Below are 72,089 nucleotides of genomic sequence, written 5' to 3' on the forward strand. Positions count from 1 at the left end.
TCGGAGGGAATCAGCCCGGATTTTCCCCCGGTAACCTTGGAGATGACCAAGTCCATCTTTGTGCCAAATACACTTGAGCCGCCATATGGAGTTTTGCACCAGTAGATTTTGATGCTGTCTCCGCTATCCAGGGTCTCAGCCATAAGGCTCTTCCCAGTCATGAAGTCGCCCCCTCAGGAGCCGTAAGCCAACTTAATTTCCCTGCAGGGAGGAGAATATCTTCCCCTGGTCGGCTCCTTCTAGAATGGAATTCTCAATGTTAGCCGCCCATGCAGCGATAGTTTTAGCTACTGCCGCCGTGGTGATAGCCGGCCTACTAGCGTCTCCTGTCGTGGAGCAGGCTTTCTTCAGTTCTATATTGATTTTACGATCAAGAACGTCCCGGATGGTAACTGCATCTTCAATCGGTAGAGAAACGTCTCTAGCGAGTCGCATTAAAGATGAATCGACCGTAGTTGCATTGATCAAAGAATTGATCCTAGACTCCCACAAGGGGTACAATCTGCAAACTTGTTGCTCATACTGGGCCGCTTATGCGATCTCCCCCACTCATCCTTTATGAGGTTTTCCAGCTCTTTGATGAAGGGAAATGATTCAGGGCCCCCTTTTCAGCACCAGGAAATATTTCTGAACCTTCAGAGGTTCTGCCATAACCCCTTCCCAGCCGATCGCTTCCTCGACTGAATGGGCAAATGGTTCAACTAAAGAAGAGACAGTCCGACGCCTGCTCACACTCCTCATTCTTAGAGAGGGTTTTTGCAGCCTGGCGTAACGGCCGGGTGCTGGGCGATGTGCTTGGGGAAGAATCGCCCACAATTGATCCCTGTGCGATTCTCCTAGGAGCTTAGTATATACTCTGGCCTCTGAATCCTTGGTTACTTCAATGAAGCACGAGCGGCAGGCCAATTCCCCTGGCAAGGCTGGCGCCCCGCATATTTGGCAAACATTTGCTGTGGTGCGGGTAAGATAGCTCCATCTGGGATGAAGGTAATTGTCTGCGGTGGGACCGACTATGACAGGAGTGGCTGTGACGCGAGCGGCTATGCCTTGATTGAAGAAAGCAAGAGGGTAACCTTGAGTGACTTCTTGCGCCTTCTGCCGGAAGCATGGCTAGAATCTCCCTCTGTGCCGCAAACTTGCGTCTTTTGACCCGATAGGGCTACCAAAACTGTAGCGTCAGTGGCCAAGCTCTCTTTTTTGTCTCTTCTCTACTTACCACCTTCTGGACGGCCTCTATACCTGGTCAGCTGATGGTGGTCTGCGAGGGCAGTGGCCCCCATGAGGATAGCAGGGAGACAGCCCGGAAAGGTGGGAAAAAAGAGAGAAGGGAAAACATTACAATATGTCCCCCCCCCCCAACATTTATATTTATTAAATATAATGATTTATATACATATATCTATCCTTATTTTATTTTTTATTTTTTGGATTATATTAATTGTTTAATTATGGATATACTTTCTCCTATAATATGTTATAAATTAATATATAAATGTATTATATCTTCTATCCTATTTGTTCCTATTTTTTTTTTTTTGGTTTTTTTTTTTTGTGTAATCAATTGGCCCAGGCTGAACTGGGACGAGCCTGCACACACCTGGTGCAATCTTCACTCTGAGTAGAGCAGAGCAGCAGGACTGCAGCCAGAACTACAGAGCGATAGGAGTGTTTCCTTTTTTTTTTTTTTTTTAAACGGCGCCGCCATTTGGAAGAGGGCAGAGGAGACCGGCGGCATCATCACTGAGCTGCGTGCATGCGCAGAGCGCTGAGGGGTACGCGGCGGTGACCCCGAGAGTATGGGGTGTCAGAGGAACCACAGGGCTCAGCAGAGCTGAGAAAAAAACAACAGGCAGGCAAAGGTACAAAATGGACTAACCTTAGGTGGCAAATGTAATGATACAAATACCTTTGTGGAAGCACACACTGCACTGGAAGGAAAGACAGAGCGAAAGTGGGGGCCACTGCGAGATTTGAAGCTTCTTTAAAGCTTGCTACAGATGCCAGTATAATTCCAGAGCCCCTGAGACCACCAGAACGGGGGTTCCCACCATAAAGCTCATTTAGAGACTGTACAGGAGGGACTTCCAAACAGGAGAGGCTGAACCTGCTGGGGCGATCTGCGGTAAGAGGCATGCTTCTTGCTTGTTCGTCCAATCTGTCAGGTGAGGATAAAAAAAGAGAATGGTGCGGGGCGTCTCCCCTTCAAATTTATAGCTAACCAATCCTGTCAGGTTGTGGGGGCGGAGTCACAACCCAGTGTGTGCTGCCATGAATGCGTCAGGAAAGTCCATTTCTTCACAACTCCTTACGAAAAAATGTAAAATAAGTTTCTAGGAATGCCGTGGGGAGCCATCTGGAAGTTGTGAAGAGTGTTGCATAGAAGATTTGAGACATATACAGCAGAGCATGGCACCACATCCAAAAATATTTGCAAAAAAAAATAAGAAAATGTACTTTTAAAGTTGCCACTAGAATCCCAAATAGGAAAAAAGAGACAACTGGTCTTCCATTTTAAGAAAAGTATCAAATGTATTAAATTACTTAAAAAACATATGATAGAAAAAGTACATGAATATATCTGAATGGTACGCTGTCCGATATATATGACCAAAACACATAGCTGAACACAGAGAGCCGTATGTATGGCCCAAGAATGATGACCCTGTAGTCCTAGAAGGGACCTTCTGGCTACCAGTCAAACAAGTGGAATTGCAGATGTCAGCTCCAATGGATCGCTATGCGTTTCACCAATTGCTTTTTCAGGGGATCCTTCTGTTTCTAGAGGGTATATTATAATTACTATTGAGTTTGTGTACTTTCTATATATAGTATCATGATTAGTTATTGTACATTTGTCAGAGACCATTATCTAAAAAATAGATTACATTTTGACAAATTGGACAAAATTTGAGGATGACATTATACGTGATGCTTAGAAACAAAAAAATTAAACAAAAAAGACAAATGAAAATAGGAATGAGTAAGTAATGACAACAATAATAAAAAGGAAATACACACACACACACACACACACACACACACACACACATACACATATATATATATATATATATATATATATATATATATATATATATATATATATATATATATATATATATATATACATATACAATTTTTTAGGGAGAAAATCAAGAGACCCAGATTAATGGTATATATACCATAGCTTACATACCATAGGAACGGAATGCTGGGGCCCTGGCTTTCTGTCTAATGGCCACTGGAGATGGAGGAAAATCTTGGTGTCCTGGAATGTCCGGTGTCTTCATTCCAAATGTAAACGCTCTTTGGTCTTTGATTATCTCAAGAAGTATAAACCATACGTAATTCTTCTGCAGGAGACTCATTTACAGTACAGGGCTCCAGGAATCTCTCTTTAAAAAGTGCCCATATTGCTGGAGCTTATCATGCCAGTTTTTCCTCATATATTTCCCATATATATACATGCAGTTAAAACTGAAATGAATGGTAGATATGTAGTATTGGTTATTAGAGTGAGGAATTTGTTCCTGACATTGGTAAATTTATACTGTATATACTAAATCCCCTTACTTTCCCGTCTGGATGATATGCTATGGGCAACATATGAGATAGCGGAAGGGAAGATTTTTTAATTCTGGGAGATTTTAATATGGTAGGGGACTTGGCCATTGATAGGTTGGGTGCATCGCCTAGTGCTCCGGTCCCCTTGGCAGATTGGTTGTCTACCTATGGATTCCAGTATGTTTGGCATTTTCAACATCCAGATATTAAGGAATATTCATGTTACTCTGAGACGCATAAGTCGCTATCCAGAATAGACACCGTTCCTGCTGAGGGAGAGGAGCTGGAGTTAGTTCGGGAGATTGTATACTTGCCCCAAGCGCATTCAGACCACTCTCCCATTATGCTGGATCTTAATCTGGGAGCTAAGCTTATTTCTGAAAAATAGTTTTATGTATATATTTTTCTAATTTTACTTCACCAACTTAGACTATTGTGTTCTGATCCATCACATATAATTCAGATTAAACAAACATTGAACTAAAGGCTGTAACAAAATAGGTAAAAAGCCAAGAGGGTGAATAACTTTTGCAAGGCACTGTAAGCGGCTTAATCGAGTGTTGGTGGGCAGCGAGGGAGGCGGTTTATGCAATCGGGTCGGGTTAAGGACCATATTAAAGTCCCAAGCCATATGGCTGGGATCGTAGGATATTGGGCCATATAGAGAAATTCCTCATTGATCACGGCAGAGTTATAAGGGGAAAGAATATAGCAGGCTGGAATCAGATATGGTTTGCCATATATTGTACCATGTAGAAAGATAAACCTGCCCTGAGGGTCCACACGCACTGAGATGATCCCAAAATTGAACTATTTTGGCAATTAAAATTGAAAAGCCTCAGGAGTAAGGAGTATGGGTAGCATGATAAGCCCACCCTATCCATGGATGTTTAAGGGCAAGTTGGAGTTGGCCTGTAACATGGTTTCTCCATCAAGAACACAATATCCTGCCCTGTAGGATTTAAGACAGCCAAATACTGCAGTACACTTTAGCTTGTCACAGATCCCACAGACGTTCCATGTAAGGAATTTTATGGTGGCCATATACATTGGATGAGAATATCGATCAGGAGTGGTGACGTGTCATCCCCCAGAGAAAGTCCTTACAGATAGTAAGGCATTAAATACAACACTAAGCACTTCCACACCACAAGGTACCATGGAAAAATGTAGCATGTGCAGAGCAGTACATAACAAATAAAAAACTAGAACCAGAACTTGTTAACTCCCCGATCCCCCCACTCAGCCCTCCACTTTCCGAGCACTGCGGGGGTAAAGTACCTGTAACTTGTGAACCACAAAAAAAGGGCGATCAGATCTGCTGGATCCATACTGAGACCGAGAGGTATCTCCGGGATAGTACAGACAGTAAAAGGTCTATGGGGAAGGACCTAGCAGTAGGACTTATGGTGTGGTCAAAGTCATCCAGTGTTCCACGGGATATTAGGCAGAGACTGCAAGTATGCTCGCAGAGAAGAATAAAAGTACCTGGTAATAAAAGGACAGGGGAAAAAGCATTTTACCCACTGGTGAACCTCGTAATGTGGTACCCATTAGGATAAGTATATCAGACGGCTCATGCCACAGCAAACAGGAGTGGGCCTTGGAACACATGTGTGCCAGATCTACTGTTGCTGAAAACAAGGGAGAAACATTACAACAGGGAGGAAACTTGCAACAGTGTGCTGCTGCAGGGAGAAATCAAGGCCAACAGGCAAAACAGTTAGTTGTGATGTGCCCACATGAGCTAGAGCCCATTCACATTATATGAAGGACGATTTCTATGTCCATCACGTTGATCCAGCCAAGCCAAGGCAAGCTCCGGGTCATCAAAAATGTGTGCCCGGTCATCGCTCCCACAATGCGGTGCTGGGCCGGGAACAACATGGCGTATTTTAAATGATAGATTCTGAGCAGCCGTTTAACATCTAAGACCTTGGCTGTAAGGTCGGGAAACCAACATGTGGCCATTTTGGAAGGGGATATTGCCCTTGATGCATGTCAGATGGAGATTGCATCTCGATCCCAATAATTCAGTAACTTTGCTATGAAGGTACCCTCTGGAGGTTGGCATGCTGGCATGCTATGATCGTGCTCAACCACAAATGTAGTGGAAAAGGCCTCTGTGCCAAATGTAGTGATCAGGAGCTGTTCCAGAAAAGTAGCAGGGTCAGGGCCCTCAGATCCCTCAGGGAGCCCAATATAGCGGAGGTTGGAGCCGTGAGCACGGTTCTCCAGGTCATCATGCTTTTGGGCTAGTTGTTGAATCAGGCATTGCATGGCTTCTGAGGAGTGTTGTAATGGGTACAGCGTGTCCTCAGCATATCTGATTCTGGTCTCTGTCTCTGTGACCCGTTCCCTCAGTTTAGTCATGTCCTGTCTGATTAAGGATATGTCCACCTTGACCCCCTCAATTTTGGCTGTCAAAGTGGATTGGTATGTGGATAAGGCATCTAATACCTTAGTGTTGTCGGCCACAGCATGTTCTGCTATCAGAGCAGCAGGGTCGCCATCTTCCCCCTCGTAATCCTGTTCCTGCTACCGGTATTTATCAAGCGATGAAGTGGCTGTATTGTTCCTCTTCTGCGAAGAAATGTTAAAAGGAGTCAGGTGTTTGTCGGTGTATGAAAGAAGCAGCGGTAGGCACTCAGGATAGCTGTGTCAGGATACACCGAAAGCAGAGCTCAGCTCACACGCATCCTACTCCATTGCCGTCCAGGCATGGCCCAAGGAGGTGGATATATATAGAAAAACTGACATTGGGGATGTTGATAAAGGTAATAAATACTGACATTCTTCTATATCCTATGACATATGAGTTGCAGGGTTCCCCCAAGATGTTTAGGAAGGTGTGGTTTCGGTGGGTGGATTTGAAAGCTACACTGGAGGGGGAGGTGGATCAATGAGCGGTTAAGGGGGAGAGGAGATGCTCAAGTGTTTTGATAGGCCCTAAATGAAGTTAAGGGGTAAAAGTACTGCACACTGCTAAACATGATGGGGTTTTAGATCAGCATACTCCATCTGAGATTGCCCATGGTTTAATGTACTGTATATAGTTGAATTAAACAAGGGGAGGCCCATTGGCTCCTTGTTCTTTTAGGGTGTTTGGGGGGTCTTTTTGAGAGGCGAGGGGGGAATTTTGATAGTACCTTATTGTTGAAATTGCTGGGGTATTCAGTCTTGTTTATTTATAATCCAAATAGCAGACTTTTTGGAAAACAGGTGTCGGATATTTGAATCCGGCGGGAGTTTTTTATGATTGGAGGTAATGTCCTTTTTGGCTGGTACTTTGAACTGTTTAATGTTCTTATGCCTGTTTTCTATGGAATTTTGTATGTGAGCTATATTTTCTGCTAATAAAGTTTTTTTTTTAATTATTAATCTTCAGCAAATTATGCTGAAGATTAAAGCAGTGATCTCATCTACAGCAAGCACAAAAATTTTGTCCTGGAATAGAGTTACGCAGAAGTGGTTTACAAGGTTTAAACAAAGACAAAGGGAAATAACTGAAAGAAGAGTGAACACCAGGCAGATTCTTAGCCTCTGTCACTACGTGTCACATCAGCCCCTGCTGGCACTCCTAGTACCAATGGCCCAAATAGTGCCTCTTCCTAAGGCTTAACTCCCTAAGGTTGCTCCTCTCGGTTGGTTCAACTTTAGTCTAAATCTACCAATGACGCCTGTACCTCTGGGCCCGGCGCAACCTTCTTCAGTGCATAAGCCTGGTTTATCGGAGGTTTCCACTCTACATCATCCAGTCCCACCATGCTTCTCTGGAGATCCCAAGGCTTGCCACGGTTTTGTGAATCATTGTAGCATCCATTTTAAACTGGAGCTACTGAACTTCCCAACAGATTGTGCCAAAGTATTGTACATATATAGTTTCCTTACCTTATGGGGAAGCTTTGGCCTGGCTCTGGGAGAAGGTAGATTATGTAGCTAGATACGGAAAAAAAATTTTTTTAGAGAATCTTTGATGAGATGCTCAAATTATTTCTGTTACATGTGCTATCATGCTAGGGCAGTTTGCCATTCAGTTCCCCACTCTGGCACCAGAACTTCCCTGAAATAACAAAGCTCCTACAGCTGTCTTCTTCCATTGTTTGGCAGATTTAATCAAAGATGAATTGGTCGATCAAAAGATTTTGACCCCCACTTGATGACCTTATGTCCCTGGCCATATAAATTGATATACATTTCCAAGAACATTCTCAAGAATGGTTTCATTAATGTAATACCTCCTCACCTTGCTGCTAGCTTCCAGTGCCTTTAAACAACACAGAAAAGGGCCTATCCAAATAGGCTGCTGATGTATTTTCTCCAAGTAAAGAACTCAAAATCTGTCCTAGGGCCTATGTATCTACTTTAGCCATAACTGAAGCATAAGACCGCCGCTCACCATAACTGTCCTTGTATGGATGTGTACATGTGAAAGCCTCAGTCAATGCCGCTCCTTGGGCCATGAGTCCTGGCACGTTTCAAACTGCCTCCAGAGTGGATGAAAAAAGCTGGAACGATAAAGAGTAAAGAGATGTGCATGAATTAAATGTGTGAAATATAAATGAACAATAATTGTATGAGTGAAAAATGGATGTGTAACAAACATGAATAAAAAAATGCAAAAAAAAAAAAAAAATGGAACATTGAAAAAAAAAAGTGGGAAAAATGGAAAAATAAAAGATAATAAAAAAAAAGAAGCTCTATCATCCAATTCACTGGACACCATCAACAAAAATGCTCACAATAAGTGCTCAGGGAATATAAAAATGTATTCAGCAATAATGTAAAAATGATATGTTATAAAAAGTAACAAAATGGGAGAGAAAAAGGGAGAAGAGGGGGAGTGGGGAAGAGGGGAAGTGGATGGGGGGAAAGGAGGTAGGGGAAGGAGAAGTACAACATGTCTCTAACTTGTTATAGTGGAATATGAAAATTAGTCACATCACATTCAAAATGTAGCCTTTGAGGATGCGGGTTTCCATTTTGAAATTCCAGAAGACCCCCCTTTTCCAAAGAAGGGAAAAGCAGTCTCCTCCTCTGATAGGGGGGTCAATGTGTTCTATTATCTGATTTTGAATAATCGAGTATCCGAAGCGTGACAGAATCTGAAATGTCCAGCAACATTGGTGTCTTTATTGGTGTTGATGTTAGAAATATGACCTGTACTCTGTCACAGAGGCGTCTTGTGGTCCGACCTACATATTTAAAATTACATTGGACGCAGGTAATCACATATATTACATACCTAGTTTGGCAATTAACAAGCTGATTAATTTAAAAAATATTGCCATTGGAACAGGATGTAATATAGTGAGGTTTTCTGACAGCCTGAACAGTGAGGAGCATTTCGTTTAAAAAAAAAATTGTTGTATGTAGCCATGTCTGTGTCTGATGTTTAAAGGTAAATAAGCTGGGAGAAATGATTTTACCTATGGTGCGTGCTTTCTTCGCTACATATTTCACTCCTTTTGATAATAAGTATTGAGATATAATCTGTTTGATGTTAAAGAATTGATTGCTGTAGCAGGTTGAGAAGACTACTGATGTGGGTTCAGAGCTAGATGATGATCTTGATGCTTTTATTGCATCAATGTATCCCTGGGTGTATTTCCTACTGAAGTGCATGCTAGTTGTATTACTTGTTTGTTGTAATCCTGGTCCTAGAACATAAGTTCCATAGTCTTGGCTTCCATTTCAAATTATGTGAGGCTTAAACAATTGACCCCTGGGAAGATCCCTGATTACATGTCCGGGATGACAACTCAATGCGTGTAGGAGTGGATTCCTTGATATGGGTTTCCTATATGCTCTTACAATAACTTCCTGTTTTCGGAGGGAGCAAGTCAGGGTGATATCCAAAAAATACATTTTAGTAAATTGTCCCCCCCCCCCCCTGTGAACTTTATGTTTCGCGACTTGTTGTTTAAATAGCTTCGGAAATTCTCCAAATCAAGGTCCTTATTGACTATAAAAGGTCAGATTATCAATATTGCAGAAGTATGTCCTTAATAAATGTCTAGCATATGTGGGTGCAAATCTCTCTTTCATAGAGGCTCCTTGTTTCTACAAATAATATTTATGATCGAATAAGAAGTAATTATGGTTTAAAAGGACAAAGTATTTATTTTCCTGTTAGAACTGTGAATAAATCCATATGATATTTCAGGGCTTGAAGGATGCTTTCATGTGGAATACAAGGATTGTACATCATAGGTCAGCCATTTTAAGTAATTTAACCAGGGAAGATTTTCCAATTTTTGGATAATATGTTCAGTATGCCAAAGTAATCTAATTACTAACGGTTGTAAGATTACATAAGGGTTCCCCCAAGTCTATGCTGGCTACTATAGGCCTTCCTTGTATGGGAAACTTAGATTTGTGAACCTTTGGTAAGTGATGGAAAATTTGAATAAGTGGATAAGAGGGGACCAGCTTACCTACTACCTCAGGTTTTACGATTCCAAGCACCACTGCTTCTCTGATGATCCATTCAAGTTGGTTCCTGTATTCTGCAGCGGGATCTTCTTGTAGGCATTTATATATCTCAGTGTCTGATAGCTCTTGAATGGCCTCTATGTGATAGGCACTGGAGTTGAGTACCACCACAGCCCCCGTTTGTTGGCTTGTTTTATTGTTCCAATTGTTTTTTAGGGACTGAATAACCTATTTTTCTTGTTTACTTAGATTGGACCTAAGGTGTTCAGAAGACTTTTCAACCTCTCTTGCAAAGTTAACAAGATCCTGTTCTACAAATTTTTGAAAAATATCTAATTTATCTTCTCTGGACTGACCAGTGTAGAACTCGGACCCTTTTGAAGGTGATCTGGGGTTTTTACTTTGTCTGAAACCAAAATGGCCAAAAAAACTTTTGAGTGTGAAAAGAGCTCATATAATGCATCAAACACTGACCTTGAAAACCAAAATCTGCAACAGAAGTGCAAGTTGTGTCTGATGATTCATCCAGGATGGAAGAATCAAGAGAATCAATATGAAAATAGTGTTTCATTAGAGTAAGACATAGTGAAAAATTATTAACATCAATCAATGTGGAAAACAAATCAAAATTCTGTAAACATACAAAATACAAACCCTTTAAAAGCATCCTATGATAACATGCAATTCGTTTATTTTAAAACAATATAAGTGGAAGATGAGCTTGGTATACCCTATCGTGATTCCTCTTCTTATACTTTATTTTTTCTACTGCCCTTTGGGTCTTTGGACTTGTTTGGATGTTGAGGATCACTGTCATCAGAAAATGTGTCTCTCAATTTCCGTTTCCTATCTCCTGTGTTTGAGTAAAAGTAGAGGAGAAGGAAGTTGTTGCTTCCCCTCTGTATCTGAGAAGCTAACTCTACCTTTGGGAGTGGATGAAGTACTTGGGATGGAATGTCTAGATTTTCACCCTATCTTTTTTGCGCATTCCAGGGGTTATCCCCTTATACACTGTGCCTTCCTCACAATCAGATTTGTCTCTGACAAACATGGATTTCTAAGTTTTGGTGATATCACACTCCAATATGCTTAGGGATTTTGCAAGTCTTTCTTTTCTCTAGGGAATATCTGATTGATTATGAAATCTATTGAGACTTTGTTGAGACCGTGTGATGTCCTTTTTTATAGCTTCTAGGCATATTTTCTTGTGATCTATTATAGGTTGCATTAATTTCAGTGATGCCTCATCAAGGACCTGGGTCCACTGTGCCTTGAAAGCTTCATTATCTACTTCAAAGGAAGGATGTTTTATAATGCATAAACTGCTTGGTATGCACTTCTCCTTCTCCTAAGTACTCTTCCCATGATGCTACATCCCACCATAATCTCATTTCTGCTGACAGTAAGTGGTCCAATTTCATAAACAGTGTCTCACAGAATTCCCTATCATCTACAAATTCTGCAAAAAAGACTGATTTGCTTTTTATATTTTTTCCTGCATCACTGCTTTTTGTGTACTGGAGAATTGGGTGAATGAGGGGATTGGGCCACGATTAGCCCTCTGTGCTGTATTATTATATCATTTTTCAAACTTGTGTTTCAAGTAAGAGGACTATGGTTGCTAGTAGGAAGATTTTAACGGTGTAGAATTATGAATAGCAGTAAAATAAGAAGGCCAGTATGGTGGCCTGAGTTTATAGGAGGAGCCTGGAGGGTATTTAAAGCAGCCCACTCATCCATGCTCTTTGTCGGTTCAGTGTGCGGTACTACACGTCACTGGGCCGACTCTTCCCAGCTCACCTCATGTCCATGAGTCTGCGCATTCAATCGCATTCGACACCCTCCCGCCCTTCCCTTTTCAGGGCACTTCTCAGCATATCCTTCAATTAACTACCCATTACTTACCTTGGGTTTGCCCCCTTTTCTTGGCATACTGACCAGACCACCAAGGCACACTTCAGGTCTATTTATGTTGTAAGTCTTGTCACGTGTTTATGTGATCCACATCTCTCTCGGTCAGAGGGTAACGACCATAAATTACATTAATGTAGTACTGTAATGTACTTTAGCCATAAGGGACATTTCCTGAAGCAGTGTCAACAGTGGCTGGGAAACTCCCATGTCTAGTGTCTCCAGAGAGGGGCAAGCTAGACCGTTACTCTCACCCGTCCCTTTCCATCCAGCTGCACTTAACCACTTCCATTACATATTCACAGTGCAGTGCTTCCGAATAACTAATCCACAAAAATGCACACACATATATATTATATGTATATATATATAGAAATATCTATATCTATATATACACAGTATCTCACAAAAGTATGTACACCCCTCACACTGAAGAAATTACACTTTGCTACAATGTAAAGTTGTAAAGTAGTGAGTGTACAGCTTGTATAACAGTGTAAATTTGCTGACCCCTAAAAATAACTCAACACACAGCCATTAATGTCTAAACCGCTGGCAACAAAAGTGAGTACACCCCTAAGTAAAAATGTCCAAATTGGGCCCAAAGTGTAAAAAAAAATTGTTGCCACCATAATTTTCCAGCACTGCATTAACCCCCTTGGAAATGGAGTTCCCAGAGCTTCACAGGTTGCCACTGGAGTCCTCTTCCACTCCTTCATGATGATATGACGAAGCTGGTGGATGTTAGAGACCCTGCGCCCCTCCACCTTTCATTTGAGGATGCCCCACATATATTCAACAGGGTTTAGGTCTGGAAACATGCTTGGCTAGTTCATCACCTTTACCCTCAGCTTCTTAAGCAAGGCAGTGGTAGTCTCGGAGATGTGTTTGGGGTCGTTATCATGTCGGAATACTGCCCTTGCGGCCCAGTCTCCGAAAGGAGGGGATTATGCTTTGCTTCAGTATGCCTTAGTAGATGTTGGCATTCATGGTTCCCTCAATGAACTGTAGCTCCCCAGTGCCAGCAGCACTCATGCAGCCCCAGACCATGACACTCCCACAACCATGCTTGACTGTAGGCAAGACACATTTGTCTTTGTACTCCTCCCCTGGTTGCCGCCACACATGCTTGACACAAATCTGAACCAAATACGTTTATCTTGGTCTCAACAGACCACAAAACATGGTTCCAGTATTTCAGATCCTTAGTCTGCTTGTCTTCAGCAAACTGTTTGTGGGCTTTCTTGTGCATCATCTTTAGAAGAGGCTTCCTTCTTCGATGCCAGCAATGCAGACCAATTTGATAGAGTATGCGGTGTATGGTCTGAGCACTGACAGGCTGATCCCCCACCCCTTCAACTTCTGCAGCAATGCTGGAAGCACTCATACGTCTATTTCCCAAAGACAACCTCTGGATATAACGTTGAGCACGTGTACTCAACGCCTTTGGTCGACCATGGCGTGGCCTGTTCTGAGTGGAACCTGTCCTGGTAAACTGCTGGTTGTTCTTGGCCACCGTGCTTCAGCTCAGTTTCAGGGTCTTGGCAATTTTCTTATAGCCTAAGCCATCTTTATGTAGAGCAACAATTCTTTTTTTCAGTTCCTCAGAGAGTTCTTTGCCGTGAGGTGCCATGTTGAACTTCCAGTGACCAGCATGAGAGAGTGAGAGCGATAACACCAAATTTAACACACCTGTTCCCCATTCACACCTGAGACCTTGTAACACTAACGAGTCACATGACAACGCGGAGGGAAAATGGCTAATTGGGCCCAATTTGGACATTTTCACTTAGGGGTGTACTCACTTTTGTTGCCAGCGATTTAGACATTAATGGCTGTGTGTTGAGTGTACAGCTGTACACTCACTACTTTACATTGTAGCAAAGTGTAATTTCTTAAGTGTTGTCACATACAAAGATATAATAAAATATTTACAAAAATGTGAGGGGTGTACTCACTTTTGTGAGATACTTTATGTATATATATATATATATATATATATATATATATATATATATTGCAAGGTCCCAGGCCTCCTTTGGTCTAATGAAAACCTCCTAGACCAGGGATAGCTGACATCCTTAGGTATATGGTGGTTTGTGAGGCATAGTGCAGCATTGTTAAAGTTATTGGGCACCAGACACTTATTGAATGCCAAAGAAAGTTTATTTCTCTTAACAAACTTTATTTGGGGGAGAGAGGGTTAGGGTCAGGACACCCTTAGGTAATTGCAAGATTAATTGGCAGACTCTGAGACTTCAATAGAATGACAGCCATTCAGGGAAAGGCATCCAGCAAGACGCCACATCTGCATGCGCAGAAATGTTGTCTCCTATGGCAACAGTCTTTAACAGTTCCTAACTCAAAGCTGAATAGTTCCTTTATATTCCACTACAATCACTCCTTGTAGTTCTTCAGCACACTTTGGCCCGGTCTCTCTCTAGACCCGCTGATTCACTGCCACTGAATCCCTTGAGCTCCTCCAACCTTCACAGTGGTATCTTCCTCAAGTGTCACACCCGCTTCACTGCTGGGTCCCCAGCTTGGCACTCTGGATACCTCTCAAGCTTCACCCCTGCTGGCCCGCTCGGCCCCTGGCTTGATACACAAGGCTGCTCTGCAAGTGTCACCTCTGCTGGCTGGGTCCTGGCTTGATACCCACTGAAGTTTCCAGATTCTTCACCATCCTCGGTTGGTGAGAATGCTGCTCTGGTTCTTGCTTCAGTTACTCATCTTGTTACTGATCTTGTGGCTTCAATAGCTTCTAACCTTGAGCAAGTTTATAGATAAGAGTTCCAACTTACCTATACCTTCATGTGCTGCAAGCATAAAATGTGTCAGTAACTAAACAATTACTGAACCCAAGAACATTCAGTAAACTAACAATTTAATAAATACATCAGCAATGGTAACAAAGTTATTGACAACTAAAAACTTGTCTCTGACCCCTCAGGTCCTAAAATATGAAAGGCCCACCTCCTATAGAGATGCAATGCTCAACTTGTCTAGAGCTAGGCTCTGCCTTTTTGTACCTTGCCCATACTGAAGTTCACAACAGCATACTGCACTCCAAACTTCTATATGCACAAAGTGGGAGTACAGGCATTATAAGTTTCTATGGAAGCTTAATGCATGGAGCTTTGTGGAACTTTGCAGTACAACACTGGAAAGGCCAGCATGGCATGTTTATTTGAGAAACTTGAGTAATCAAGGACAATTATGCCACTACAGTGAATGCTCCAGATAGAGGAAAGGCCTGCATGGCATGTTTACTTGAGAAACTTGAGTAATCAAGGACAATTATGCCACTACATTGATGGCTCCAGATAGAGGTAGCTTCCTTTGCAGCTCTCTATTCTTGCTCTCTCAGACTATTTCAGACCTTGGGAGAAACCAGAGTATGTTGCTCTGCAAAAAGACACCATTTGGTGGCAGCTTCAAGAAGGTATATTTTCCTGCAAGAAAGGGGTTTTGACTCTTTAGTGAATTCCAGAAAAGATCAAAAAAAATTATGGTAATTGTTGTTTTTTTGCTGGGAAAAGTTGCTTATGCTGACCCTGATTTGCAATAAAGCTAGTTATGGTTATTTTGAAACCAGAAACTGCTGTGTGGACTCTCAATATCTGTGCAAAAAAATCCCACTTGAGGCTGTCTACCCCAAGTGACACAACACTAACCACATCAATAAGGCTAAAAATGGGGGGAACTAATGCGCAAATCAAACTAACCAGAGCATGGAGATCTAAACTACTTAAGCAGCAGCCACGACTAATAGTGCTCACACACTGGTAACAATTCAAAGTAGGGGGGTGTAGTGGCGCTTGCTAGAATAAAATAGGACTATCTAAAAAATGACAATAAAATAGTTCAAAGAAATAAAACCATAATATTCATGTAGGAGTACCCAAAGGTTTCTGTAAGTATATATATGTTCCACTTCAAGTAAAACCCGCACAGCATCAATCAATTGATGTAGAGGGTATAGGGAGTGGAATATTAATAATAAGGAACTGATGAGTAGACAACCATGCCACCATGAGCACCGTGCTACCTGAAATATATACTATAAATAGTCATAAATCGATTATAAATAAAATTGTAGCAATGACCAAAAAATAAATAATTATAATGTTAAGAATAAACAATTAATGAATATCAATATAAAGTGCAAAGTGCAACAGATATTAATAATAATAATAATCAGTGAATAAATAATGAGATCCAGTGAGCACAATCTAAAACAAATCCAATTCAAATCATGCATCAGTGAAAACAAATCCAATCCAAAAAAAAGTTAATTGCAGTGAAAAAAAATGTGTCCCATACGATAAATCACTCAAGGGATCAAAATACAATTGAGTGACAGAAAATTAAAACATGCCAAAGTGACAAGTGCACAGTTGTGCAAATAATAGCAAAGTCCAAAGTTCAAACTATATTTCTTTAAAACTTCAATCGCTGATTTCCAGAGTGTAATATGTGCTCCACCAACAATCCACAAATTGATGATTCAGTGCATCAAAAATAAACATGCACACGTGCTTGTAAATGAAAGAATAGATGCCAGTCGTCTCTCAGTGCAAATGTGTAGTAAGCGTTTCCACCAGCCCCTTACCTTAGTAAGGCTTAGTAAGAGCCTAATGTAGTGCTGTTTAGGATATAACTCACACAGCCAGCCTGCTGCTCCAATCCCGCACCTGAACGCTCACAGATCCCAGCGCTGACACTCAAATAAAGAACAGGAAGGCTCCCATAGCATAAAATCATTTGACAGTTTATTCGTGAAAAAAAAAAACAAAGAATACACTCACAAACATAGATGAGTCATCAGCGTGTGTAATACAAGAGTGTCTCCGCTCTGCGGCCGCGAGCGGATGACGTTACCAACAGCTCTCCGGAATACTCACGCGTATCGTGACACCACGTCACTATATCAATAAGGCTGCCATCATTGGATGTATGTTGGATATGTGTAAACAAAAGGCCAGACACTGAAACTTAGACAAATGCCTGACATAATGAAGTCCAACTGTGACTGGTTGCCTCTAAGATAACTTGTCAGGGTTTGCAATATTTTGAGTCTAACCATTCACTTAAATGTAGGCCCCCTCAAGGTGTCTGATTGATACCAAGGACAACCTGAGTACATGTCTAATGTCGCGTACACACGGTCAGAATTTCCGATGGAAAAAGTCAGATGGGAGCTTTTCATCAGATATTCCGACCGTGTGTATGCCCCATCTGACTTTTTCCATCGGAATTTCCAAAGGACTAATGCCGCTTACACACGATCGGATTTTCTGAAGAAAAAAGTCAGATGGACTTGTTTCATCTGAAATTCTGATCGTGTGTGGGCCCTATTGGACTTTTTCAATTGGAGTAAAAAAATAGAACATGTTTTAAATTCTTCCAATGGAATAAAATCCGATGGGAAATTCCTATGATTGAAAATGGGAGAGTATAGCCTCTTTTAAAAGAATGGTATAAATGGTAAGATGTGCCAACATCCCATTTAATATGTGGACAGTGAAATCAAGTTATAAGGATACTGATGGCTGCTTGAGGCCAACGGCATCCAAACTCAAAATTCAAGGGGAATGGGGGGGGGGAGCAAAAAGGATTTTGGTTGGGACTTTCACGGCACTGATAAGACACAAAATGATAAAAAATAACAATATTTATTTAACATAAAGCCAATACAATAAAAACATTTAGGGACAGGCCCCACATTGCACATCAGAAAACAGAACCAACTGTGTCTTAGTGAGAGGAGCCAGTGACCTTGACCGGTTTTGCGGTGATACCGCTTCTTCAGGAGGGTCTAAAGGGTGTTTATAGAATATATAATGAACAAGCAAGAAATACAAGATATATAAACATTGCATTAAAAACACATCAGCATGTTACATAAAGGAGCGAAGACTTACCTAGATTGGTCACAATGATCAAGCACAGGGCCTGGTGATTGCCTTCTTTGACGCATGGAGGGGGATATTAACAGAACGGATTCTAATGAGGTGAAAAGTATAATCAGTATAATGTAGTAAGGAATAACTACTGAGGTCGGACACCCGGTGATGAGAGAAGGGAGTGAGGAATGGTGGGTATAAGGTGAGATGGAGTGAGGATTAAAGTGGAGGAAGGGGAGGGAGGGGGAAGGGGGGGTATTGTGGAGGAAGACAAAAAATGATGGGAAGGGGGGTGTGTGTGGTGTGAAGTGAAGGGAACAGGAGGGGAAGGACAAGGAAAACTTAAGAAGGAAAACGCAGAAAAAGAAGGGAAGCACGAACAGGGAATTAAAAGAAAGTAAAGACGGGGGGAGGGAAAAAAGAAAGGGGGAAGAAAATTGAGATATAGGGGATATGGAACAAGAGGGGAAGAGGGAAGAAAAGATGGAAATAAGGGACAGGGAAGGGAAGGGAAATTCCTATAGTCTGTGTGGAATTCCATTGGAGAAAAATCCACGCATGCTCAGAATCAAGTCGACGCATGCTCGGAAGCATTGAACTTCATTTTTCTCGGCTCATCGTAGTGTTTTACGTCACCGTGTTTTGGACAGTTGGAAGTTAGTCTGACAGTGTGTATGCAAGACAGCTTGAACGGAATTCTAATGAAAAAATCCATTGGATTTTAGACCATCGGATTCTCCGATCGTGTGTACGCAGCATTAGATAGAGAGCAGGTTCTAAGTTTTTCAGACGAAAAAAAATCCTATCGGAAAATCCGTTCATCTGTATGGAATTCCGACGGGAAAAAAAACACGAATGCTCGGAAACAATTTGATGCATGCTCGGAAGCATTGAACTTCTTTTTCTCGCCTCGTCGTAGTGTTGTACGTCACAGCGTTCTTAACGCTTGAACGTTCAGAGAACTTTTGTGTGACCGTGTGTAGGCAAGCCAAGCTTGAGCGGAATTCCGTCGGAAAAACCATCCAACTTTTTTCCAACGGAAATTCCCCTCGTGTGTACAGGGCATTTGGTGCACAGTTAGAAACTGGCATTCTCTTTATATTCCTTTTAGAAGCCATACACCTTCTTAGAGAAAATTATTGTTACCTAATTAGTTTTTAAAATGAGATCTATTAATATCTTACAGACTTTAATGTGTTCAGAATACATGCAAATTTGTTTTGGATTTGATAAAAGATACATTTGCTATTTGCATGTGTCTAATATTACCCAGTTAAAGCTTAATAGGGCTCTTAACACAACTTCTTTGAAAGCTGCACACAATTTCTAATGTCTCCATCTGCTTGTCAAAGCTCATTTGCAATTTTGTTGACAATGTAAATTAGAAGTTTGTTAATATTTACTTTGCTATTGGCACAGCGTGAATGATTAATTCAGTAGGTGACAGGACACTGCTGTTTGAAAAGGATGTCCTGTGGTAATGTTGTCATGGAAACAGTCATGCCTTCTAACCATACATTTTAACAACCGGTCCTGGTTTTTGGTGCTATTGTTTTCTTTATAGGTATGATAAAAATAATGTTTTTGTTTCTTCAGTTCTCAGGTAGAAGAGACACATAAATATCCACAGAGACAATGCAGATTAGGATAACCCTTATTTTACAGCTAGTATGCTGTTAGATATACTGTAAATACTGATGTATTTCAACACACATCTTTACACCACTCATTTGTTTTGTGTTTTACAAAGAGAAAAATTTGACTTTCAGAATGAGAAAGCTTTACTTTAACACAAAGCTGGCCATATACAGCATACCTCTTAGGCCCCGTACACACGACCGAACATGTCTGCTGAAACTGGTCCGCAGACCAGTTTCAGCGGACATGTTCGGTCGTCTGTACGTCCGACCGGACAATTGTCCAGTGGATTGGACAGTTTCCAGCGGACAAATGTTTCTTAGCATGCTAAGAAACATGTCTGCTGGAAGCCTGTCCGTCGGACATGTTCGGTCGTCTGTACAGACTCACCGGACATGTCTGCTCGGCCGAAAGCCCTCGCATGCGTCGAAGTGATTCGACGCATGCGTGGAAGCATTGACCTTCCAGGGCCGCACACGACTCTGCGTCATCGTCGCCGCGACGGCGCAGCCACGTCACCGCGTATCTTGTCCGCGCGGATTTCTGTTTGATGGTGTGTACAACCATCAGACAGAAATCCGGCACGGACATGTCCGATGAAAACGGTCCGGCGGACCGTTTTCATCGGACAGTCCGTCCGTGTGTACGTGGTCTTACTGTGAGATAGACATACAAATTCTATGCTATGGGAAAGGACACATGGGGGAGAGATATAAGCGCTGCAAACCCCGAAATGGTAGAAGAAGAATGGAGTGGGGCTTTGGACAGCAGTGTAATATAGTTGAAAAATTAGCAAATGGATAGCAAAAAGGGGTACATTTATTGAAATTGTACAGGTATCACAATGAATGAAGTTACAACATTTAAAAAGCTGGCCAATAGGTAAAATACATAATCCACAATGTAGCTTATATTCAAGTTTACACAATACTGTGCACATGGTTACACATCAGCTTGCTGAACGTGGTGGAATCCCAGACGCATTTCAACCTCTGTAGCGGTCATCATCAGGGGGAAATTAGCTCTATAAAACACATTACATAATTTCAGATATAGGAAAACATCATCATAAGTCCCATTTGGCATCTAACATGATGGGATATTTACCGCTGAATTTAAGTGGATGATCCCATGGCCAGATGTGTTGTGAATCGCCGGGTGATGAGGAGGATCCCGTAGGGGCACCCACTCCCCCACGGCGGAAGAGCCCAGCCAGAGGGGCTTACAAGGAGCCACACAGGATTGACACCCTCCAGGGAATGGGAGCATCGGAACCTGCAATGAATCCCCAATCAATGACCATATATAGAGTGTAAAGGTTATGGGCTCTTGGCACATTAACATGGATTATTAGAAGTATATGGACCAACTGCTATCATAATGTCTCATCAGGTACCAAAAATCCCAGAAGTATAGTGAAATTCTAGGGGTATGGGTAATAAGGTATGTTAGTATGCAATGTAAGATGGATTGTAATTGTAGTAGATTAAGGTGCAATCTTGAATTAAGAGTGTTGGGATTAGTGAAGGTTGTGTGAGTGAAATATATATGTAATAAAGCAAGCCCAGCAGGGACAGTGAAGTGTTAGTGATCAAATTGGAGTGATGGGGTGTTGTGTGTAATGCTGAAGGTGATCAAATGAGAGGATATATATATATATATATATATATATATATATATATATATATATATATAAAAAATAAAAATATAAAATAAAATTAAAATAATATGTGAAAATGAGAAAAGGTGTGTGTTGTGTATGTGTGTGTGTATGTGTTTAGATGTTACCCACAGGATATAAGCTGTGGTGTTGAAGCAATCTAAAAACAAATGTGTGTGTGTCTGCAAATGGGTGTTAGAGTGTGAGTGAATGAACCTAATTAGTGAAAGTTAAACGAGTATTAAAAGAGTTGAATCATAGGGATATATGTGTAATATAGACATTTAACTCGTATTATGTTGGTTAATATTTTCCGGCGTATTAGGCCAGCATGCTAAGAAACATTTGTCCGCTGGAAACCTGTCCGATCCGCCGGAAAATTGTCCGGTCGGCCGTACACACGACCGAACATGTCTGCGGAAACTGGTCCGACGGACCAGTTTCAGCAGACATGTTCGGTCGTGTGTACGAGGCCTAAGATGACTGGGCGTATAAGACGACCCCCTAATTTTCCAGGAAAAATTTTGGTTTTGGGATATACTCGCCATATAAGATTCCCCCCTATCCTACTAGTCTTTCTGGAAGCTGAGAGGTAGCCAGAACCGCTGTACTGTACACACCATCAGACCAAATTTCCCACGGACAGCGAACGCGGTGACGTGGCCGCGGCGTCGCCGCGACGATGCCGCGGCGACGTGCGCGATCCTGGAAGGTCAATGCTTCCACGCATCCGTCGACTCACTTCGACGCATGCGAGGGCTTTCGGCCGAGCGGACATGTCCGGTGAGTGGTACAGACGACCGAACATGTCCGACGGACAGGCTTCCAGCGGACATGTTTCTTAGGATGCTAAGAAACATTTGTCCGCTGGAAACCTGTCCGCTGACCAGTTTCAGCAGACATGTTCGGTCGTGTGTACGAGGCCTAAGACGACTGGGCGTATAAGACGACCCCCTAATTTTCCAGGAAAAATTTTGGTTTTGGGATATACTCGCCATATAAGACTACCCCCTTCCTACTAGTCTTTCTGGAAGCTGAGGGGTAGCCAGAACCGCTGACATTAACAGGCTTTTTCAAATCTCACTGTGCCATTACATTACATGCCCCCACTGTGCCATCACTTGCCCCTCACTGTGCCATCACTTGCCCCTCACTGTGCCATCACTTGCCCCTCTCGTCCGAGGATGAGAAAGCATCTGTGATAGGAGGAACACAGAACAGAGGCGCTCCTGGGAAGATTTGTGTTCCTATCACAGGACACTCTGAGGAGAAGGAGTGGCTTTTAAATCATTGACGCTCGCAGCAGATGGATAATGTCACCGGCGTAAAAGACGACCCCCGACTTTGGATGCATTTTTTTGCATCCAGAAAGTCGTCTTATATGCCAGAAAATACGGTATGTTGAAATATAGGTTTAAATGCGGTCAGGCAGAAAACACATACACAACACACACATTTTCTCATTTTCACATATTATTTTAATTTTATTTTAAATTTTATATTTTTATTTTATATGATATATATATATTTTTTCCCCTCTCATTTGATCACCTTCAGCATTACACACAACACCCCATCACTCCAATTTGATCACTAACACTTCACTGTCCCTTCTGGGCTTGCTCTATTATATATATATTTCACTCACACAACCTTCACTAATCCCAACACTCTTAATTCAAAATTGCACCTTAATCTACTACAATTACAATCCATCTTACATTGCATACTAACATACCTTATTACCCATACCCCTAGAATTTCACTATACTTCTGGGATTTTTGGTACCTGATGAGACATTATGATAGCAGTTGGTCCATATACTTCTAATAATCCATGTTAATGTGCCAATATACCCATAACCTTTACACTCTATATATGGTTATTGATTGGGGATTCATTGCAGGTTCCGATTCTCCCATCCCCTGGAGGGTGTCAATCCTGCGTGGCTCCTTGTAAGCCCCTCGGGCCGGGCTTTTCCCCTGTGGGGGAGTGGGTGCCCCTACGGGATCCTCCTCATCACCCAGCGATTCGCAACACATCTGGCCATGGGCTCATCCACTCCAATTCAGCGGTAAATATCCCATCATGTTAGACCCCAAATGGGACTTATGATGATGTTTTCCTATATCTGAAATGATGTAATGTGTTTTATAGAGCTAATTTCCCCCTGATGATGACCGCTACAGAGGTCGAAACGCATCTGGGATTCCACCACGTTCAGCAATCTGATGTGTAACCATGTGCACAGTATTGTGTAAATTTGAATATAAGCTACATTGTGGATTATGTATTTTACCTATTGGCCAGCCTTTTAAATGTTGTAACTTCATTCATTGTGATACCTGTACAATTTCAATAAATGTACCCCTTTTTGCTATCCATTTGCACATTTTTCAACTGTATTACACTGCTGTCCAAAGCACCACTGGGGAACCTTCCCATTCTTCGACATACAAATTCTATACCCAAAGAGGAAGACCTGGCACTCTCTTGGTGAGAAAATTATCACCCTGCTACAGTAGCTGCAGAGCTACCAAAACTGAGAGTACTGAATGGTGCTTTTACTTAAAATCCAAACCTATTCCCACTTTCAGATCGTTGAGTCCTAATTTTGCTGTCCCATTCAAATTTATACTGTATGTGGACCTAAGGCAAAGAGCAGCAGCCAATTTTTTTCAGACCTCCCTTATTAGCCTTTGGCTTCATGCAAAGACTTACATAGGTAATGAATGTTATACTTCATAGGGCAGTGGTCATCAATCCTGTCCTGAGGGCCCACTAACAGGCCAGGTTTTATGTATTACCTTGGGGAGATGCAGACTAGAATACTGCAATCACTGAGCAGCGAATTATGTCACCTGCTATGTATTTCAGTTATCTTGCAAACCTTGCCTGTTAGTGGGCCCTGAGGACAGTGTTGATGACCACTGGCATAGGAGATACATGCAGTTAAGCCACTGCATCTTTCAAACACACCTGAATCCAGTGAATGCATGGGTCTTCTTTAGTACAAAAAATCTGATGATCATTTTAGCACAACAGTTTTTTGTATATAATCCATTAGTATATTAAAGTAGAGGACAGTAATCTATGCACCCGAAAATGTTAACAAACATCCTAGTGTTTAGAATTAATTCATTCTTAGTGGAAACTGTCATGTCAGAGCAGGAATTCTTATTTAGATGCTTCCCAAGTAGCACCTTACACCACAACTCCTCACAAGGGTGTCACATTCTCTTGGCCACAGTCACATTTCTGTGTGTCAGACTCTATGTACCTTCCTGTACTTCTCTAGGCCTCAAATGTATGCCCGACTCCCTCACTAGTACCTCTCCAGCTTTTCATTGTAGTGCAACTTCTATAATGCCGCATATACACCACCTTTTTTAATGTCATGGAAAAAACAACGTTTTTCTCGACGTTATTCTTGTCAAGCCTGCCATGCATTCACACGATTGTGAAAAAAAAATGCTCTAACAAAGCGTGGTGACGTACAACACGTACGAAGGCACTATAAAGGGGAAGTTTCATTCGGATGGCACCACCCTTTGGGCTGCTTTTGCTGATTTCGTGTTAGTAAAAGTTTGGTGAGAGACGATTCGCGCTTTTCAGTCTTCGTGCTTTTCAGTCTGTTACAGCGTGACGAATGTGCTCTCCATTACAAATGCTAGTTTTACCAGAACGAGTGCTCCCGTCTCATAACTTGCTTCTGAGCATGCGTGTTTTTTTCCCGCCGTTAAAGCCTACACACGACCGTTTTTCACGAAGTTAAAAACGACGACATGAAAAACGATGAGAAAAATTAGAGCGTGTACTAAATTTTAAATGGCCATTTTTTACATTGCGAAAAATGCTCTGGACCCCACACGATCGTTTTTAATGACCATTTAAAAAAATTGCATTTTTCACGTCGTGTGTACGCGGCATAAGAATAGCAAATTATCTATCTCTCTCTCTCTATTTCTTGCTCTCTCTCTCCTCAGGGTTTACCGAGGAGAACTTTTAATTCCTAACACAAAGGTCACACCTGTTTGACCACACCTCTGATCCTTGTTTCTTTTCCACATGTCCTGACCAGCTTAGCAATTTCAACCTGTCTATTGCCTGTACCAGTCTCTTTCCCTTACTGAAGTATTCCCATCACCTTCAGACCAGGTGGGTTTTTTTTATGGTGCATAAGGTGCCGTCAATATCCCCACACCAGTAGTCAACTTCTGAAATTTACTGGCAGGTTATTCTGTACAGAATGAATAACAGCAAATCCCCATTTCCAAGTACAAGTGTATATCTAACATAATTATCAAAGTGTCCACAGAAACACTTTACTATAGGCAGCTTTCTCTGCATTAAGAGATGATTCTTCATCTCATATCCAAAGATGATGCTTGCTTAAAGACCCCCAATTGTACCGTGTGGAGCAGATTCTGCATATTAGGCTTTCTGAATAATGTTGGCAGTGAACAACCGTTTCAAATTCCCGTTAGGTGGTTTTGATAGCAGCCAGGGTAGTTATCCAACACCATTGGTGGTCAGCACAGATTCCTACTCTTCTTAAATGGGTTGCAAAGATAGACCATGTTGAACGAATAGAGTAATTTTTTGCATGGGAACTAGGAACATATGAGGAATGCCATCAAACCTGGCACTCTTGCTATGTGTATAGAAAGTCACAAGTCCTTCAGGATTTTCTCTCTGGGTCATTCTCTGCTCAGCTAGCTATCCTCTTGTTGGGAGGTGCCTTTTCTGGGTGCTATTTCCTGCCCCCCTCTTTTCCTTCCTACAATCTCTTGCCCTTTCCAATTCTTTCACATCTCCACTTTTTTTACCTTCAAGACCGCAGGGTTTATCCAGCATCCTCATGTATTCCAAATTCCATTGGTAAAGATAATTGATGACCTTCCTGCATTGTTTCCCAGTGACTACAACAACTAGTTATGTGGTGTCCCATTACACGTATGATTGAGATGTTATCAGTGCTTTGCTCTGTGTTTAGATACTTCATGACACTGTGATGTATGCAGTAGATAACCAGCATGTCATCAAGACTATCTTATGTTGTAATTTGTTTGTATTATTCTTTTTGTACCGTTAGGGCTCATTTACACTTGCTTTGGCTTTAACATTCATTAAAACACCTACCGCTTCAACATGCATTTCTGATGTGTTTTTGATGCTTCGGGGGTGCTTTTATGAAGCTTCGGTGGTGCTTCGATGAAGCTTTGGTGATGCTTCAGTGAAGCGTCAGGGATGCTTCCATGATGCTTTTTTGAAGCTTTGTTGAAGCTTGACAGATCCCCTGTGTGTGTGTGAGTGGATATCTCATACTTGCAATTTCTCCAAAATAAAGCGATGCTAAACTGAATTAAAGCCTCTCAAAAGCCGCAGGTGCTTCAAGCGATCTTCAAGCTAGCTTTGTCATAGAGTTCTATGAAAGCTTTGAAGATGCTTTGAAGCACCACTAAAGCAACATGGGGTATAATTTTTTTATATAAGGTGTAAACAGTAAAGCTGGATAGTCACACTAATTAATTTTCTTTAGATTTTTTCCGCGGTGGTGGCGGTAAAGCGCCGCTATTTTTAGTGGCATTTTACCGTCAATTTCGAGGCGCTAGTGGGGAGCTTTTACCCCTGCATAGCGGCCGAGAAAGGGTTAAAACCACCGCAAAGTGCCTCTGCAGATTTCAATGGGCAGGAGCGGTGGAGGAGCAGTATACACACCGCTCCTTCACCGCTCCAATGATGCTGCTAGCAGGACTTTTGTACCGTCCTGCTAGCACACCAAAACACAAGAAATATATATAGAATACTGGTTCTAAAATGTTTTAACCTGAGGATGAAAATAAGATAACAATGGCCATAAAACACACTTAAAGTACTCTTCGCCAAGAGAAAGAAATTCTTTGTTACATTTTCTCTTTGACATTTTGAACTAATGCTGGGGGTCTTCACTTCACAGCCTTGCCAGTGTAATTCCCTCCACTCCCAGCCTCACACACACTCCAGTGACCAATACATGTCTGGGCTGCCAATCATATTGGTTTAATTTTTTTCCTTTTTTAAAGAGGAGCGGTGTTATGGGCAGTAATATATATTTTGTTTTAATCATGCAGAAATAAATCCTCTCTCTTGAAGTAGAATACATTGAAACAAAAATAAAGTGTGGTATATAACTAGCCACTGATTTTGTTCTTGGTCACATTAGGCTACGTATGCTACACAGTCATGCAGCAACCCCTCGCATCACAATTTGGGTCCCAAGCAAAATAAAAAAAAATGAGATTGTGAGTGTACAAAATAAAAAATAAATAAAAAGTTGCTCAGATGCAGCATTTTGTAACACCTCTTGAGGTGCCATCTATCCCTTGGTCACTTCGATCTTATTTGTTACCAGAATAGTGTGATCCTGATCAGAATCAGTATTGCCTTCATACAGTATATGGAAAATAATCTGGTACCCACTGACTTAAAGTATGTAGCTACTGTTATCTAAAAATGAAGCCTAGTAATGCGTTCCAGACTTGTTGGCACATTTGCACAATGCTCATTCTACAGGTCGTACACATTATGAGTAGGCGGACATAAATAATGGAAAGGAGATTAACTATGGGATAGGAAGGCATACTGTACAATGTTTACACTGGCCTTCATATTATTTGTTGGCAATTTATGTAATGAGCTATGATCTTAAGACTATAAAAATGCCACCTATCGGATGCTAATATTTATAGGTCATGTACATCTTGTAAGCCATCTATCATATTTTAAAGAAATGTTATAGCTATCGTGCCTACAATATATATGTTTTTTTTTACTCTTTTAACCCTCTACTCTGTAAATGCCCAGAGAGAGCCATTCCCCCTAACCCTCACTAACCTGCAAGCAAACAAGATGAAAAAGTAACTGAACAGCTGCTGACAGATCGACTGGATAAAGTTATGAGCACATCATGGAGAAAAACTCCTACTCAGCAATGCTTGTCAGATCAGTTCAAGCTGAGTTATTAATCATAATTAGGAGTGCTGTTTGCTTTACCTCACACTTTCTTAGCACTTTAACGTGTGTAATGCTCCCAAGCTGCTGACTGCCTGGGCACAATTTGCTGTAATATTATTCTTTGTTTTTCAAGACTCAGATTAAACTTTAGGATGATTTGTTAAACCAATGTAGCGATGTGTTCCCTAACAGCCCTGCTGCTTTTTGTTTTACCTTCACTTTTGTTGTTTTTCTTGCAGAGCATCACACTCGGGAATGATCTGTATAACATCACCTATAAGCCACTCTGTTGAAGAGGCTCCAGAATCCTTTGTTAAGTATGTCTGTTCTGTCAGTTGTCTAACCCCTGGTGTCCTAAATTTCACAAAACAGATATGTAATGTTCTAGAAGGGCCTTTTTTTCCTCCTCGCTTTTGGGAAGAGGAGGTCCATTTTACCTCCTCCCCTTCCTGGGAGAGGTTGGTTGCTAGAGAAACTTGTCCCAGGCCTATAGGGTACCACCACTCTGCAGGCCTGAATTTTTTTTTTCGCTGGAAAAGTTACACTCAAACCACTTGTTTTACTGCTAATGTGCACCACAAAAAGTTCTATGTGATGCTGCCGGATGCTAAGATCCATTCAGCTACTGTTGTCAAGGAGTTGCAAGAGCCCTATGTGAGTTTTAGGTATTCCATTTCCTTATGCTCTTCTGTCATGCCAAGCGGCGGTCCCGCATAAAAAAAATATATATATATATATATATTAAAAGCCAGCAGCTACAAATACTGCAGCTGCTGACTTTTAATAAATGGACACTTACCTGTCCATCGCGCCCGCGATGTCGGCTGCCCCCGCTGCCATCCTCGATGAGGCAATCAGGAAGTGAAGCCTTGCAGCTTCACTGACCGGTTCCCTACTGCGCATGCACGAGTAGCGCTGCGATTTCCCAGTGGTCCCTGCTGTCTCCTAGGACCAGTGTGTTTCCCAGAAGGCAGCAGGGGGAACGGGAAGTGGAGTGACTCCTGTGGGAGTCATGCCCGGAAGTGGGTTCAGATACCTGTATTATACAGGTATCTGCACCCCCCCTCCCCCTGAAAGGTGCCAAAAGTGACACCGGAGGAGGGAAGGGTTCCGAAGAGCAGAAGTTAAATTTTTGGGTGGAACTCCGCTTTAAGCAATGAAAACTACTTCAAATGTAGATCTACGTTGTACTTCTATCAAGGACAGGTAAGTATAATCTACCCTGGGAACTAGGGATGTCCTGTGGGGAGTCCTACTTGCATCTGAAAGACCCCTATAGGTGGAGGCACTATATCACTAAGAACATCAGGATAATAAATGTAAACATTTTCAAAGGGATCTCAAAATCCACTGTAACCCAGGTGCTGTAACAGCATTGGGATGTAATGGCCATGAAACATTGTTACAAGAAAAAAATAAAGGACAGTTTAAGGTGTAACAGATTCACTTGATAGCCCAGCCCATCCATTGTAGAAAATGTAAGGAGTGCCGCTCCCCATAAAAGGCATCTTAATTTATTGAACCATAACAATGCACCAACAATCAACCAGGTACAAATATCAACCCTAATGCCTCGTACACACGATCATTTTTTGGCATGAAAAAAACGTTGTTTTAAAAAAATGGCATTTAAAATGATCGTGTGTGGGCTTCACATAATTTTTCAGTTTTTTTTTTTTTTCGAACATGCTGCATTTTTTTAACAACGTTTTAAACGATGTCGTTTTCCGGGTTGTAAAAAATGATCGTGTGTGGGCTAAAACAACGTTAAAAACCTGCGCATGCTCAGAAGCAAGTTATGAGACGGGAGCGCTCGTTCTGGTAAAACTACCATTCGTAATGGAGTAAGCACATTCATCATGCTGTAACAGACAGAAAAGCGCGAATCGTCTTTTACTAACAGGAATTCAGATAAAGCAGCCCAAAGGGTGGCGTCTTGCGCATGGAACTTTATAGTGCCGTCGTACATGTTGTACGTCACTGCGCTTTGCTAGAGCATTTTTTAAAAACGACCGTGTTTGGGCAACGTCGTTTTAATGATGAAGTTGGAAAAACTTTTTTTTTCTAAATGCCGAAAAACTTTGTTTTTTTTTCATGACGAAAAATTATCGTGTGTACGCGGCATCACTCCCAAGGGAGCCTAATCATAGCCCTGGGAATTACCTGATACTTTTGTGTGTGGGTGGAATATGGAATCCTCTCTCCTTCAATATGTAATCCTTCTTTCCAAGATGCAGTGTCCAGCACCCAAGGGGCCAATCCCCAGACCCAACCAGTTGCATGTAGGGGCAGTGGGAAGTCTTTATTTAGCCCTGTGTAAGCTTTGACACAAACAATGAGATTACAGAACTTTCTACTCAGGGCTATGACAGGGGAACAGCTGGGTAGGGGTTATCAGAAGCAGATTAGGCTGGTACCAAGAGAACTTGCTAGTTTTACCTACACCTATATTCAGAACTGTAGTCCATTTGATGAAAGATAAATATTTGACATTACTACTGTAGCGCTACCCCCTCAGGAGCCGCTGGTTAGATTTGGGATCAGCGTAATTATGTTACCTCTACGATGTGTCTAGGGATGATGATGGTGGTGTGAAGCAATGACAGAATGTCCAGATAGTAGGGTGACGTTTTCAATGCTTTATTACTGGTCCAACATGACCAACAATCCAACTGAGGTAGATAGAAGTAGGCTGGTGAAAGAAGAAACATGCAGATTCAGGCCTATGGATAGATTGAAGCAGTCCTGCTTCTAGTAGCAGCTTTTACTTCGTCGCCACTTCAGCCGAAGTGGGTATAGTGCCCCCGGACAGGTCCCTCTCACAGGCCTGGCAGCCGGAGCGTCACTAGAACTTCTGGGAAGGAACAAGTCTCTGCCACAGACTTGGCTCTAATAGGATTAGGATTTAGTGATGAGACCTCTGCCACAGGCCTAGTACTTGAAAGCATGGATAGTAGAGCGAATCCTCCCAGTAACACAATCTTGCCTGAATCTTCCCCAGGTAGACTTGATAGTTTGGGGTCACCGACTGACAGTTTGCAGCATACAACCTGTCAGTGTCCGGTCACCCAGATCCCCAATGGTCCGTCTAAGCCCTATTGGATCACCTGCCTCCGGGCTCACCTCAGACCGACTCCCCACCGAACAGCACAACTCGCTAGGGATCTTCTTAATAAAGTTGGGGGACCCGGTAAGTCACTGGGGCCCCTTTGGCAGCATCAGTTGCTCCGGGCCATGAGGGCCCAGAGTCAGGAACTCTGCGTAGCACGTGCGCCCCGGCCTGGTAGGCCATATCGTCGGGGCCCATGATGTGCGCACACCCTAAAAGTGGGTGCCGCACCTGGAACCAGGAACCCGCGAAGAACCCCACAAAATGGCGTCTGCCACAGAAATACCCTCCCCCAGCATGCCCCGTGAGGGAAACACTCCTCTAATTGGCTGCTGGAGGAAAGCAGCTCTGCCTGGACCCCTCTGGTGTCACCTGCCATCCAGAGATGGAACTACATCTCTGGAGCACAGAATGACCCACAGGACAGTCCAGAACCGTCAGAAACCCAATTTAGTAAACAGCATGGATGAGAGCAAGGTAACTCTCTCATCCCCCACTAAATTTGACATAGCGCCTGTACTGAAAAGTACACAAGCGCTACACTACATTATTGATAAAACAGTCTATTTACACACATTCCCATTTCTATTCTGTATTCTCCAATGACAATAATCCTTCCCGGTCTAAGTCTTGGAGAGCATCCATCAGCCATAGAAAGCTTGTTCTTCTTAAAGGAGAAGTACGGTCAAAGCTCTTTTGGCAATACTTTTCCTGTGAGTTACAGGAGTGCACTCCTGTGACCCCGATTCAGCTGACAGTGGGCTAAAGTCCCTGTCAGCTGAAGTCACAGAACCAGTTCAGGGATCCTGACAATAATATCATGATTCATCCAGATGCCTAATCAGCAACTGGTTCAGCCTCTTAGTGTGTCACTGAGAGCCTGTGTCAGCTGCGCCCACCCCCTCCACAGTCTGGCACCCTAGTTAGCCCTGGAGGGGCAGAGCATATAGCAGTGACTGTCTGTGCTCAGAACTGACCTATCAGCGGTCTTTGATTGCTCAGTTCTAAGTGTAAGGCCGGAGGGAAACAGCTGCAGCTCAGATCGATGCTGCAAATATCCAGGTGAATATGTATGTGTATTATTTTAAATGTTTTCACACTTCTCTTTTAAAAGTGTTTTTATCCTTCAAGTATCTGCTTGTTGCTTAAAGGTGCCGCTATCAGGTTCCCAAAATTTGCAATGGTATGCAACAGTGACCTATTTTTTATGTTAATACTACCTGGAACTAGTACATATCTGTAAAAGTCAGTAAAAAGCTGGTAGTATTGATGGGTATTGATGCCCAGGTTTGATTAACCCAGAGTTTTGCAGTTGCATAAAAAGTCTGCATACTGTAAATTACAATGTAACACTTACCTGGGATGTAACAGGGGCCACTGGAAATAATCCAGGTCACCTCTACATGTTTAGAGGCTGCCAGCCCAGATACATATTTGAGAGCATACCAAGCACTACACTTTTTGGTGGAGCACAGAATCAGATGCAATGAACACAGGAATTATTGATGCATTTTTTTGATTCAACTTTTATTTGTTATTCATTTTTGATGGTGCTTTATGAGTTACCTTATGTGCACACTTATCTGAGTTGAATGTAATGTATGGTGTCACATATATTTGGGTTTGACGCTTTTATGGGAATCTATTACGTATATATTGCTGGGAGTAGAGCATCACTGTTTTTTGTTTTAAGTTGGCTGCTGGTTTGGTGTGAGTACACATTATTGGTGTATGCTCCAACTCCTAAATTTGTATTTTATCTTTTTTTTTTGGTAGCGCACAGAGATTTTATTATTAATTATAAAAATCCTTCAGTAGCAGCCTTAAGTATTGCTGAAGGTAAAAGTGATAGCCAGTTAGTCTGAGACTCTGTAAGAACAGTCACAGTCCTTGTAGCAACCTCTGGTACATGCTGAGGCCTAACAACAACAGATCTTCAGTAACACAAGTTGCCTTCCAGAGGCATAAGTCCCAGGAGAGAGAGAGATATAAACAGACCCTCACAAACATTTATCTTCTCCCCCAAACACACCTTCTAGGCCTAGCTCCCAGGGATTGTCCGAGGTCACATAAAATTTCCTAATCCCCCTACACTATTTCTGGAAGCTTCTTCCAGAGGCTGGCAAAAGAAATCAATCACCCGGCTTAGGGAGACCTGACTAGACCAAGAAAATTAATTGCCAATCAGCTGGGTACAGCAGAGCCAAAAACTAAATTTAGCCAGCTTAGGGCAGGGACGCTACACTAATGGAAAACTTACTGATGCCAATGGGAGGCAAATTTTGATGAGCTACTGTGCACTCTGGGGAAGCTTATGCCTAACAGCATAAGAAGACAGGAACTGCTGTGGGATCAATGCAAAAAAAATAAAAGATACATTATAAGAGAAAATCATAAAGCTGGTGGGGTCTATTTTAAATGGTTTTGAGGGTGATATGGAAAATACACAAATCCTTTAAATTACAGATTCACATGAGTGTGCTGCTATGGAACAGCACAATCTTCATGAACAGCGAAAACAAACTTTGGCAGGATATTTTTGGTTGTGGAATTACTTTTTTGGGCTTTTCAGATTGGCTTTTCTTTTGGGTATTTGTAGAGGTGAGGTGACAAATGTTTTTATCAAGCAGTAAGACAGATGTGCTAAACAAATTAATGCTAGAGCCTCTGGGTATAGCTTGGGAAAAAATGCTAGTGGCTTAACAGTTTTATGGCATAGAAAAAATTGAATTTGCATCATCACAGAGTGGTACTGTGTATAGGAGGAATAGGTAAATATATGCCACGTCTTGATATATTTTTGTATTGGAAGAGAAATGTGGATGATGGACTTTATAGGCACAACACTAACTACGTTGTTTTAAAAAAAAAAAGTATATAAATGTATTGTTTACAAAAGCATATATGAAACAATATTAAAATCATTGACTATCCACTGTTTTGCCTTGAAACATATAACACACCAGCTATGGGTCACAGGTAATAGAATACTTAGTAATGCAAAACCATAAGGCACTCTCCAAAAGTTACTATAGTATCGTAGAATATCAAAGACGGTGTGTCGTGATTCAGCTCAGTTCTACATGTTACGTGTAAGACGCTTCTTCAGGAGCCTTTGGGCATATTCTATGACTAGAAAATCAACAATAAATTTCTACATATAATCATGACAAAACAATGTTAATGCAATAATACATTATTAGTATTTGTTTGCTGTTCAACTTCCCCAGACCACAGTATACCAAATACAGTCGGCCCAGGCACAAATAAAGACAGACACTGGGACCATGGGAACAGGCATAACATTGGAGTGTTATTATCTACAACAGATATGTATATATGATTAAAATTATATATGTAAGAAAAATAACTTACACTACTGTAATCAAGAAATAAACAAGGGACAAAGTCCATGGCACAACCAAAGATGCAAGGATATCTCATCAGTAGGATATATAGAGGCAAGTACTAGCTTACCTGTGAGATAATAATCAAACAAAACTTAAAAGTTGTATGGTAATTCTGGAATTACAAGGGGTCCCCCACTAGTCATATATTTCTATTAGTCATCATTTTTTATTCCCACGAAGACGCCTATTTGGACAAATATAAATCAGACCTTGAAGCAATTGTATAAAATTGCCTTTAGTCAAAGAACAAAATCCCCTTAAGAAATCCCTTCTCAAGCTAACACATACCATCAAGCTGATCCTCCACTGCAGAACTCTGCTGTGTCTAACCCACACAGCGTTGTGATGGTGGCTGTATGTATGAGACGTCAAACAGGTGTCCCTTTGTATGCCTGCCCCGGTCGTAACGTCAGAGCGGCGCAGCCGGAAGTGATGCCCAGTGATCCGGCTGCAAGCCACTGCGCATGTGCCTGACACCTGATCGTGACACCTCAGTGCTCCCAGTATTCTCACCTCAATAAATAATCAAATACACATTTGATTACATATAGAAATCCAAATTATTTATTGAGGTGAGAATACTGGGAGCACTGAGGTGTCACGATTGGGTGGAAGTACATTATTTGTTTATATGTTGTCACACTGAAGCTGCCTGCAATGAAGAAAGAAACCTAGACACCATTTTATCATTTGATATGGACTATTATGCACCTTTTAGCACATGTGCACTTTACTGTTATTTAACTATTCTAACGCACTGAGTGAGAATTGATTTCATTTGATGATTTGATATATTTTCATTACATCATTTGAGGTTACTGTATTAGTCTTTTTTTCTGGTATGTGCAACACTTATTTATATTTATTATTTCATTACTGGTGGGAACACAGTACGGTGGTTGCAGCAATCATACTTGGCAAATATATATTGTGTGAGTTTTTTATTATACACATTAGTTCGTACACTGTGGATTTGTTCTACACAGAGACAGCGCAGAGGTGTTATATCTTATTTACCTATCATCACTTTGTCCTCCATTTTTGACCTGCTCATCCCCCACTAAGTCCTTGTGCAGTACGTATGTCTATTGCTATATTTTGAGCCCCCAAACAAAAAAAATATTAACCCCCCCAAATAAAAGACCAACATACACTTTTTTACCCAAGTATGTTAAATATATACTTTGAAAACATGGGTTTACTAAGCTCTTTATACCACAACTCCACAGATAGATTGGCTTACTTCTGAACTGACAGTTTTAGCCTCACCAATTAATCCATAATATACAGTCTGGAAATCTGTTAAAACTGTATCTGTTTTGACACTGCCAATCAGGATAATCTAAAGGAGTTGATCTCAGATGGTCAAAGAGGAATGACAAAATACCTTCAGATCAACAAGGTAACCTAGAGGTATTAGCAGGGAGAAGCCCATGTCAACTGGGTGATCACTCATGAGTCATAACTGAAGATCCAATTCATATGTAAAGCCCTACCAATTTTACTTAAGGATTGCAGGCAAAAGGAAATATTCTCAGACTCTTCTCTCCTTTTTTAAGCAACCTTCTAATTTAAAAAAAAAAACAATATATTTTAAATACCACATCCTTAAATAACACATTTCGTCACCTACAAAAAAGAATGTGAGACTTACAGACACATGTAAACCACAAGTTTCCATTCTGGTAATTCTGTACCAGAATTAGGGGCAAGTTTCCTTGCAAGTCTTCCATTTTGATGCACCTGATTACATGCTGGGCTATATGTGGGTAAGACAAAACCAAGATTTCTTTAGAGGATGAACTCCAATTTAATATTACAAGCAGCCAGACAGATATTTCTGCAGTGGCACCACACTTTTGCACAACTGCCCACAGTATTGAGGATGTGAAAGTGAGAAAGAGAAAGAAAAGAAAAAGAAAAAAAAACAGAAATGCACTACTTCACGCTGTGGTCTTAATGTAAATAATACTAGCAGCTGAAGATATAAAACACACACAGTATTGCAGCTCTGTATTATAATTCATTAAATCTACTTTTAATGGATTTGCTTTCAGCCTCTATTAATCCTCTGACGCTAGAGTTAATTTTATGTGCTGCACAAGTGGGCTGACAAGAAACAAGCTGAGAGCAGGAGAGAGCAGAGTAAGCAAAGGAAATACATAATCATTGCTGTTTTATTATTATTATTTCATTTGTAAATAGTTAGCATGTCCCACTGATCTATATCTGCTCATGCATGCTCCTTGCCTTTTATTAACAACTTTAATTTCCATCAGAATATTATTTGCAATAGTGGCACTCTTGGGCCAGTGCTTAGGGCAGCAAGGCTACATCACCAAACCTCAAAGATTACAAACTTGTGGTAACGCTTCTTTACTTGGTTTCTCTCCTCTTCTCTGGAAATTTGTACTCTGGATTCTAGAAAAGCTAAATTTGTCAATACAACTATAGTGGGATGAAGGAGATGTTGATGGACAAGGATGTTCGTTTTTTCGTCTGATGGTAAGCACAGGTGAAAAGTAGTCAGGCATATGACAAGTTCTGGACCCGGTTGTAACGGAATGGCCCTTGATACCCAGAGACTGTTGAAGGATGCGGGGTACTCCTGTGCCAGCTTCACTAATGACTCTTGGGTCTAGGGTCATCCTATGTCCCTTAGGGGCATAGGATGACTGAGAACTGATATCTCGGATTACATGAGATGGGGCATTAATGATAATTCATGTACTGCAGGATATCTTGGAATATTACAGGTTGTTTATTCTGACCTCAACAGGTCAAAAGAGTGTGATTCATTCAATGTGTAACATAGACTGTTGAGATGTTAATTAAGTCCACCTGGCTGTAGTGATGGGGCTTGCTGTGACTGCATTCTATTGTCCATTGTGCTAATTACGTCTGCTCCTACGATCTTTCATTGTGCATGCTAATGACACTGTTTTTTGTGAAGATACTATTAATAATAGATGTGAAATGTGACTTGTCAGCTGTAGTAATTAACTCCTCTAGATACGGTGCCAGAATGTCTGTCTGGGATGTGGATTGGGGGGGACTCGTTAAGCACCCATTGTGTGATGTTTTGGGTGGAGAGTTTCATTGTCCCTGTGATTACTGTAGCATGCTTGTAACTGTATATAACAAGGCTGAGTTCCATTAAAGCATTCATTCGTTTGGAACCAGAAACAGAGCTGTGTGTCTCGTCCTTCTGGGGATTGGAATGGGTCCTGTCTGCTGGATTGTGGAGTGTCGGATAAGCTGTCGTGGGTTGGTGGATGGGATTATCCTAAACGGTGTTAGCCCCTGACCGTTACACCCGTCATCTTGCATGTGCATGGGGCTAACAATGTGTGGATGCATCTCAGTAACCTCACAAACATCTTGATTAATATTCAAAAGAGCACTGGTTGTTGTGCTTGTGTGATTGCCCTGAGCTCCTAGTCAATACATACACTTCCTGAGGACCCTTCATCTATTGCCTCCTATACTTATTCTAATAATAAGGGTTACTCCTAAATACATGACATAAATAACAAAGCTTGTGCAAATGAACATCATAATTCAAGTGGGCCCAAGGCACCATGATGTCTAAACAAATGTGTGTGTGGCCCCCCCCCCCCAAACAGGATATTGTGCTAAATCGGGAGGTACGTAAGAGAACTAGAACCTTTGCTAAGTGGATCGATGGGTTTCATATGTAGATATGGAGCATTTTAAAACATGTTTGGCATAGCTTTTGGTCCACCTCCTAAGGAGTCTATCATCCATATTTCAGAATAGGCCACTATTGCTGCCATAGCACACAGAGCCCCAGTGCCGGGATCAGGGAGATCTTCCCATTCGCTGTTTTTGGTAATAGAAGCTAGTCCCGGAGGTCTTAATATAGCATCAACTCCAATGTTCTTTGGGCCAAGTTTGTACTTCGGAGTGAATTCATAATTGCAGGCAGTCAGCCAGCGATGTCATGTGGCATCCAGCTTGGCTGTAGTTAGGACATAAATCAAAGGATTCAGTGGATGAAGACTATTGCTTTTAGCCCAGAAGGATACTCTTGGTGAAACACTCCACCCAATCTTTTAAAGCTTACATCCACATGGAGTACATACAGTTGCTGGACATTAGCATATGCTAAAACTAGTGCTTCTGTCAGTTTTCAGTGCTGCACACTCATGAGAAGTCACAAGATCTCTTGTTTGACATTAAGGGGTGTGGGGAGAGAGAACATTTTTTGAATAGCCTCCTCCCTTTGAAGGCCCGTGCTTTCCCCAAAATTATGATTTTGCCTGCCTACTATTTTGAATGGGGATTTGGCGCCTGCGTTCTGTCACCCATCTGCTCACTTTTTTGAGTCCTGGTAATGGCCTTTATTCAGGATTTTCATGAAAGATCTACCTAGATATTTTTCTGAATGCCCCTCTCCTGAAGAAGTATGTCTGTGAAACATGTTGAGATATTATAATCCCCTCCACAGCAGCCTATATTTGTTCTCATGATACTACATTCTACGTCTCATAATTAAACAATATACATCCAGTGGCTTTTTCTGGAACAGCCAAATGCAATTTGTATGTACATATATACAATGGGGCATTCATTATAACAATAAGTAGATATTTTTTAACTTTTTTATTTTCTTTGGATTTTAATATAAATCAACCTGATATGCCAGGTTGAATTGGTGATAATAACATTTTTTCTTGATGTATGTTTGTTTTCCTTGAGAGAAACCACACCAATAAAGTTCCTTAGTAGTTTTCTGGCTGCTTTGACAGACAGCTATTATTTGTCAATGAGTTATGGGCTGTGGTTACATGCAGCTCCTGATCAAACACTTGGCATTATTTGAAATTAGGATCATTCTCTTAGATATTGAAGACATTGTGGCACAGCAACATCACCTTTAGGAGCAGGATGACAACACTGCTATGGATTATATTTATCCTCCATTCTACTGTTAAGCTGTCTCAACAGTGCCTTAAAATGTAGCCCTTTTTTATGGGGGGGGGGGGTGATAAATATCCTTCCCCAAACAGGATGTTGTGTTTATTCTGTACATAAATAGGATAAGAGAATCAAAACCCTTGCTAAGTTTAAGAGTGGGTTTGATAATAAAGTAGTGTGACAGGAAGTCAGGTAAATCTGTGGGTGTTGTCACAGATGGGACATACATTTCTGCCTTGTTTAGACAATACACCAATTGTTATTAAGCGTCGGCTGCAAATGTAGCCAGAAAAGGCTAAAGGCCGTTGGAAAACTTCAGCTGTTCAGAATGAGGCAATCAAGGCCTCTATAATTAGTCCAGAGGGTTACCACTAATGTGCTGCATCCTGAGTCTTTGTGAGTAAGGAGAGCAGTGCCAGAAAGTCTTCTGAGGAGGTGAGGAGAGAATTGATTTTTCTGTGTGATAACAATTAAAAGACTATTGTTTTTCTGCTGTATGACCAGCACTGTCTGCCCAGCACTAGGCTGAGCCAGACTCCATAGATATGTTCCCGTGTGGAAGGTAGACGCCCAAAGTGGCCAGGGTTTATTTTATGTTTGATTTTGTTTATGCTGTTTGGATGCTTGCGCTTGTTTCCAGCAAGATGGAAGAATAAACCAAAATCTTTGTTTTCAACCGTCTTCGACTGCCTGTCTGTATAAATTCAGTGTGTGGTGAACCCATCCAAGGGGTCACACACCCCACTACCAAGCTAACCCCTTACAGTAGGTAGTGCCCTCACCCAGGACAGAGGGGATTCCCTTCCCAGGAAATGAATCAGTAATCTAAACAAAGTAATTGGGAGCAGAGTATGTATTGCAACCAGTTATAACATTAACCATAAACATACAGATTCACACCAGTATACAAATAATAAACATTTTATATAAGGAGAGATAAATAACAGTACATAATACCTATTTGTAAATTAGATGTATCAGCAAAGGATCTGATAGGAGTCCTGGTGGAATTTTGCACATGTACCCGGGTATATATAGTTATTAATAGAGATATCTCCAGATAAATCTTGCAGCTAATTCCAGTTACAGGGGTCCCTGAGGATGATGCCAACATTAATCTTTATGTTTGAATCAGAAAAGGGCTGGCGAGTCGGATGCTCTTGGATAAAAGTCCTTTATTTAGTTACATGGGTACACAGGTACAGGCTAAGCTGATGCGTTTCGGCTAAGAAGCCTTCATCAAAGCATACATGTTTGATTTAAAAACTGATATTTATAACAGAGTAAGCACTCCAAAAAGGGTGGGTGAATCCTAATCAGAGCAATCAAAACAATTAAAAACACATGGAGAAAAGAAAGAGAAGCACAGCAGGCATATAAAGAACATATCCTGAACAAATAAGGCATATTCAAAGTGCTACAATAAATGTATCAAACAATGTGATTTATGTTAAAAAAAAAGATTTATGTTCATCCTATCATTCAAACCATGTGGCTTTCTAGTATTGAGGGTATGGATCCGCCACACTTCACGCTTAAGCAAAATACAATTAGTGTCACCTCCTCTTGTTTTTTTTGTTAACCTGTTCAGCACCAAAAAAGGAAAAAGTGTCAAGATTACCATTATGAAATTCCCGGAAATGTTTTGACACATTTGAGATATTTTTAGCATTAATATTTGTAGTGTCATTCACATGTTCTGAGATTCTAACTCTCAACGGGCGTATAGTGCACCCAACGTATTGCAGACTGCAGGCACTACACTGAATGACATGTACCACCGATTTAGAGTTGCCGTTTATATACTGTTTGTTGGTATGTGTTTTCTTGGTAGAAAAAGAAAGAACTGAGGTGCTTTTTTTATGTCCATGACATTGCCTACAGGAGTTGTGGCCACACATGTAGGAACCTACAGTGGAAAGCCAGGTCTGTGGTTTGTTTGGCTTATGAGAGCCAAACAAACTGGGTGACAGCATGCTTTCAAGACTGGGGGCCCTTCTACTTGAAAAATGACAACCCCCAGGATAACACTGTACAGATCCTTGTCAGCATACAAAATGGGGAGATGTTCTTTAAGAATCGCAATGATTTTGTTGTATTCTAAAGAAAATGTAGTGACAAAACTTACTTTATTTCTATTGTAATCACTACACTGTTTGTGTTTATATCTATATAGTTTAGACTTTATGTTGGAGACCTTAAGACAAGATCTGCAGTCATGGGGGAGATCCTTCCTTGTCCAACCAGCCTGGAACAGAGCTTCTTACCGATATTTACACTACCATTTTATCCTTCCAAATCTATAAATGCATGGCGCATGCCTTTTTAATTCTCTATATACTAAAAAAAAAAACTAGGAAGAGGATTTCTCTGGTGTTATGGACAGCGGCAAAAAACATCTGGCTGGTCAATCCAGCTAAAGAAAATAATATAATATAAAATAACACACTTTATTAAAGATTTACATATACCAAAATAAAAAGTTTAAAAAAAACATAAATGTCACAGTCTAGCTAGCCTGCACATTTCTGTTTGTGAAATTCTTACCCCTTTGCTGCAGGGTTCTGCTAGATCTTTGACTCCATTTCACATGTGGTGTTTGGCTTCTCTGTTGACCTTTTAGGCATCGCCTGCTCCACTGTGGGTTTATATCCTTTTCCCTTCTATTATTTCCTGGGTCACCTCCCTGTTTACTTCCCTATATACTGTATACACATGCTCAGTGCAGTGCTCCTTGCCTGAACAACTTCACAGTTCTCTGAGCACCCGCTTGCTTGTGTATCCTGTGCCTGACTACCTGTGTACCAACCCCAGCTTTGTTTACATCTATGCTTGTTTGCTACCCACCCTGACCTTGGCTTGTCTCCTGGATTTCCTCTTGTCTCCTGCTGCTTGCACTCTGCACATGTGTTTGGTCTCCGCAGCTGGGTGTACCTGGGGGCCGTGACCTGGTTCAAGCTTGCTGCAAGTCCATCCCCATAATCAGGGGCTCTGGTGAATAAGCAGGCTGGAGCTTAGTCTCTGCGCCCTGGGGAACCCCTGAGTTGGCAATCTACAACAGCTCACTATCACAGACTCCTGACAATAAAAGCCTAATGTATGTGCATTCTTTACTAAGAAACCATGACATTCTTGTAGTATATTTTTGTTAATTGCAATTACAGTGTATATGGTTCTTTCCGTTATTTGTAATTTTTTGTTCAGGATCAACCCCATCTCTTTTATTATGGGCCAAGAATAGATCAGAGATCTGGTCATATAAAGGCCATACTGAGTCATCACTAGAGGAAGGTCATAGTTAGAGAGACAAAACCTTAATAATTAATTAAGTCTATTTATACTGCCTCCTGGTGTCTAGCCAACATACGTTCTTTAATTATTAAACCTGGCTCCCTTCAACAGAGCAATAAATGAAAGTCCCTTTTGCACATTTACTTCTTGAAAACAGAATCAAATGTCCCTTGTTTGTCGAAAAGTAAAATAAGACGTTGATTTCTCTGCTCATGTTACTACATGGCCCAATTCTGAACAACAAAGTGGTTGAATTAAAGCTTTCCCTGTGTTATCTAGGTTATACAGACAAGAAGATCCAGACTATAATCTGTAAACTGTGTTGGGCATCCATCATGGACTAAGGGAGTAATATTACAAGGGAAAAATATGTATGCCTGTATGGGGCCTGAGGAATACAGTACATCTCACTACAATAGACACAACACAAAGCATCTAAATATTAACTGCTTGGAGATATTGCATTTTATCATGTCATGGAAACATTAAACAAGTCTTCTCATTGGTTGCTATTGGCAGCATTTCTACTTTTCTTGCCGCCTAAAGAAAATAGTTTATTTCTATTGAGCATGTTTAAGTTTATTATTGTAGCATTCACTGTAAATTAATGTAGATGTGACATTCAACTTCAAATGGTTTCCACATTTTTGTTACTGCATTAAATATAGAAATTAGTGTCACTAAGGGAAGCTGTGCATTTGATATTATATAAACCCCAACCCAACCGACATGCTGGACATTTTTTTTTTAAATCTCCTTATACATAACCTGAATTCAGCAGTCCATTGTCTGGTCACCTGTCATTCCCGGGTTCACTTTCTTTCCCTCCTGGGGTGATAGTAAACAGTCTCGTCTTCAATACTGCATCACTACTCTATGCATTATTGCACTAAATGCCTGCTCCAACGTTATAAAGTACCCCAGGGGGTGTGTTTTTGATGGCCTAAGAAAGTGGGCAGAATGATGTGTGGAGGACCCTCAGCATTAAGCCGGAGCAGTGAGTCTGCAGAGGACAGCATCAGTGACAAGCTGACTATTCCAGCAAAAGATGCCATTTTAATTTTCGACACTGCTGCGCAATCGATTTTTAGATTATTTGTTCAAACAGGATATCTGCTTTAGCAACAGTTGCCACAGAAGGAATAAATTGCCTTTAAACAATCAGCCAGCTTACTTAGTGAAGAGGACCAACTACTGTGTACAATTGCAAAGCAATAGTTACATAGTTAGACTGGTTAAAAAATGTCCATCTGGATAAACCAATAAAAAGGGGGAAAAACTATGCAATCCTATATACACAATCCTATACCCACAGTTGATCCAGAGGAAGCGGAAAAATCCCAGCAAAGCATGATCCAATTTGTTCCTGCAGGGGGAAAAAATCTGTCCTGATCCCCCAAGAGGCAAGCAAGAGGCAAGCAAGAAACAGCCAAAAATATGAAATGAGCACAGATAGCTTCCATATATACAGTACTATATATGTACATCAATATTCACAGCTAGTGTTGGTGATGAAGCATTAAAGATGGCCATGTACCTGTAGAAATTTGAAATAGAGAGATCTGTATGTGGCTGGGTGCATGTGCACAATCCTTTCTCTAAAGATTTTGATGAGCTAATGTTTGCCATGGTTGGTTTGTGTACAACTTATTTTTTTGGTGGTATATACAGCAGGAACAGTCATTGATGAAAAGAATATGCTTAGAAAGTTTGACAAATTGATCAGCCAGTTTGTGGAATGTTCCTCACTCTTTATTGTGACCTTCAGTGAAAGACATATACAGTATAATTAAATATATAACACAATTTAAAGCAAATGGTTTTCATACTGTGTGGGTTACCTCATCGACTGGACAGCCAGTTTAACAACTGAGATTCAAATAGCTGAAAAATGATACTAGAATGAGCTGTGACCGATGCAAAGAAAATACATGGGATTATAAAATAAATGTAAAAGCAGACTAGTTGGATTACATTCCATGAAGCATGATTGCTTTGAAGTATTCATAGCACAAAGAGCGTAGCAACACTCTGGTCTGCAGCAGATCAGTTGTGGAATTAAGCCAGTGATGTGTCTGCAGACATTCCTCCAGTCTGAACTTCACCTGACCTACTTCGTCACTTCAGCTCCCTGGCTGACCTTTCTGGTTTTTGGTTTCTAAAAAACACTTAAACAAATGGAAGACTTTATGTATGCATAAGGTTTTATGTATACCAAACTGTCCAAAGGATAAGAAAAAAATATATTTTATGCTGCGTGTTTCTGGCCACATCTGACCCACAACAAGATTTTACTTGAACACCAGCAGAGTGCCCCATATGTGAAAGGGGGGGGGGGGGGCGGCTTTAATATAAAGGGGGCCTCAAAGTTCAGGGGGGCTTTAATGTGAATGGCGGGTTCTAATGTGCAAAGGGGAATCTGTTATGAAAGGAAGGCTCTGATGTGAAAGGAAGGCTCTGATGTAATGGGCATCTTCTGATGTAAAGGGGAGATGATGTGATGGGGATACTCTGGTGTAAATAGGAGACTCTCATGGGAAAGAAAGGCTCTGATGTAAAAAAGGAAGACTCTGATGTAATGGGCATCTTCTGATGTAAAGGGGAGATGATGTCATGGGGATACCCTGGTGCAAAAGGGGGACTTCTGATGTGATGTGGAGTCTATGATGTGATGTTATTTCTTGGAGTGTGTTCATTTATTTAAATTATATTCATTCATTTATAAAACTGATTTTTCTGGCCTGTGAATATTTGTAAAAAAAGCATGATCTAGCCCCCATAATACAAAGTTTGGACACCCCTAATGTTGAAGGTTAATTCATTTTTAGCATCACTGAATTTGTGCCGTTAGTTTTTGCCATATATCTGTTGGTTTTCTGCACCACTGCTTTGGGTTCATCTTATAAAAGGATTAGGTTAGTTAAAGTGATACTAAAGTTACATTTTTTTCTTTAAAAATAACAAACATGTTATACTTACCTGCTCTGTAAAGTGGTTTTCCACAGAACAGCCTGCATCCTCCTCTTCCCGGGTCCCTCTTTGGGACCCCTCCCTCCTGTTGAGTGCCTCCACAGCAAGCAGCTATGGGGGCACCAGAGCCGAGCCGCAGCTCTGTGTGTATATTTAGACATGGACGTGCGGTTTGGCCACACCCTCTGTCTTTCCTTATTGGCTAACTGACTTTGATTAACAACAGTGGGAGCCAATGGCGCCACTGCTTTGTATCAGCCAATCAGAAGGGAGAGTCCCGGATGACTTAGGTACTCATGCACATCGCTGGATGGAGATGGGCTCAGGTAAGCATCAAGGGGGCTGAGGGGAGCTGCTGCACACTAAAGGCTTTTTATCATTATGCATAGAAGCATTAACATAAAAAAACCTTCTGCCTTTACAACAGGGGTCAGCAACCTTTTTCCACTTAAGGGCCAGATTTAATGTATGTGAATGTATGGAGGGCCGCATTCACCTACTAATTAGGGATGAGCTTCGAGTTCGAGTCAAACTCATGTTTGACTCGAACATTGCCTGTTTGGCGAACAGCGAACAATTTGGGGTGTTCGCGGCAAATTCGAAATCCCTGGAACACCCTGTAAAAGTCTATGGGAGAAATCTAAAGTGCTAATTTTAAAGGCTAATATGCAAGTTATTGTCCTAAAAAGTGTTTGGGGACCTGGGTCCTGCCCCAGGGGACATGTATTAATGCAAAAAAAAGTTGTATAGTATGCCTGTGAAGTAGCGCTTGTTTCCCATGCTTAGAACTGTCCCTGCACAAAGTGTTATTTCTGAAGGAAAACAAGTTATTTAAAATCACTCATGGCTATAATGAATTGTCGGCTTCCGGCAATTCAGAGAAAAGTCATTCATTAAAAAAAAAAAAGCGTGGGGGTCCCCCCAAATTCAATTATCAGGCCCTTCAGGTCTGGTATGTATATTAAGGGGAACCCTGCATCAAATTAAAAAAACAATGATGTGGAGTTCCCTCAAAAATCCACACCAGACCCCTTATCCAAGCACCCAACCTGACAGGCCACAGGAAAAGAGCATGGGACAAGAGAGTGCCCCCCCTCCTGAACCATGCCAGGCCACATGCCCTCAACATTGGGAGGATGATTTGGGGGTCTGTGACCCCTCAAAGCACCATGTCCCCATGTTGATGGGGACAAGGGCCTCATCCCCACAACCTTTGCCCAGTGGTTGTGGGGGTCTGTGGGCGGGGGGCTTATCGGAATCTGGAAGACCCCTTTAACAAAGGGAACCCCCAGATCCCACCCCTTTAAGCCTTTAAGTCTACTGTAAACCGAAAGTGATGTCATGACATCACTTTCGGGTTATTAGTTCCGAAACCTGATCGAAGCCGATACCAGCTTTGTTCGGGTTTATGGTCAGCTGGGGGACATGTTTCCCTGCTAATCGCTTGGAAAAAGGAGAGGCCAGGTGTGCTCCGGGAGGGGGGCATCCCCTCCCGCTGCTTGGGATAACAGCCGAGTGTCTTCTTAGCTGTATTGGTTGTTATGCCAAGAAAGCAGACCCCGGCTCTAAAAAACTGTACCAGTACAGATCAGCATAAAGGGTTTAAAATGTCCGCAGACCGGGTGCACGTGAATTAATCACATGCACCGACGGGCCAGACATTTAGCGGCGGCGGGCCAGATGCGGCCCGTGACCCATAGGTTGCAACCACTTTAAGCTTAGTGTTGAAGTGTAGGGGGTTAGGCCTTGTTAAAGTGTATCTAAAGTCAAAATCTTTTTTTTTCTTCTTCTTTAAAATAATACTCTGATGTTGATTGAGGGGGTGCCATCGCTGTCTCACTGGGGAGATTTTCCTTAATTTTCTGTCTTATAGACACAGCAAAAAGTGAAAGGCAATCTCTAAACTCATAGAAATCCCACCCTGTGCAGTTGTCACCTGAATAAGTGAACTAATTTCATTCCTCCCATTCCAGGGGCTCGCTCATAAGTCCAACTTATTTGTAAGTCCAACAAAGATCAGCATTTGCAGACAAAGTCTGTGAGTGTTGATCAGTTTGTTTGTCACGCTTACCCCAAACACAGGTGGTCAGACACTATTGCTGGCTATTGTGTTCTTCACATACAGCAGCCCTCTTTCTCATAAGGCAAGCAGGCCTAACGGTACTCAGTTGCCCCCAGGACTTATACACAATGCTATAGTGCCTGGCCACCATGCCAGGGCATGCGAGAACTGAGCAAAGCAAACAGGTACTTGCAGTTGGCAGACAGACAGAATGGTTGAAGGACAATCCAGGTAAAAGGCATTATCCATTCCAAGGTCTCACATACCTGGTGCTGGAGGCCAATGAAGAGAGAGCTTCCCTTTCGGCTAAGTTCCAGACTCCCCTGAAGGTGGAATCAGGCCCAAAGTAGCATGGGTCGCCTGCTGGAATGCTTGCAGGGAAATTCTGACTAGGATGTTTGTCAGAGGAACCCAGGAGTACAGCTGATGCCCTGGAGTGGTGTCTACAGACAGGTGGTGCCCCTGAGACATAACACGTCTTTAGTAGCACAGACACAGGAGAGAAGTCAGTTTGAAGCCAAGGTCAGGTGTAAGGTGGAATTCAGAGCAAACGTGGTCAGGTGGATAGCCGGAGTCATACACAGGAGAGCAGGAAGAGAAGATCCGTTAATCAAGCCGAGGTCGTGAGTGCAGCTTTGGAGGCCAGTATTGCAGTGAAAGATGCATTTTTTATTTAATCACTACTCATGTGAAAATATCACATAATTCATCATAAAGGGAGTATTTTCATGAATAATACTTCACCCCTGTACATTTAGGCTAGGAATACCCAGGCAATATTAGATATCAGAGACTTATGCTGTGTACACATGACCGTTTTTCATGACGAGAAAAAAGCAATTTTTAAATTGGTCATTAAAAACGACCGTGTGTAGGCTCCAGAGCATTTTTCTCGTCGTGAAAAATGGGCATTAAAAATTTAGAACATGCTCTAATTTTTCTTGTTGTTTTTCAAATCGTCGTTTTTCAGGTCGTGAAAAACAGTCGTGTGTAGGCTTTTATATAGAGGAAGAGGTACTCACTGATCCAGTAACATTTGTAGTGGCCACATCCCTTGGTAACATATACCAACAAAGAGAGTATCTCCCCCTAAGTGGGATTTTAAAGGCCAAACAAAATCTAAAGGTTAAGCCCCAGACCAAAATGCAGCTAAAGGCCCAGGCCAGGTTTTGCGATTTGGCACTGCGTCGCTTTAACAGACAATTGCGCGGTCGTGCGACGTGGCTCCCAAACAAAATTGACGTCCTTTTTCCCACAAATAGAGCTTTCTTTTGGTGGTATTTGATCACCTCTGCGGTTTTTATTTGCTGCGCTATAAACAAAAATAGAGCGTCAGTTTTGAAAAAATTCAATATTTTTTACTTTTTTCTATAATAAATATCCCCCAAAAATATATAAAAAAACATTTTTTTTCCTCAGTTTAGGCCAATGCGTATTCTTCTACATATTTTTGGTAAAAAAAAAAATCGCAATAAGCGTTTATCGGTTGGTTTGCGCAAAATTTAGAGCGTTTACAAAATAGGGGATAGTTTTATTGCATTTTTATTAATTTTTTTACTACTAATGGCGGCGATCAGCGATTTTTTTCGTGACTGCGACATTATGGCAGACTCTTCGGACAATTTTGACACATTTTTGGGACCTTTGTCATTTTCACAGCAAAAAATGCATTTAAATTGCATTGTTTATTGTGAAAATGACAGTTGCAGTTTCGGAGTTAACCACAGGGGGCGCTGAAGGAGTTATGTTTCACCTAGTGTGTGTTTACAACTGTAGGGGGGTGTGGCTGTAGGTCTGACGTCATCGATTGTGTCTCCCTATAAAAGGGATGACACAATCGATGCAGCCGCCACAGTGAAGCACGAGGAAGCCGTGTTTACATACGGCTCTCCCCGTTCTTCAGCTCCAGGGAGCGATCGCGAGGGGGTGGCTAGCCGCCCCCTCATCCCGGATCGCTCCCACGGAAGAACCAACCGCTGCATGTATCGGGGGGGTCCCGATCAGACCCCCGACCCGCGGAAAGGCAGGGACGTACATGTACGCCCATCTGCCTGTACGTGCCATTCTGTGGACGTATATGTACATGCACCGGTCGTTAAGTGGTTAATGGGAAATTCATACAAAAACTGGCACTTGATGTTGAAGCACACAGTAGGCACCTACGGTGCATGTGAAAGCAACAAGTGTACAAATACAAAAACAATAACACAAAAACAGTACATGTGCCACAAACAATGGCAAGTTGACAAAATAGCACTCTCCTAGTGCGTGATGTGTGTGTACACAAAATATGGGCAATAGGTTAAGACTTGTTGAACTGATGTAACATATGGTAGATGGATAGCATACCAAACCATGTAATAAACTGGAAATAGACCCCGTTTCCTTAGTTATAGGGTTGAGTGGGGATGGAGAAGCGTCCAAGCATCCCTCATGACCTGGTCATAAAAACAAATAGGAGTAAAGTAGTATCTATGTTGTGTATAAATGTATTATCTAGTATACTCAATCACCGAATGGTGAGCCAAAGTATCCAAGGTCCTAGGTAGGTGGACCAGGTGGAGTAGAAGGACCCATGCAAATTGGGGATATGTAGTGGTGTTCAAAACAGGAATCAATAGCCTGTACCTTAAATAAACAAAGCAGTGTCCGGGTACAAATACAAAAAAAAAAAAAAAAAAAATAGTTACCAGGGAATTGGAAAATAAAGGCCCAGAACCTTCCGGTGTGTAACTAGCCGAGTCACGTCCTGCCCAATTCCAAAGACTCACCGCTAGTTGAATCCCTGTTCGGGTCTAAATAGACCCAAAGACTCTATAAGAGAAAAAAAGAAAAGAAACCACAGTTAGAACCTGCCCCATGAAGTGGCCATGTCTACATGTGTGTAAGGTGCTCCTCTTACCTAATCGGTCCAAAGGTGAGGTGTGGAAAGGCATTACCCCAAATCAATAGGTGCCTGAAATAATCCACCCCTCATGGCTCCTTTTATGCTGGGTGATGGCCAAACGTCATCAGTGTGCGCGCGCCGACGACATCGCACGTGCGCACTGACATCATCTCCTCTCTGGAGGAGTCTGTCCTTAAGTTTTTTTGCCTCAGCAAGGAACATGTTCTCATCTGAGCAATTTCTTTGAATATGGAGGTATTGTGTGTATGGGATAAACCTGATCAAAGGCGCAGAGTGGAAACTTGATGCGTGTAGGATGGTGTTCCCGGCTGTTTCTTTGCGAAACAGTGTACTTGAGAGGTGGCCATCTGAGGTTTTATAGATGGTGACATCTAGGAAGGTAATTTTGTCTGGATCACAAACCTTTGTGAATTTGAGGTTAAAGTCGTTGATCCCCATGTCTGTGATGCACTGGTCTAAACCCTCAACCGACCCATTCCATACAAGGAAGATGTCATCGATTAAATCTGTGCCAAATTAAGATTTTGTCAGCATAGGAGTCAGCCCCTTCCATCGACAAGAAAGAGTTCTCCCACTCCCCCAGATACAGGTTGGCGTACGATGGGGAACAGCATGTCCCCATCCCCACCCCCTGCATCTGGAGGAAGTGGGAGCCATCTAATTTTATTTTTTTTCTCTTATAGAGTCTTTGGGTCTATTTAGACCCGAACAGGGATTCAAGTAGCGGCGAGTCTTTGGAATTGGGCAGGACGTGACCCAGCTAGTTACACACCGGAAGGTTCTGGGCCTTTATTTTCCAATTCCCTGGTAACTATAACATTTTTCTTAATTTTTTATTTTTTTTTGTATTTGTACCCGGACACTGCTTTGTTTACTTAAGGTACAGGCTAGTGATTCCTGTTTTGAACACCACTACATATCCCCAATTTGCATGGGTCCTTCTACTCCACCTGGTCCACCTACCTAGGATCTTGGATACTTTGGCTCCTCTTCTTTTCGCCCCCTCCTTAGGTCACCAGCAATTGCAAGGCAGTTTGTTTGGTTCCATCCACATATGGATGCCAACATCGGTGATTGAGTATACTAGATAATACATTTATACACAACATAGATACTACATTACTCCTATTTGTTTTTATGACTAGGTCATGAGGGACGCTACTCCATCCCCACTCAACCTTATAACTAAGGAAAGGGGGTCCATTTCCAGTTTATTACATGGTATGCTATCCATCTACCATATGTTACATCAGTTCAACAAGTCTTAACCTATTGACCATATTTTGTGTACAGTTTTTTATGTCTTTTATCATTTTTTACTGTAAACAGAATCACCATTTGCACTACTCTTCCTCCGTGGCCCCTGATGAGGGTCGACAACCAGAAACGCGTCGGGCACACACACATCACCCACTAGGAGAGTGCTATTTTGTCTACTTGCCATTGTTTGTGGCACATGTACTGTTTTTGTGTTATTGTTTTTGTACTTGTACACTTGTTGCTTTCACATGCACCGTAGGTGCCTACTGTGTGCTTCAACATCAAGTGCCAGTTTTTGTACAAATTTCCCATTAAAGATCATTTTTTACCTTTACATTTTGTTTGGCCTTTAACCACTTTCCCACCGGACCATTTGTCAGCCTTAAGACCAGAGGTGTTTTTACAATTTTCCACTGCGCTGCTTTAACTGGTAATTGCGCGGCCATACAATGTTGTACCCAAACAAAATTTGCGTCCTTTTTTTCCCACAAATAGAGCTTTCTTTTGATGGTATTTGATTGCCTCTGCGATTTTTAATGTTTGCGATATAAACGGAAAAAGAGCGAAAATTTTGAGAAAAAATGATATTTTCTACTTTTTGTTATAAGAAAAATCGAACAAACTCAATTTTAGTCATACATTTTGGCCAAAATGTATTCAGCCACATGTCTTTAGTAAAAAAAATGCCAATAAGCGTAAATTTATTGGTTTGCGCAAAAGTTATAGCATCTACAAACTAGGGTACATTTTCTGGAATTTACACAGCTTTTATTTTATGACTGCCTATCTCAATTCTTGAGGTGCTAAAATAGCAAGGAAGTACAAAACCCCCCCAAATGACCCCATTTTGGAAAGTAGACACCCCAAGGAACCTGCTGAAAGGCATGTTGAGTCCATTGAATATTTTTTTTTTTTGTAACAAGTGATTGAATAATGACAAAAAAAAAAAAAAAAAAAAAGAAATTACAAAAAGTTGTCACTAAATGATATATTGCTCACACATGCCATAGTTATATGTGGAATTGCACCCCAAAATACATTCTCCTGCTTCTCCTGAGTACGGGGATACCACATGTGTGAGACTTTTTGGGAGCCCAACCACGTACGGGGCCCCGGAAATCAAGCACCGCCTTCAGGATTTCTAAGGGCGCAAATTTTTGATTTCACTTCTCACTACCTAAGACAGTTTTGAAGGCCATAAAATGCCCAAATAGCACAAAATCCCCCCAAATGACCCCATTTTGGAAAGTAGACACCCCAAGGAATCTGCTGAGGGGCATATTGAGCCCACTGAATATTTTTTTTTTTTGTACCAAGTGATTGAATAATGACAAAAAAAAAAAAAGAAAAAAGAAATTACAAAAAGTTGTAACTAAATGATATATTGCTCATACATGCCATGGTTATATGTGGAATTGCACCCCAAAATACATTCTGCTGCTTCTCCTGAGTACGGGGATACCACATGTGTGGGACTTTTTGCGAGTCTAGCCGCGTACGGGACCCCGAAAACCAAGCATCGCCTTCAGGATTTCTAAGGGCGCAAATTTTTTATTTCACTCCTCACTACCTATCACAGTTTTGAAGGCCATAAAATGCCCAAATAGCAGAAACCCCCCCCAAATGACCCCATTTTGGAAAGTAGACACCCCAGGCTATTTGCTGAGAGGCATGTTGAGTCCATGGAATATTTAATATTTTGACACAAGTTGCGGGAATATGACAATTTTTTTTTTTTTTGCACAAAGTTGTCACTAAATGATATATTGCTCACACATGCCATGGGCATATGTGGAATTACACCCCAAAATACATTCTGCAGCTTCTCCTGAGTACGGGGATACCACATGTGTGGGACTTTTTGGGAGCCTAGCCGCGTACGGGACCCCGAAAACCAAGCACCGCCTTCAGGATTTCTAAGGGCATACATTTTTGATTTCACTCCTCACTACCGATCACTACCTATCACAGTATTGAAGGCCATAAAAGGCCAAGATGGCACACAACCCCCCCAAATGACCCCATTTTGGAAAGTAGACACCCCAAGCTATTTTCTGAGAGGCATTTTGAGTTCATGGAATATTTTATATCTTGCCACCAGTTGCTGGAATATGACAAACTTTTTTTTTTTTTTTTTTTTTTTTCACAAAGTTGTCACTAAATGATATATTGCTCACACATGCCATGGTTATATGTGGAATTGCACCCCAAAATACATTCTGCTGCTTCTCCTGAGTACGGGGATACCACATGTGTGGGACTTTTCGGGAGCCTAGCCGCGTACGGGGCCCCGAAAACCAAGCACCGCCTTCAGGATTTCTAAGGGCGCAAATTTTTGATTTCACTCCTCGCTGCCTATCACAGTTTCGGAGGCCATAGAATTCCCAGATGGCAGACAACCCCCCCAAATGACCCCATTTTGGAAAGTAGACACCCCAAGCTATTTGCTGAGAGGCATGGTGAGTATTTTACAGCGCTCATTTATTTTTGAAAATGAAGAAAGATATATATATATATATTTTTTTTTTCTTTTTTCAATTTTCAAATCTTTGTGACAAAAAGCAAGATCTGCAAAATACTCAACATACCTCTCAGCAAATAGCTTGGGGTGTCTACTTTCCAAAATGGGGTCATTTAGGGGGGTTTTGTGCCATCTGGGCATTCCATGGCCTCCGAAACTGTGATAGGTAGTGAGGAGTGAAATCAAAAATTTACACCCTTAGAAAGCCTGAAGGTGGTGATTGGTTTTTGGGGTCCCGTACGCGGCTAGGCTCCCAAAAAGTCTCACACATGTGGTATCCCCGTACTCAGGAGAAGCAGCAGAATGTATTTTGGGGTGTAATTCCACATATGCCCATGGCATGTTTGAGCAATATATCATTTAGTGACAACTTTGTGCAAAAAAAATAAAATAAAATAATAATAATTCTCTTTCCTACAACTTGTGTCAAAATATAAAATATTCCATGGACTCGAGATGCCTCTCAGCAAATAGCTTGGGGTGTCTACTTTCCAAAATGGGGTCATTTGGGGGGGTTTTGAACTGTCCTGGCATTTTATGAACAACATTTAGAAGCTTATGTCACACATTACCCACTCTTCTAACCACTTGAAGAAAAAGCCCTTTCTGACACTGTTTGTTTACATAAAAACATATTATTTTTTTGCAAGAAAGTTAAGTTGAACCCCCAAACATTATATATTATTTTAAAGCAAAGGCCCTACAGATTAAAATGGTGGGTGTTGCATTTTTTTTTACCACGCAGTATTTGCGCAGCGATTTTTCAAATGCATTTTTTTGGGCAAAAATACATATTTTTTTATTTTAATGCACTAAAACACACTATATTGCCCAAATGTTTGATGAAATAAAAAAGATGATCTTAGGCCGAGTACATAGATACCAAACACGACATGCTTTAAAATTGCGCACAAATGCGCAGTGGCGACAAACTACATACATTTTTAAAAGCCTTTAAAAGCCTCTACGGGTTACCACATTAGATTTACAGAGGAGGTCTACTGCTAAAATTACTGCCCTCGATCTGACCTTCGCGGTGATACCTCACATGCATGGTACAATTGCTGTTTACATATGACGCCAAACCGACGCTTGCGTTCGCCTTTGCGCAAGAGCAGGGGGGGACAGGGGTGCTTTTTTTTTTTTTTTTTTTTTTATTATTATTTAATTTGCTTTTTTAATTTTATTTTAAACTGTTCCTTACTTTTTTTTATTATTTTTATAATTTTTATTGCCATCTTAGGGCATGTAAATATCCCCTATGATAGCAATAGTTAGTGACAGGTACTCTTTTTTGAAAAAATTGGGGTCTATTAGACCCTAGATCTCTCCTCTGCCCTTAAAGCATCTGACCACACCAAGATCGGTGTGATAAAATGTTTTCCCACTTTCCCAATGGCGCAGTTTATATCCGGGGAGGGGACATACCCTCCCACTGCTTGTAAAAGCAGTTTAGAGGCTAATTAGCCGCTAGGACTGCTTTTACATGAAAGCCGACCGCTGGCTGAAAAGAATGATACCAAGATGATACCTAAACCCGCAGGCATCATTCTGGTATAACCATTCAAAGTCCAGCAACATACCATACGTTGATGGTTCTTGTTGGACATGTATTGTAATCTTTTTTTTTTTTCATGCAGCCTGTTGGCTGAACGAAAAAAAGATTGATCGGTGGGTATGCCCACCATTAGAATACCTCCCTTCATCCACCCACTTCTAATGATGGGCATACATGCACCATTTATATATGCCGAAGCATGGGGCATCCTCCCGCAAAAAAGTTATGCCGCTCACACACGTATGTACGCCGCATAAAAAGTTATGGCGCATACACACGGTCGGACTTTTCCACGGGCAAGCTTCCGACGGAATTTCGACCGTATGTACGCGGCATTAGGAGCAAAATCGCTCCTCCGCCCCTAATGCCCCCATGCTTCGGCATATATGCTCTTTTTTTAACTGTGGTGGTGAAATCACCTCCCACAGTGTTGGAGTCGCGGCTTTATGTATCGTGGGAGCAAACGCTGTTGCTGTCACGCTAAATAAATCCGTGCTGCAACTGAATGGCGTACCTGCTAAGCAAATGATGGTTAACATTATAACAAAGTAACATTACATTTTAACATTAAGATCTTACCATACCATACCTGCAAAGCAAATACCAAAAAAATAAATACAGTAAAAAATAAAACATTTTTTAACGCAACCTGTGCCTAAAAAATATACATGCCAAAGCATGGGGGCATCCTCCCGCATAAAAAGTTATGCCGCATACACACGGTCGAACTTTTCCACGGGCAAGCCTCCGTCGGAATTTCGACCGTATGTACGCGGCATTAGGAGCAAAATCGCTCCTCCGCCCCTGCTGCCCCCATGCTTTGGCATATATGCTTTTTTTTTTAACCGTGGTGGTGAAATCACCTCCTACAGCGTTGGAGTCACAGCTTTATAAATCGTGGGAGCAAACGCTGTTGCTGTCACGCTAAATAAATCCGCGATGCAACTGAATGGCGTACCTGCTAAACAAATGATGGTTAACAATAAAACAAACATTACAGTATAACATACCATACCTGCAAAGCAAATACAATAAAACATTGTAAAAATAGAGAGAATAGATATAGAACAATAGTGAGTGGACAGTAGAGAGTGAACATAAGAGAACAATAAAGAGAGGAGAAAAATACAACCACAACTATTTTTGGATTTTTTATTTTATATATTTTTTTGTGTTTTTGTGTAAGTTTTTTTAATTTTTTTTCCACTTTTTTTTACTTTTATAAAAACTGTAAGAAAACTGTAAACTGAACGTTGCAGATTATGGTCTCTCAAAATGTGATGGCCATCACATATTCCGAGACCCTGTGTTGGTGTGCCTAGGACTGTGTGGTGCTGTACCCTACGCTAAAACTCAACTAGTGTGTGGTAGCGTTTGAAACATGCACCAATGCAGAGACCAGGTTGGTCAGGACAGTCGGGACAATAAAAGCGGGTGTCACGCCTAAATCCGAGTTTGCTGCAGACACGACATCTTTTTTGGCGGGCTCTTTGGGTAGGGGTACCAGGGAGGACAAAAGGAAAATGCCTCTCATACAGCCGGCTCACTGCATTTGCGTTGGGAAGGTGGGGCACAGCACCATCTGGAAACAGAAGGGCTTCGACGATCTCTTCCTGGAATTTTAGGAAGGATCCAGTCCGTCCTGAAGCTCTGTATAGCACATGAGCGTTCAGCAAAGCCAATTGAAACAAATACACTGACACTTTTTTGTACCAGCGTTTGGACCTCCGGGCAATTAGGTACGGCGCCAACAACTGGTCATTGAGGTCCACCCCTCCCATGTTAAGGTTGTACTCGTGGATACAGAGGGGTTTCTCCACAACACCAGTCGCCGTAGGAATTTGGACTGCCGTGTCTGCGTGAAGCGTGGACAGAACGAAAACATTCCGTGAATCCCTCCACTTCACTGCTAACAAATTATTACACCGTAAGCAGGCTCTCTCCCCCCGACTAAGACGGGATTCTACAAGCCGTTGGGGGATGCCCCGGCGATTAGGTCGCACGGTGCCACATGCGCCAATTCCATAATCAAAAAGGTGACTAAAAAGTGGCACGCTTGTGTAATAATTGTCCACGTACAAGTGGTACCCCTTTCCGAATAAGGGTGACACCAATTCCCACACTATCTTACCAGCGCTCCCTATGTAATCAGGGCAATTCTCCGGCTCTACGTGACTGTCTTTTCCCTCGTAAACCATAAAGCTAGATGTATAGCCTGTTGCCCTGTCACAGAGCTTATACAACTTGACCCCGTATCTGGCACGCTTGCTGGGAAGGTATTGTTTGAATGACAAGCGGCCAGAAAACTTAACCAGGGACTCATCAACGCAGACAACTTGATTGGGATTATACAAGGCTGCAAACCGTTCGTTGAAGTGGTTTACGAGGGGCCGAATTTTGTAGAGCCGATCGAATTCAGGGTCTCCCCGAGGACGACAGAGTTCATTGTCACTAAAATGCATGAACCGCAAGATCTGCTCGTATCGTGTCCTGGTCATGGAGGCAGAGAAAATGGGCATATGGTGAACTGGGTGCGTGGACCAATACATCCGCAGCTCACTCTTTTTAGTAATGCCCATGATGAGGGAAAGGCCCAGAAAGATCTTAAATTCGGAAACCGTAATTGGCTTCCAATCTCTGGCAAGGGACAGCTGGGGATTAGCGGCGAAGAATTGACCAGCGTACAAATTGCTTTGGTCCACAATAGATCTATAGAGATCTTCCGTGAAATACAGCGAATAAAAATCCAGTGACGTAAAATCAACTGTATTCACCTGAATTCCGGGTTGGCCAGTGAATGGGGGAAGTACGGGTGCTGCAGAAGTGGTGGGTACCCAATCAGGATTGGCGAATGCAGCAGGAAGGGCACTATGGGGACGGGCCTGTCTTTGTCGTCTTCTTCTTCTTGGTGGCAGCGGGACACTACTCGTGCTTGCCACCTCTCCAGCTTGAACTGCACTTATGGGACTCGCCACGTCACCAAGTGTTACTGCAGTGCTGGATATATGACCAGGATGTACTAGGCCGCTGGTGCTTGCCAGTTCACCAGAAGGAATAGCGGCGCTAGTACTTCTCTCCTCCATACGAGAGCCCTGCGGTTCTTGCACCTCAGCGACAGCAGAAGATCGGGGTCTGGTACGCCTGACCCTAGCAGGGACCACTCCGTCGTCAGAGCTATCTGTCAGGGAGCCACTGTCGTCTACAGGATCGTATTCTGAGCAAGAATTTGACAGATGCGTGACCTCCTCATCACTATCCGTCAGGCTCATAAACAAGTAGGCCTCTTCATCACTGTACCATCGATTTGCCATTTTGGGCTCTAAATTTAGGGGTACAGTGGTGAGATTCACAGGCAAAAAAGCACCTGACCTGTTAGCGACTGAGTCAAGCGCTACCAAAAAAACTGTTAGCGATCGCAGAGATCAGGCCTGACTCTGCGAACGCTGCAGTTATGTGTTTTTGTGTTTTGTGTCAGTGATCGATCGATTGATCGATACTGCACTTCGGTGGGCTGGACTGGGCGAAGGGGCTAAACGCAGGTGCTAGCAGGTATCTGGGCTGATCCCGCTAACCATGCGTTTTTGGGAACCCTAAACTGCAGGGGACGCTAGTATAGATCTGATCAGATCAAGTATCGATCCGATCAGATACTATACCACTAAAGGGATGCGTATGGTGCGTGCGTGGGTGTTAGCGCTATTGGCCGCTGCCTGGGGCGACGCAGACCCTATCTGGCGCTAAAACCAAACTTTGATCACCCGCCGGGCGATCAGGGGGTTAAAATTTTATTGCAAAAAATATGGCAGGTGCCTTGATGCAATAAAAAATTAACTAGCTAAACTGCGTCACCGGTGACACTTATACTGTGATCACTGGTGACAGGGGGTAATGATGGGGTTAAACCTTTATTGGGGGGGGTTAGGGGGGGTCCCTAGACTATTTAGAGCCTAATACTGATTACCCTAACACTTATTTTTGTCACTAATGACACTAGTACAGCGATCAAAAAAAAATCTGATTGCTGTACTGGGTGACACAGTGACAGGCAGTGAATGGGTTAATTTGGGGGGTGATTGGGGGGTGATCAGGGGGTTAAAAGTGTGCCTACGTGACCTGGTGTCAGTGTAGTGTTGTGCAACTCACTGTTAGATGCTCTCTCCCTCTCGGTCTGGAACGGAAAGACCGACACGAGGGAGAGAGCAGTACTTCCCCTGCCAATGTTTACAAAACATTGCCAGGGGAAGACAACCATTGGTTGGAGCGATCACCAGGTCCAGGCCAGATTTTATTGGCCTGGACCTGGTGATTGATCAGTTCTGCATCGAATCTGATCATCGTGAACGGCGGTGGGGCGCGCGCGCGCGCCCCATCGCCGTTCACGCGCCGGACGTCATAATACGTGATCTCGCCCAGGAGTGCCATCTTGTGGACGTATTATGACGGTGCGGCGACGGCAAGTAGTTAAAATCCCACTTAGGGGGAGATACTCTCTTTTTTGTTATATGTGTACACTTTAACGATGGGGAAAAAAACGCGCATTCTTAGAAGCAAGTTATGAGTAGGGAGCACTCATTCTGGTAAAACTAGCGTTTGTAATGGAGACAGCACATTCGTCACGCTGTAACAGACTGAAAAGCACGAAGACTGAAAAGCGCGAATCGTCTCTCACCAAACTTTTACTAACACGAAATTAGCAAAAGCAGCCCAAAGGGTGGCGCCATCTGAATGGAACTTCCCCTTTATAGTGCCGTTGTACGTGTTGTACGTCACCACGCTTTGCTCAAGCATTTTTTTTCCACGGTCGTGTGTATGCAAGGCAGGCTTGACAAGAATCACGTTGAGAAAAACGTTGTTTTTTCCATGACATTAAAAAGGGTCGTGTGTACGCGGCATAAATCCCCTAAAGCTTAAATCCCAGTACAGTGCTACTGCAGAAAATTGTGGGGCAAATGTTAGATTACATTAATTTCACAGGTTATACTTTAAAAAAAAATGACTAAGCATTTCTAAATGGGAGATTTTTGATCGTGAATGTGAATAATCTACTGTTTTCCGATTCAAAATGAAAAAGGAAAACAATGGAGATCACTTACAGGTAGGCTAGAGCTACATGGCCAATGAAATCTCTCTGTTTCTGCTTGTTGACAGTTATTTCATGAGCATTATGTTGTTTTTTTTGTTCCACAAGTTCCATCACACTACAAAAGCACAGTCCCAATGTAAAGGATATTGCCCCGTTCAAGATTATGGCAGTCACACCACCACACTGCAGTGGCGTGTGCTGAATCAAACTATAGCATGCTGTAGCACAGTACACTGGATCGCGATTAGGGCATCCCTATTAGGGTGTCCCTTTAATCCAGGACACACATTAATTACACAGGTTTTATCGCAATGCCACTGTGGGAAATATAATAGAATGAAATTTCACTTTGGGAAATGTCAATAAAGTTATAAAAAAAAAAGAAGTTACAGTGGGATGCACTGTTTTCAGGACATTGGCACCACTTCAGACTCTAAGTACTGCTTTCTAACACAACTGCTGGTGTCAACCAGCCCATATCATGATTTAAACAACATACTATTTTTTTAATCAGAATGGAGCGCAGACTGACAAACAAGAAAATCAGTGATTCAAGATTCATTCAGGTTCAGTGATTAATACTGTTAGAGGTGATGGCCAAGCAGGAAATGATTGCGTAGTGAACAAACTCCCACATCCATTTCCTAAGCAGGAAGTAATGGATAGCTCTGTTTTGTGGTAATGAGACAGTGAACCGTTGTTAAAGCAGATCAGGATGTTTCAAAGAGTCCAGTCAATTGATGTGACACACACATGATGAGTAACGGAGAAGGCCAGGAAGTTAACAATTAGGCCAAGCTTCGGCGTGATATGCCTGACTTCTGTGTGTATTTGTAAAGTATGTCTCCTAATGCTTCCTGGTGACGAATCACTTGCCATATCTCTACTAACAAAACAATATCCTAGTACCACTTAGAGGTAGCTCTATAAATTTACCTTACTCTTAAATAAACTTCAAGCACACCAATAAAACATCCATGGTTGACTTGTCCAATATAATATGCTACTAGTTTTGAGGCCTTTTGTCCAAAGAGTATAGGGCAACTACACTAAAAATGATATCCTATTGTATGGTTCCACAACAAATATGTAGATCTTCTTGTACATATTGGTTCTACAATTACTGAGGTTTACCTACTCTAAATGTGTTTTGTACCAGATAATATATTGCATTCTTTTTGTTATATGTGCTTATATTTGATTAGTAGTTCAAACATATACAGACAAGCCTAAATGTCAATGAGTATAAATAAAATATCCAAGCAGAATTAAACCCAAAAACAAAACAAAAATATGTATATATTGCAGCCTACAGATTCTCAGATGTGGTGGCTGCATGTGTTTTCTTTTTTAGATGTTTTCCCTTTATTTTCAGCTGGTGATCCTGCCAGTAACACACTTCTTGTCTTAGGACAACTCCATTATGGAGGAAGGAGCAATGTGTGGCTTAGACAGCAGCATTCCAGTCTGGGAATGGGGTAGTGTTAAGCCTCGTACACAGGGACAAATCCATGTAATTTTGTGCGAAGGGCATTGGCCATAAACTTGTTCTGCATACAGACGGCAAAACATTGTTGGCCAACATAGATGAAACTACGAAACTACTGCATACTAGCTCATTCTGAAATACTTACCTTAGAAGGAAGTACTGGCATTGCCTCCCGGTCACCTCTGAAGGAGCTGACATGTCTCAGCATTTCTTCCAGGTTCGCGGATCCGGCACTGTGAGTGGCCAGAGCCAGGATGATGTCACTCCCACATGCGCGCGGGAGTCCTTTTTCTGGCAAGAAGCTCTGATTTTCCGGCAAAATCAGCCAGACCTTCAGAGAAAATTGTATGGATTTAGGGGATTAAATGCACTAGAATTATTTTGGGTCTTTACTTTGACAACACTGTACTCGAATGGACATTATAGAACTACATAATCAGTTGATTCATTTATATGCTGATCTCTGTTCTTTACAATGCACCTTTTCATAGTGAATTAGCTATTTTTGATCATCAGTGTTATTATTAATATTATTTTTGATAATTTTATATATATATTGCATGTATTTTAATCATACCTATGCAATATATAACAATATCTCTGGGTTGCACCAGTAAATGGTTATTTTATTTGTATTTATAAATTATATTTTAATAACCTACCAGGACCCCCAGAGATTTATTTATTAAAGCTTTACTCAAATCTTTGGGGAAAAAACATTCCCCCCGGGTGATCTATGTACATTGCAAGGAATATAACAACCTTTGTTGCAGATTCCTACTTTCTGTTATTCTGAAGAACTCCATGTGTGTTTGTCTGTACCTCTGTCCTGAATGGGTCTAATAAGAGTGGTTTCATAATTATCAGTCAGCTGTGGCAGCTGCAGGGCACTAATGAGAAAAGCTGCTGGGCCTGTGTGACGGTATTAGAATGATATCCCCGTCAAAGTCTTCCCTTCTCCCCATAAAAGAACATCCCATCCTGGAATCGCCATAATAAGCCACACATGAGTCAGCGCTTACTGCTGGAACAAGACACTTTAATGGCAGCTTGCTGCTGGTATATATACAGTTTTCAAGCTAAATCCTCAATCAAGGAACAATGAAATCTCCACCCCCTTCTCACACACAGTGGGGGCTCCCATATAGATCATAGGCAGACATTTCGGAGCCGACCTGAAAACACATTTTCTTTAGATAATGACATCAGTGAAGGTAATTACTAGTTGTACAGAATACATTATCTAGACAGCTTGGCCCCGCAAATAGAAGGGATAATTACCACAATGAAGCAATCAGAATAATTAACATGAGTCACTTCTAATCACAGTAAACAGTAAACACAGGGCTCCTTCACACACACAATTACCCTTTGAAATAGGACTGGCTGAGGAAGGGTCATTAACATTTCAAAAGCCTGTTACACTTAACACACACACACAATATTACATAGCAGGGAGAATTTAAACTGAAGCATCCTTCACAATGGCCCCCCTTTTTCTCCCTGCTCCGGCAATCCGGTTGGACCTTCCCTGGTCCAGTAGGGTTGACGGGTTCAGAGCTTTTAGTCCGAGGTTAACTCCGTTTGGCGTGACTGACCTCCCTTGGCAACTGCTTCAGACTCAGGTATGCCACCGGGTCGTCAGATCACACGCCGGTCAGTCCCCAAGTCTTTGTGCGATCTGCAGAGTCACCAGAAGTCAGTGTGAAGACGGCGAATGGGTCTGTGCGCTGCCGTCTAGGTGTCCCGCTATGGGAGGGGCAGGTTATGGCTCTGAAGTGACAATCACAGGAGATTCATAAAAAAAAGAAAAAGTTATATTTGTTGAAATGCTGAAGCACTGGTGCTCAGAGTCTGGGGGGGGGAATCAGTGCCCCATAGGGTCAGCCACCCCCTGCTCCCTCCGCAGCCGCCGGTTCTCCTCTTTGAGCTTCTCCAGCTCCCTCTCCAGTTCATGGAGCCTGGGGGGGTCAGCCTGCTGTGACCTCAGGTGGTTGTTCTCCTCCTCCATGCGACTTATGCACTCCTCCAGCTCCATGTACTCACGGATCAGCTCCTGCTTGCTCATGTCCTGCAGGCTTTCCACGTGGTCCTTCATCATCAGGAACTGGGTGGTGGTGTAAGGGGCCACCGGTGGGCCCTTGGCGAACATCTCGGCCCGCATCTGGGACGCCTGCTGCGACTCCCTCTCCTCCAGTCGCTTCTTTTCCTCCCAGGTCAGCTTGTTATACGGCTTCCAGGACCTCTTCTTCTTGGAGGGTGGCCGGCGGTGCCTCTTTCTGCCCAGTTCCCTCCAGGGCCCCTCCGGCTCATGGCTGTCCCCCATGACCAGCTGACAATGGTGTTCCCTGTTGTCCGTAATAACAGATTGTACCATGAGGGCTTCATAAGGGGTGCCCAATGGTTCTTCCTGACCCAGCTCCTGGGGATCCCAAGCCAAGTCTACACAATGGGCTGCTGCTGGTGGGCGGTACCCAGGTTGAGACCAATTTGACCTGGTGTTGTCATTCATGGGGCAATTCTGCTTGAAGTGACCCAGCTGTTTGCACCAGAAGCAGCGTTGTTCGTTGTCCTCCTGGCGTGGATAGCGAGGGCTAGATGTCACCGGTCTGTTAGGAGGTTGGTATCTAGTGGCTGGTGGGTGTGAAGGCGCCGTTGGTCGTGGAGGTTGTACCCGTGGTAAGACCTGGTTTGTCTTGCGAGTATCAGCATATTCATCCGCCAACTTCGCGGCCTCTGGTAGAGTCATGGGCCTGCGATCTCTCACCCAGTCTTTGACATCCGTCTGGATGTGATTGTAAAATTGCTCCAGAAGCATTAGTTGCAAAATGTCCTCTGCGGTGGTGGCCTGGCTGCTGTTAACCCAGTTAGAGGCCGACAGGGACAACTGGCATGCCCATTTCGCGTAAGAGTCTTTCGTGGTTTTGCGTGAGTCCCTGAACTTCTGTCGGTGGGACTCTGGGGTTACTGCATAACGAGCCAGGAGCACTTCTTTAACCCTGGCGTAGCTATGGATATCTTGATCTGGCATGGTCCGGAAGGCATCAGAAGCTTTGCCTGACAGTTTGCCTGACAATATTGCAACCCACTCTCCTCTAGCTATTCGGTGCAGGTTACATTGTCGCTCAAAATCTGCCAGGTAGTTATCAATTTCACAGTCTTTTTCATCAAAAGCTTTAAAAGCGCTAAACGGAATCTTCCTTGTGTCTGCTGTGCTGTACTCACTGTTTGGAGAATGTGCGGCTGCTTGTTGGACTGCTGCCAGTTTTAACTGTAGTTCTGCGTCTCTTATTTCTTTAGCCTCCTGTAGCTTTGCGTCTCTTATTTGTTTGTCTCTTATTTCTTTAGCCTCCTCCGCTAACAGGTCCATCACTCTCAGCACTACATCCGCCGTTGGGTTCGGACCGAACCATGCTAGCTTCTCTCTCATTACTTTGTTGGCTTTTTACTTTTAGACATGTTCCTATTGGAAGTATCTCACCAAAAATGAAATTTTTGTTGCAGGGGATGCCTGATATCTGACTTGTATCTTTGGCTGATTTCGGGGGAAAATTGGTGAGCCAATCACACAAGCAGGAAATTATGTTTCTGGGTGATCTGTAAACATTCTATGTACAGAACAACTCCATGTAGCCATATTGCATTGCATTTATAGAAAATTACAGCGGCTGCAGATTGAAAAGCAAAGGTCATTTTTAATATGGCAATTGTATCACAATTGTACACGCTATATTATTTTTTCTTTATTTGTTATTTTTTTCCCCCACAAAAGTGGACTTACCCTTTAAAGTGGTTGTAAAGGCAAAAGGTTTTATCTTAATGCATTCTATACATTCATTTAAAAAGCCTTCTGTGTGCAGCAGCCCCCCAGCCCCTCTAATACTTACCCGAGGTCCATCTAGATCCAGCAATGTTAAACGAGAGACTTGGCTGTCCGGGACTCCCCTCCTTATCTCCCCTCCTTATTGGCTGAGACAGCAGTGCAGCGCCATTGGCTTCCGCTGCTGTCAATCAAAGTCAGTGAGCCAATGAGGAGGGGGCGGAGCCAGGCAGTGGCTCCATGTCTGACTGGACACAGGGAGCTGTGGCTCGGCTTGGGTACCCCCATAGAATGCCGCTTTCTGTGAGGGCACTGAACAGAAGGGAGTGGCCAGGGACGCTGAAAAGGGACCCAGGTAGAGGAGGATCCGGCTACTCTGTGTAAATCCCCTGCACAGAGCAGGTAAGTATAACATGTTTGTTATTTTTAACAAAAAAAAAACAACAACTTTAGTATCACTTTACTTTAGTATCCTAATACCTATTATGATAATTATGTGCTTTTATCCCTCTCCTATGGCCTAATGACCCTCATTTATTCTCATTATCATGAGATTTTCACCACCATCTCTTCAGTTACTTTTTTGCCTACTATCATCCATCTCCAACATATTCCCATTCAGGTCCCTTTCAGCCACCTTCAGGTGTCTATCTGTAATATTGAGCAGAAATCCACATGACACTCTACAAGCAGAGTGGCACATCCCACAAGTTTCACAGAGCTGGTCAGGGCTGTCTTAATAGCATCATGGGCCCCTGGGCAAAGTAATGCTCTGGGACCCCTACAATGGAGATGGAGTATGCCTCCGGGCATTCCAAGCCTTTCGGTGCAAACAGTGCTGGACAGCTGGGCTCACCATGACACCATCCACAATGCTACTTCCACAGGTGGGCTCTTAGTGATGCCGACTCAGCAGCTCCCAGTCCAGCTCCTACCCCGCAGCCTTCAAGTTCCGAGCATTCAATCTGCATGGGGCGGGGTCAGAGCATCACTGGCGCTTCGGCCCCGCACCTCCCTGCTGGCTGTGAAATAATAGGTATCGTTCTGCACAGCATGGGGTACTGCTGCCAGCCTGCCTCCCCTGTGTATCCATCATTCTCATGGGGCCCCCAATTTTGGGGCAGCGTGGGCTCAAGGACCAGCTACTTTGGGGAAAGTGCAGGGGCCCCCCATACAGCTGGGGCCCCTGGGCAGTGCCCAGGTGTGCCCTCTCATTAAGACAGCCCTGGAGCTGGTGTATACTCAGTGTTAAATGACACTCCCCTCCGCCCCTCATCTTCCATGTCCTTCTATTGCTAAACACTATTTGGGCAGGATATAGTATGCTGACTAATTGCATTCACCAAATATAAATCAGTATTAAATATATCAAATGTACTACCCAAAGCCTTGTCTACTATATACAAGGAATTATTCACTGATACTACGAAACTTCCTGCATCGTGTCGTGCTGCCTGGACGCCAGATTTCCCGCAGCTTGACAATGATGATTGGGATGATATCTGGAGCACCACGTTTGCTAGACTGGTGTCAGCACGTGATCATCTAATACAGTTTCTTCATAGAATATACTACACTCCCGATAAATTAGCAAGGATTTTCCCTGCGCACCCATCGACCTGCTGGAGGTGTGATGCATCTGGAGCAGATTTTCTGCACATCTTTTGGCTTTGCCCACACATCCGGCAGTCCGAGGTGAGTGTGATGAACTGTGTAGGGTCGGTGAGTACAATCGCCATTACACTATCTATCGAAATCTGTCTGTTGGGTTTGGTAGACACGTTAGCACCCAAAAATGTGATCCGTACCTTGCTCACATTGCTCCTGTACTAGGCTCTCAAAGTGATTATCCTATCATGGAAGAAACCGTTGGCTCCCCCCCCTTATGGCCTGGAAGGCACTGATTAACAAGGCTCTACCACTCTATGAAGCCACGTATCTCATTAGAGGGGTACCTGATACATTTAAGAAGGTGTGGGGTGGCTGGTTGGACAACAACTCAACAGAATCAGATTAACTGCCTCCTGGTGAATAGTTGAATTATGAGGGGGGTAGTGAGGCTTGTGTAAGCCTGGATGGGAACTTATAATTTCCTTTCTTACTTCTGTAGGGGGCTATTATACTGCATATAACGAATGTATATTGTGTATACTCTCACCCCTCTCCTTTTTTCCCTTTACTATGATTTCTATATGAAAGGACTCCCAATGTCTGCTATTATTGGATATGGGAGCTGCATTGTGCACTGGTGCTGGGAATTGTAGTGCTATGTAGTTAATATGTTCTAAGTTTGTATATGTCTTTTTCTATGTAAAAAAAACTTGAATAAAAAGAATTTACAAAAAATATATATATATACTAGCTGAATACCCGGCGTTGCCCGGTCTTCCTATCTTAACCCTTTGGGGAGGAAAATCATAGTAATATAAATATACCCATCTTTTATATAAGGGTGTAGGTAAGGGTTAATTTAACTGTCATAATTTTTTATTTGGCATATAAGTAATATGTGTACCAGGTATTATTGAAATATCTCCAGGCGTACAGAAGTTATGTGGGAACATACATTTCCCATTAATTTGCATGGGACTTTAAACAAAAACCCAGACCCTCACAAATGGGGGTAGTTAAGGGATAAATTAACTATCCTATAGTTTAAGTGGACATATAAGTAACATGTGACCAAGTGTTATCGAAATATCTACAGCCGTTTGGAAGTTATGAAGTAAGATGTATTTCCCATAGAGTTGAATGGGACTTTAAAGGAAACCCCCGACCATGGCAAATGGGGGTGGGTAAGGGTTAAACCACCTATCCTATGTTTGTTGCTGACATATAAGTAACATGTGTGCCAAGTTTCATGTTAATATCTTTAGCCGTTTGGACGTGATGCTGGAACATGAAGTAACATGTGACTTTAAAGAAAAAACCCCATATAAGTAACATGTGTGCCAAGTTTCATGTTAATATCTTTAGCCGTTTTGGACGTGATGCTGGAACATACATACATACACACACACACACGTTGAGTTTTATATATATATATATATATATATATATATATATATATATATATATATATATATATATAGGGTACTAGCATTCCAAAACTAGCTAAAAATAATTCTTTGTCAGGTAGAACAGTTCACATATGCATTGTGGAAATTAACCCATCAATTTATCTGTTTCCTAAAGGCATGTAGTGATAATTGTCGTAGTTGCTTGTGCTCTCAACTGAACTGTCAAGCAATCAATTGCCTGGTGTCATGACTGGTCACATGTGCAGCACCATGGCAACTACAGATCAAAAAGGCTGCAAAGGATAGACGAGATTAGTTCTGCTTTAAGTGTAAATTTAGCTGTTTAACTGAAATTTTGCTTTAATGAATTGCATCTGTCAGACACTTTTCTCCTGCATTTCACAATTCACTGAAGTAAACTGAATATTTTTATCCTTAGCTTCATGCTGTGTCATTTTACTTATTAGCTCTGTTACATTGGCACACCAAGCCAACACAAGTGAAATGTTGTTGACTAGTGAAAATCACGTTACATGAAAAAAGTCTATGTCTAGGTGTGCTTTAATCCTGCAGAATTTATAGTAGGTAGCTATAATAAAGAGATATTTAGTAACATATACAGTATAGCTTATCTTTCAATTCTATGTAAAAACAAGATGTCACATACCCTTTATGTACTATATTTGTGGCTATGATAATGCTTTTAAACTCAAATATACTTAAAATCAGATGATTCTTTTAGCAGTAGATATAGGGTAAATTTCAATTGCCTACCAGCTAACAATGTCAGCCAAATTACCTACCAGGTGCCACTTGAAATAAAAGCCAATGCTAAAACATGCCAACTGTCATTAGCGCTAAACCATTACATCTCTTATTTATTATAGAAGTTTTTGCTTGCCCATAGTCTTGCTAGGATAAGCCAAGGACCATATCTGTCTGTAAGTAATGCCACAATCAAAATGGAGAAGCAAAGTGCACAGGGGGGCCAACAATGTAGAAGGTGTAGCATTCCAAAGTATATTCCAGATTTTGTGTTTTAACTGTTAGCACATACTTAATTAATACAACAGTTTTGGGAATGGCCCATTGTAAGGTTCCAAATTAATTGGGAAAACACTCACGCAATGTATCATGTAAAAAAAAAAACCTGGGTAGGATTCCATATCAGTTTAGGGTGTGTAGCGCCCCCTTACTTTCAGTATGGGTACTACGCTAAAGTTAGTGGGGAATGGGATAGTTATTTTGCTCCCATTCTCAATTTGTTAAATTTGGGCTGCTGTCATTCCTGAACTGTCCTGTAGGTCAGTCTGTGCTCCAGGGATGTTGTTTCCACCCCTGGGCGACAGGTGCGCTAGAGGTATTCTGGCAGAGCCGATTTTCCCCAGCAGCCAATTAGAGGAGTTTTCCCTCGCGGAGCATGCTGGGGAGGAGTATATCTGTGGCAGACGCCATTTTTCTGCGTCCTTCGCAGGTTTCAGGTGCGGCACCCACCTTTAGGGTGTGCGCATCCAACGGACCCCGGCGATGGCCTACCAGGCTGGGGTCGCATTCTACGCGGAGTTCCATGTTCCTGAGAGGGGCCCCAGTGACTTACTGGGTCCCCAGTTCTATTGAAAGGATCCCAGGCTGGGTGCCGTTCGATTGGGGGGTCGGCTTGAGGAGAACCCGGAGGCAGGTTGTCCAACAGGGCTTGAATGAACCAATCGGGGATCTGGTGACCGGAATGCTGACAGGTACACTTTGCTGTCATCCGGTGACCTATGCTAAAACCTACTGGGAGGATTCGCTCAATTCGTCCATTTAGCTCATTCAAAGTAATAGGCCTGTGGCAGAGGCCTAGAGCCAGGTCTGTGAGAGAGACCTGTTCCTCCTAGCAATCTAAAGTGACACTTCGGCTGCCAGGCTCGTGGCAGGAGTCTATCCGGGGACACTTCACCTTCTCTGGCTAGAGTGGCGATGAACTGCAATTGATACTACTGAGAGCAGGATTGCTCGGTTCATATCCAGGCCTGATACTGCAAATTTCTCTCTCTTGCTTCATCAACCTTTCCTTCCCACTTGATGTTGATGTTGGCCATGTTGGCCTGGAAATAAAGCATTGGAAAACCTTTATTCATTGTCTGGACATTCGCTCAATACTCTGTTCTCCAACTGCACCCCTAGACAACACTAAGGTAACTTAATACGCCAATCCCAACAACAAATCAGCGGCTCCTGAGGGGGTAGCGCTACAGGTGTATGGATGTTCTGACCCTAATAATCTTTTGAAACTGCATAGCTGTCAGTTGGCTGCTCTGGTTTGAAAATTGGACCTAACATCAGAACTGCTGCACCAGGTCCAAAGCATGTGAGCAGTTAACAGACCCCATTCCAGGACATGACCTATATCAACACTAACTGAGCCAGGACATAACACCTGCACATAGTGCCAGGATATGGCATCTATCATCTAAGAACTTGCCACCTGTCAGAAGTGCCAAAGCAAGAATATGCCTGGAGCTAGTTGTGATACGATTCTCCTGTCAGCTGC

The sequence above is a fragment of the Rana temporaria genome, chromosome 1 (assembly GCF_905171775.1).
Source record: "Rana temporaria chromosome 1, aRanTem1.1, whole genome shotgun sequence".
Classification (NCBI taxonomy): Eukaryota; Metazoa; Chordata; class Amphibia; order Anura; family Ranidae; genus Rana; species Rana temporaria.